The sequence below is a fragment of the Pseudophryne corroboree genome, chromosome 6 (assembly GCF_028390025.1).
Source record: "Pseudophryne corroboree isolate aPseCor3 chromosome 6, aPseCor3.hap2, whole genome shotgun sequence".
NCBI lineage: Eukaryota > Metazoa > Chordata > Amphibia > Anura > Myobatrachidae > Pseudophryne > Pseudophryne corroboree.
In genome coordinates, this window is record NC_086449.1 from 178,545,062 (window position 1) to 178,617,150 (window position 72,089).

Below are 72,089 nucleotides of genomic sequence, written 5' to 3' on the forward strand. Positions count from 1 at the left end.
TTTGTTACATATTCCGGGCTTCTTGTCAAAAGGTGTAATACTGTATAAAGTTTTATGTACACAAAGTTTATAGTGTATATATTTTATATATACAGTAGAGATGAGCAGGTTTTGATTTAACACTAGAATTAACGCCAGTTCGGTTTTATCCGGAGTTTTCCTATTGGCTATTCAAAACACGTGACATCCGTGAGCCAATAAGATGCCGTTTTGAGAACCGAGTAAAACCGAACCCGCTCATCTCTAATATACAGTATATAAAATTACAGTGAGTTCAATAGTAGAAATATGAACAAGATAAATGCTCCAAAGTTTCAAACTTTCATTCACATTTTCCTCAGGGATGCAATAAAACACAAACCAAACACTCACTTTGTAGCCCCATCACCTCATGTGTATGACTACGCTTCCGGTTACTGTCACTTGCAACACACTTTAGTGACATAACCTTGTGTAGAGTGGCGGATCCAGGTGGAGGCACTCGGGCCCATGCCCCCCCTGTCATTTGTGGCCCTCGTCCCCCGTCCCCTCCCGGCACTGCACAGGGAGATGACGGGCGCCCGCTGAGATTGTGTTACCAGCGGGCGCCCGTCTCCCTGCACAGCGGCAGCCGGAGGCAGGAGCTCAGTACAGAGCTCCGGCTTCCGGCGCTGTCACTGTGCGGCGTGCACTATGGGAGAGATGTCAGTCATGACGTCTCTCTCATAGTGCTGACTGAGGAGCGGACGCCAAGAGGAGGACTGCAGCGGTCTGGAAGCGGGAACGGGGCTCGGTAAGTATGATGTTTTTTTCTTCCTTAGTGCAGCGGGACCATCTACTGGGGGCAAACTATGGGGGGACATGACTACTGGGGGGCATCAACAAGGGGCATTACTACTGGGGGGGGCATTACTACTGGGGGCAAACTACTGGGGGAGTTATTACTGGGGGGCATCTACTGGGGGCAGTACTACTGGGGGGTCATCTATTGGGAGCATTACTACTGGGGGCAGCTACTGGGGGACATTTTTACTGGGGGCCATCTACTGGGGGCATTATTACTGGGGGGCATCTACTGGGGGCATTACTACTGGGGGGTCATCTATTGGGGGCAAATTCCTAGGGGGCATTACTACTGGGGGCAAACTACTGGAGGACATTATTACTAGGGGGCATCTACTGGGGGCAAACTACTGGGGGACATTATTACTGGGGGGCATCTACTGGGGGCAACCTACTGGGGGACATTATTACTGGGGGCCAACTACAAAGGGGCTAACTACTGGGGGCATACTACAGGAGGGCATTACTACTGGCGGTGTAACTACAGGGGCATTACTACTGGTGGCTTAACTACAGGGGCATTACTACTTGGGGGCTAAACTACAGGGGGGCCAAACTACTGGGGCCATAACTACAGGGGCCAAACTACTGGGGGATAACTACAGGGGCCAAACTACTGGGGGCATTACTACTGGGGGCTAAACTACAAGGGGGGCATAACTACAGGGGCTAAACTACAATGGGGCAAACTACAGGGGGGCACTACTACTGGTGGCTAAACTACAAGCAGGCAAACTACTGGGAGCATTACCACTGGGAGTCTAAACTAAAGGGGGCGGGGGTAAACTACTGGGGTCATAACTGCAGGGGCATTACCACTGGGGGCATAACTACTAGGGCGTTAAATGACTGGGGGCATTACTACAGGCAACATTACTACTGGGGGCAATACAGGCATTGCATAAGGGGCACCACTACTATGGGGTCCATATAAGGGGCACTACCAGTACAGTGGACATTGCATAATGAGCGCTACAACTGTGGGCATTGTATAAGAAGCGCCACCTCACATGCACCGAAGCCGCACGCAAATGTACTTGCCCCTTCCATGGTGCCACCCCTATCATTTTCTTCTGGATCCGCCCCTGCTTGTGTGCCTGCCACTAATGATAGTCACTCATAGTTACACTAGGTAAATTATCACATTCATTACCATGAGGTTTATTTTAAAGGGATGCAGTTAATATACAGCTGGCGGGATCCCGGCGTTCAGGATACAGACACCGGAATCCCGACAGCAGGTGAAATGTCGGCGGTCACAATCCCGACCGCAGCACCGTATTCACACTCAGGTGGTGGGTTCATGGCACCACTTGAGTGGAAATGTAACCTGAGGCGAGCAAAGCTCGCAACCAGGCCCAAAGCATGGCGAGTGCAAGCCCACGAGGGGACTTGCTGCCTCACAGCCGGGATTCCGGCTGACAGATGCCACGTTCAGGATACTGACAGCCGGCATCCCGTCTGCAGGGATTACATATGTATTCCATATTAGAGCACTTGAAGCATTTTTTGGTTTACCACGTTTCATTTGCTTGCTGTATGAATGACTGAGCACTATGTGTAAGCCTCTCTTTGGTAATGCAAAACCACAGACTCCCTTACAGATGTGGCAAAACATTCCCCCATTTTATGCTTGCAGAAGGGATGCAGCAGGGAAGACATAAAATAATCATCACTTTATTTGATTCTTTATACATGCTTGTCACTTTGAATTCATATCAGCATACTGTGTATCATGTAAGTCTGTAAGATCTACAACATCATCTTCTACTACTTTGTGTTTCATCTACATAGTTCTAAATTATTGAATTGTTTAGAGATACTAATCTTACCAACACCTTATTCACCATTGTTTGTCTGTTCACAGTTGCTAGCAGATGTCAGAATATGGAAAGACACCCGCTTGTTGCTGTAAAAACCCTGATAATCATGGGGTAAACCACTTAATTATTATTATTATTATTATTATTATTGTTATTATTATTATTATTATTATTATTATTATTATTATCATCTCTTATCTATAAAGTGCTGACATATTATGCAGCACTGTACAATGGACTCATCCTGAAACAAGTAAATGACATACAATGACATGACACAAAAGGTATAGATGGTTCTGCCCAAATGGAAGAAGTTTACAATCTAAGAGGTGAACAATTACTATGTAAAGTTTTGGATTACCAATTGTATTTTATGGTGGGGAAGGGGCCTAGCAGCATTCCAGATGCCCACCATCAGTAGCTAATGGGTTCCCTCAAATATTGGATGTACTGTAACACAATATATTAATTGATGGACTTTTGTTGTTCATACAAAGAGGGATATTTATTAACTCTTGGAGAGTGATAAGGTGGAGAGAGAGATAAAATACCAGCCAATCAGTTCCAAAGGGGTCTATTTACTTAGCCTTGGATGGAGATAAAGTCACTGGATATAAAGCACCAGCCAATCGGCTCCTAACTGCCATTTTTCAAACCCAGCCTGTGACATGGTAGTTAGGAGCTGATTGGCTGGTGCTTTATCTCCATCCACGTTATTTCCATCCAAGGCTTAGTAAATAGACCCCTATATCTCTAGCGACTTTATCTCCATCCAAGGCTTAGTAAATAGACCCCTAAATGCCATGTTCCATGTTACAAGCTTTGCTTGAAAAATGACAGTTAGGAGTTAATAAGTTGGTACTTTGTGGTCCATGTACTAAGGGGAGATAAGTGGGCTGAATGTGAAAGAAAGTGAAAACCCCTGTACAGATCAAGAAGTGAAGGGATTTTCTGCCCTCAGCCTCCTAGCACTAAGGGGGTAATTCAGACCTGATCGTAGAAGCAAATTTGTTAGCAGTTGGGCAAAACCATGTGCACTGCAGGTGTGTCAGATATAACATTTGCAGAGAGAGTTGGATTTGGGTGGATTATATTGTTTCTGTGCAGGGTAAATACTGTCTGCTTTATTTTTACACTGCAATTTAGAGCTCAGTTTGAACACACCCCACCAAAATCTAACTCTCTCTGCACATATTATATCTGCTTCCCTCCCCCCACCCCCCGCCCCCCGCCCCCCGCAGTGCACATGGTTTTGCCCAACTGCTAATAAATTTGCTGCTACGATCAGGTCTGAATTACCCCCTAAGAGCATGCTGGCCTATCAGCGCTGCATCTGAGTCATTAGCACTGCCATTGGCAACAATAATGATTAGAATATTGTTGGGGATTTGGAACTGGTAATGTTTGGACACTATAGAACAGCGATGGATAACATCATATGTGGTCCAAACTCTTTCTTTCTTCATTGTTATATTTGTTTATAACAGCTTTCAAAAACTTTTAAAGGCCCTTTAGAAGGTTAGATGGCTGCCTTATGCAGCTCCTGAATTGTATCAGGTTGCCAATCAAATCACCCAGTAAGTGGTGTAAGACATATATTGACACTGTCCATTGATCACATATCCGGCCATGAATCCTGAGTGACTTTGAAAGGGGCTGTTATATGTTAGTAGCATTAACAGTGGTTCAGTTGGTTTATGCAGTCATGAGAGTGTAATGCTAAAATGTAGGTGTGATCATCCATACCATATCTATGTAAACTATACTTTCAAAGATGCAGCTCATAAAACATTGCACTCTATGGGGCTCATGTAGAGTTGTATGCAAACAAATGTTGCACTTTATTTACCTTAACATTGCACCTTTTCTACTGTGCATGATCACAAAATAATTCTTATGCATCCTTAGCTACTGGGCTGGCCCTGGGCACAAGTAGATCTAGGTGCATGCCTAGGGCGCCACTAATGGAGCAGTCTCTGCCAACAATGTAGAGATGTGTCCTGCTGGGGCATCAGATCCCAGTGCCAATGGAGGACACAGACACTGCAGCTTTTCAAATTTTATGCTGCCATCATGCCAATCACAGTTCATGGACCAGCACCCAATCAGCAGCATCATTGCTATGCCCAGTCACTGCAGAATTTATTGGCCAGCTTGAGCGATAAAAAGTCAGTACGATGGCAGAGGGGGAGAATGGAAGAGGTCCAGAAGAGGGGTGGAAGACAGAATACACTGGGTCAAGCCAAAAGACTCAAGGACACCTAAGCACTAGTTGCAAGGGGGCTATTCTAAAAGAACTTATGCTGGCCCCCTTTCTGTTCAGGTGAAAACTGTTGAGAGTCAAGTAGCCATAGTAGTTGAGCCGGAGAGGATCTTGACACTTTGTAAGTTGATGAACAATGCTGGACATGCAGGGAAGAGGTGGTGAAGAGTGTATGTTCTGTGCCCACCAAGGTCAGCAGAGCAGGTAAAGTGCCAGTGGGAAACGCCTTTTTCCTATTAATTCTCTAGACCACCAGAGTGTTAGGTCTCTGAGGACCAGATAGGTGGGTGGTAAGCCTGTGCCCCCAATGATAGGATTGACACTAATTGGATTGAAGGGATCGCTAACACTATGCCTGAGGCATCCATCTGGTCATAGCCGGCCTGCTTAGCTATACTGACTGAGATTCATGTCTCACAACTTCTTAAACCAAGGAAGTTGTGACAATGTTGACAAGGGTGTGTAAGTGCAAACAAACTACATTAAGGGTATACTGACATAAAATATGTCCCATGCTGACCACATAACACATGCATACAGTATGCACCTACTTAACCACTGGTGCAAAACAGGAAATGATGATGGATATGATGATGATGATGATGATGATGATGATGCGGATGATAATGATGACAATCAGAAGCTGCTTGTAATGTTATAAAGGTGTCTAAATGCCTATAATTTATGTTAATACCATAGTAATGTTACTGTTGCAATCTATTCACCTTATCTATGATATTTGTATTTGTACACAGCAATACATCATACTTCCATATCATATTTTAAATGGAAATGATCTCTATAAATTTAATTTGTTGTAATTCAGTAGTAGATACTAAAACCTGAGGTATTTACTTGTCTTTCTCCACAGCTCCTGAAGTGACTCAGTGAAAACAGTATGATGGATGAGTCTGTCAGATGCTGTTATTCTAGGCTGAACTTTCAAGCAGAGGGGTGGAGTATAATGGTCATTGTAGCTGTGCAGATATAATACTGACAGAGCCTTATGGTCACTGTGCCTGTGCAGCACTGACAGGGACAGACCCTTCTGATCACTGTGCCTGTGCAGCAATGAGAGGGGCAGAGCCTTCTCATCACTGTGCCTGTACAGCATTGAGAAGAGTAGAGCCTTCTCATCACTGTGCCTGTACAGCACTGAGAAGAGTAGAGCCTTCTGGTCACTGTGTCTGTGCAGCAATGAGAGGGGCAGAGCCTTCTCATCACTGTGCCTGTGCAGCACTGAGAGGGGCAGAGCCTTCTCATCACTGTGCCTGTGCAGCACTGAGAGGGGCAGAGCCTTCTCATCACTGTGCCTGTGCAGCACTGAGAGGGGCAGAGCCTTCTCATCACTGTGCCTGTGCAGCACTGAGAGGGGCAGAGCCTTCTGGTCACTGTGCCTGTGCAGCACTGACAGGGACAGACCCTTCTGATCACTGTCCCTGTGCAGCAATGAGAGGGGCAGAGCCTTCTCATCACTGTGCCTGTACAGCACTGAGAAGAGTAGAGCCTTCTGATCACTGTGCCTGTGCAGCAATGAGAGGGGCAGAGCCTTCTGATCACTGTGCCTGTACAGCACTGAGAAGAGTAGAGCCTTCTGGTCACTGTGTCTGTGCAGCAATGAGAGGGGCAGAGCCTTCTCATCAGAGCCGTAACTAGGTGTGTGCCAGCGGTGCGTTGCCCACAGCGCATCTGCACTGAGGGCACATCCGCTGGCACACACACAGAGCCGCACCAGTACAATATTTACCCAAAAGTTATGTCAGCAGACGCTCAGGACCCTGTTTACTGAGCTCGCGCCGCACGCCGCTCTCTCTCTCTTCTCCTCTTTTCACAGTGTGCTGCGTGTGACGTGTCAGGGAGAGGAGCCGCTGCCCACATGAAAAGAGCCGGTTGTGCACCGAGTGGATTGTGCCCGTCCCCCTCCCCGGGTCATCGGCTACTGTAAGCACCTACTACCCTGGACCGTCAGCTTCGCCCTCAACTACCACACTCCCGCCGGAGCAACAAGCATAGTACTTTCCCTTCAGGGAGAGGCACTGACAAGAAGGTGGTGCGCCAGCCGGATTTATGAATGGAAGGTGAGATGTGCACGGGACGGAGGCGGATGACGTGCTCGCTGCATTAGACAGTCGGCGGGGATACAGGGGTGAGTTTAGGGCAGTAGCGGCTGATGGTTCCAGGAAAGTGGGGGGAATGAGGTGTGAGGGAAGGGGGGGATATTAACTAGTGGTAACCAATGATTGTGGGTGGGGATGGGTTGGGGCAGGCAGTAATGTGTGTGGTAGTTGTGGCAAATGGTCGGTCCTGGGTAGGGGGTGCTTGCGGCGGGGGGAGGAGGGGGGGTGTAGTATTTCTTTATATTATAAAATCATTCCCCATGTCTGTGTCTGCCACATCTGTAGCACTACATCTCTAGGCAAGTGTCAGTAGTTTTTTTATTTTCACTTTATATGTAAACTTAATACTAATACTCTTGTTCAGAGCCATAACTAGGTGTGGGCAGAAGGTGCTGTGCCCACAGCTCATTTGGCCTGTGGGCACACCTTCCACATGCACCCAGTTGGCTGCCCACCTTCTATTGCCGCTGTGTGCTCCGCTGACAGATGCTCTGGCCACTCCTCCTGCTCCCCTGTGTTGATCACAGACTGCTGCTGCGGCCGCTCCTCCTGCTCTCGCTTAGAGTGTTGAGGCCGCTCCTCCCACTCCCATGTGTAGATCACTGCACCCACTGCTTCCGCTCCCCTGTTAAGAGCGCTGACATATGCTACAGCCGCTCCCACACCCCTGTATAGAGCGCTGGTGGCCCCACTGTAAATAATGCAAGTATCTACACTCACACTACACTACAGTGCACTACACTACAGTGCACTACACTACAATACAGTACACTACACTACAGTACACCCTAAAGGTAAGGGGGAGGATGTAAGGCGCTTTTCCTGGCATAATGTATATATGGGACTCTTCCTGACGTAATTTGTATAATGTGCTCTTCCTGGCGTAATGTCTACTACAGGTTCTACCTGGCGTAATGTATATAGGGCTCTTCCTGGCATAATGTGTATAATGTGCTCTACCTCGCGTAATGTGTATATGGGTCTCTACCTGGCATTATGTGTATATGTGATCTACCTGGCGTAATGTGTATAATGAGCTCTACCTGCCGTTATGTGTATAATGTGCTCTACCTGGCACAATATGTACAAGTGTCACTACTGTGTGGTGTAATGTTACTTGGTACTATTATGTGGACACGCCCCTCCCTATGAAGCCACACCCCTAAACTTTTGACACCCCTCTGATGCACACGGGGGTGCCAATGCTGTGTCTTGCACACAGCGCTAAAATGTCTAGTTACGGCACTGCTTCTCATCACTGTGCTTGTGCAGCAATGAGAGGGGCAGAGCCTTCTCATCACTGTGCAGCAATGAGAGGGGCTGAGCCTTCTGATCACTGTGCCTGTGCAGCACTGAGAAGAGTAGAGCCTTCTGGTCACTGTGTCTGTGCAGCACTGAGAAGAGTAGAGCCTTCTGGTCACTGTGTCTGTGCAGCAATGAGGGGGCAGAGCCTTCTGATCACTGTGCCTGTACAGCACTGAGAAGAGTAGAGCCTTCTGGTCACTGTGTCTGTGCAGCAATGAGGGGGCAGAGCCTTCTGATCACTGTGCCTGTGCAGCAATGATAGAGGCAAAGCTTTCTGGTCACTGTGCCTGTGCAGCACTGAGAAGAGTAGAGCCTTCTGGTCACTGTGCCTGTGCAGCACTGAGAAGAGTAGAGCCTTCTGGTCACTGTGTCTGTGCAGCAATGAGGGGGCAGAGCCTTCTGATCACTGTGCCTGTACAGCACTGAGAAGAGTAGAGCCTTCTGGTCACTGTGTCTGTGCAGCAATGAGGGGGCAGAGCCTTCTGATCACTGTGTCTGTGCAGCACTGAGAAGAGTAGAGCCTTCTGGTCACTGTGTCTGTGCAGCAATGAGGGGGCAGAGCCTTCTGATCACTGTGCCTGTGCAGCACTGAGAAGAGTAGAGCCTTCTGGTCACTGTGTCTGTGCAGCAATGAGGGGGCAGAGCCTTCTGATCACTGTGCCTGTGCAGCAATGATAGAGGCAAAGCTTTCTGGTCACTGTGCCTGTGCAGCACTGAGAAGAGTAGAGCCTTCTGCAGCAATGAGGGGGGATGAACCTTTTTGGTCATTGTGCCTGTGCAGCACTGAGAGGGACAGACCCTTCTGATGGGTGGTCTTCAGTTTGCCAGCTGTTGGGATCCCGGCGCACAGTATACCGGCGCTGGAATCCCGACCGCCGGCATACCGACACTTTTTCTCCCTCTTGGGGGTCCACAACCCCCCTGGAGGGATAATAAATAGCGTGGCGCGCGTAGTGCGTCACCGTGCCCACAGCATGGCGAGCGCAGTGAACCCGCAAGGGGCTCATTTGCGCTCACCATGCTGTCAGTATGCCGGCGGTTGGGATCCCAGCGCCGGTATGCTGGTCGCCGGGAGCCCGGCCGCCGGCATACCATACTACACCCCTTCTGGTCACTGTGCCTGTGCAGCAATGAGAGGGGCAGAGCCTATGGAAAACACTGTGCCTATGCAGTAATGAGAGGGGCAGAGCCTTCTGGTCACTGTGCTTGTACAGCAATGAGAGGAGTGGAACCTTCTTGTACAGTTGCCAGTAAGTCACCCACTATTGATGCTCAATAGTTTCTAACCATTGGTATGAAACCATAGATGGTTTTACAAAAGAGGATCCTGACCATGTTAGATAGCTAGATAGCTAAGAACAAAAACCTGAATTGTGAGCCATTTGGACCCTGCCATCAATGGTAAAACCATTGACCATCAGCAGTAAACCATGAATGATTTATAACCATTGATGGTCGATGCCCAACCCTACATTTTGGTCACTCTGCCATGGAGGCATCCTTATTAATATCACCTGTAATAACGGTGGGCAGACTGGGTGCCCATTGCAGCAGTGATTCTTAACCATAGGTTGTCTTCTCTAGATTCAAGTGCACACAAAGGGATTCCTGGGCAAAGTAAGCCCCCCTAAGTACATGAATGTTGAATGAATGCTTTTTCATGAAAACACACATTATTTTTTGGCAAACCGGTCCCTTCAGCATTAGAAAAGAGAATGACATACATGGTGTGTGTTAAATATTTTGGTACAATACCTCTGTTTTATAGGTAAGAGTTAATGGAACAAAGCCCCAGGCTACTGGCACATTTCCATAAGATCCTCGTCTTATCTGTGTTTAATTAAATCATGTTGCTGTACTCATTATTTATTCAATTATAGCCCATTGTTATATTCCAGGTCTGTGTAAGACGATCAAGGAACATTTTAAAGGACAGCTCAATAATCCTTTTCATTCACTGGCTGAATCAGACAGTGTTCTTCCTTCCTACATCCTCTGATCATAAAACAACACAAATTAGAAAGACAGGCAGCTGAAGTGAGAAAGACAGACAGTGTTGGTTTGAGTAGGTGAAGTAATTTGGGATTTAAGACTGGAAAGCCTGAGATGTGTCAAGTGAGTGTCACTCTCTGGACTGACATGAGACTGATGTCTAGAGTATTACTCTTGCCATCCTGTATCTTAGATGCTCATCAGTTGGAAACTGGCATTAGCAGTAGACTGACTGGAACAACAATGAATGGACTTTAATGTCAGGGGCAGAAGATAAATCACATAAATGTAAGCTCACTGTACTCCCACTATCTCTACATTTTATATTGTTGTTAAAATCATCAACTTAGTTCCAACCCAACCATATGCGTTAGTGCCAATACTTTACTTCCAATCTGGACATAGAAACAATACAAGGATTTATGTCTAGTAATAGGTAAATATTCTAGTAATATAGGTAAATACTCTAGTAATAGCTAAATACTGATGATGGAAACCTTCCAAATGTATTGCATGCTGGGCATTCAATACATTTCTTTTGTGATATTGCATCTATGTGCATGTTTGTATGTGTGGATTAGTATATCAACATGTTGCTGACTGCAAGTTGTGCTCAGTGTGATGTTTTACATGGTCTTTGTTTATGAATGTTCTTATTTATGTTTTTGTCTTGGTGTTATAAATGAAAGAACTGAAGACCTGTAAACCCAGTTCTATCTGATATGGCTGACAACATGGATTCTTCATGAGTAAACAATGTAGGCTTGTAATGGTACTGGAGATGTGTATTTTTGTGCACACAGTTGGTTCCATAATTTGATTATAGCAATATTTGAAGCAAAACCTAAAAATGAATTTTCAGGCGCTAATAAGAATATAATAAAAAATTACTATATATCTAAATTATTTTTAAATCAGCAATTAGCCCAGTCGTGTCTGTGTAAACACTGACTATAAACATGACAGCTCAAAGTTCCAATTCAACAAACAATTGTAACTGTCCTTATGGAAGCTTACGACAAATTTAAAAGTACCATCTATCTGATGAATTGCATGTAAACAATCACTCACACCTGTCTGAATGTGATCACCTCCCATCTCTCTCTCTCCTGAGCCGGAGGTGTTAAATTAGTGGCTCCGGTCCTCTGCTTCGTGATGGGCCCGTCACGTATTTAGTTTGCGGCAGCAGGTCTATAGCTGGTGTGGTCTCACCATACACGGTGCCGCTGGAATGCAGAGGTGATGATTCCCTTTGGTTGTCCGCATCTCATGCAGGAGAGGGCCACTTGCCTCTATTAGTGTATCGGCGCGGATGCCTCCAGACGCCCTCAGACTGGGCTGGATGATAGGAATAAACCTCAACCGGTTTCTCACCTCAGAGTGCTTTTTCAAAGAGTGATTCCCAGTAGTGAAAGAAATCATTATAAACCTATCATCCTCAAAGCTGGTAAGCTTCCATTGGTTAATAAAAAATAAATTTTCAAGTGCATTTTATTTGTGGGATATATAGAAATAGTCTGGCGCTATTGTTACTGTAAAAGTGCCTGCTGCTATGTTCCAAAGGCTTGGTTCATAGCCTAAAAAATACACAAAGAAAAAACCACAAAAGAACAGCGCTGGCACTTTTACATTAGAAACTTATTGATTTAATATCACATATAAAATACATCATACACAACCCATACCATATACAACAAATAAAATATATGACAATTAGAATATATGACTTGCAGGATAAACTCTGCTTTATATGCCCAGCCAGAGACCCTCAATAATTGATTCTATATGCGCAGCTAAGTATTTGAACTGAATGGTACCATTCGATACATATGTCCCATTTGTAACTCTGTTTCTTTAACTGTTACAATAGTAGCTTGTCCAGTCACTCAGCAAGCCTAGATTAATCTCACAGGTTACAGTTCTTTAGCATGCAGCCAATTAGGTATACTTTCCAAATAAAGTTCCTCACACCATTAAGTTGTCAGCCAGTGTGTTCTCCACTTAAAATATACCATAATTATGGCTCTTAAGATTAGCAAGGATAATTATCTGTGCAAGAATGTTCAGCTTTACACGCATCACATTGATACCTCTCCTGGCTGTCGCTTCCAAATACAGCCTTATCCGGAGTCAACTGCCTGATGGATATCAGGTTTAGTGTCGGATATTATCCGCATGTGTAGCTGTCTCTGGCCGGCCAGTAATTAGGTAGGGATGTCCCGTAAATAACTCCTCAGCAGTACGTCCGACAAATGCGTTTCCCCGCTTAGATATTCCACTCAGCGGCTTCCTCAGTGTCTATACATGCACTGCAATTACACAGAGTTTAAATCTTGCGCCACTCAATTTGTGCATGCGTATACGTTGCGGTCCATGACTCAATTTGATTTTATCCCTGCACTTGCATACTAGAGCTCTATGCGTTCCATACAGAAATGATGTTTTTTATTTTTATTTTTATTATTTTCCATCTGGGTATATATTAACTTTGTAATGGGCTCACTGGACGATATAACTTCATAGACTTTATATTATGTATTCTATAGCTATTTATCACATAAAAGAAGCATATATCTATATATATGTAAAATACATATCCCAAAAAACAATCTTAAAACTAATACACATTCAGTGCTGCACACGTATCTACCCACATAATGCTTCTTCACATCTAACTTAATAGATAAGATTACAGACATATATAGATATATAAATATATAAATCTAGTGTATCAAACTTTTATTAATCGATCACCATTTATATATTTCTATAATATTCCCTCTTCTACACACAATACAATGACAATTTCCTCACTTAATTATTTATATCCATATCTCATTTCTATTTTATTTATATTTATTTTTATTATTATTATTTTGATTTATATTGTTATTTCTTATTGTCATAAGTATCATAAATATAATCTCATATCTTCCACATTATAACATTGTTCTTCAGTCTTGTGACAAAACATATTTTTTACATTCTCATACATGGTAATGACTAACCTCTAGGCATATAGATCTATTAATATTCATCAATATATACCATATACAAAAAGAAAAATGGACAGTAAGAGAAAATAGACCAAAAAACCATCAATCTCAATAACCACTGTATAATATATACCATAGCAATAATAATATGTATTTTTCTTTTTCAACAATATCCTTTTATACGTTCATTTATTTGTTTATTTCCTCATATTTCCCTCAACCATAATATCTTCATGATGAAGTCAAACAAATATTATTATTATTATTACTGCCCCTTGATCTACAATAACAATCTCCACGTGGAGAAAAAGGAGAATAAAACAAAAAGGATAAGAAAAGAAGAAAAAAGGAACAAAGGAAAGGGATCAAAATACCTTATAAGATAGGTTTTGTTCATCATTCCACCCATTATTATATATCTTATACTCCATTCAATTCCACAGTATCATTTAATCCCCCCGGCACTAAAGAATCCATCCTGAAAATCCAGTATGCCTTGCGTCTGCAAAGCATACTGTATCTATCCCCTCCTCGTTTAGTCGCCCTAATCTGTTCAACCGCTAACATTTTGATGTCGTTGAAATCTGCATCCTGGCAATTTACTATATGACTTGACAATGGATGTTTTGCTTCCTTTATAACATTTCTTCTATGCTCCATATATCTTATATGAAGAGTACGAGTAGTGCGGCCAGCATATTGTTTGCCGCATTGACAGGTGATCACATAGATCACATATGTCGACATACAGTTTAAAAAGTCCTTAATTTTAAATACCTAATTTGTTCTTGTTAATTGAAATTACGTACTTTTTCCTTGGAATAGATTTACAGGATAAACAATTCACTTTTCCACATTTGTGGAACCCTACAGGTCTTTCTGGGAGCCATGACTTCACTGATGTCACTTCAGGTCTCTTATAGAAATGGCTAGGTACAAGTTTAGATCTCAGATTCTCTGCCTTTCGAAACAACGTGGGTCCCATGGGATTAATATTATCTTGAAGTAATTCATCTAACAAAAGGAGCTAAGTATTTTTCTTTATTATATGTTTAATTTGATCAGCACAGTTATTATACTGAGTAGAAAAACACATACTTTCTCTGACGTCCTAGTGGATGCTGGGAACTCCGAAAGGACCATGGGGAACAGCGGCTCCGCAGGAGACTGGGCACAACTAAAGAAAGCTTTTAGGTCACCTGGTGTGCACTGGCTCCACCCACTATGACCCTCCTCCAAGCCACAGTTAGATTTTGTGCCCGGCCGAGGTTGGATGCACACTAGGGGCTCTCCTGAGCTCCTAGAAAGAAAGTATTAGGTTTTTTATTTTACAGTGAGACCTGCTGGCAACAGGCTCACTGCAGCGAGGGACTAAGGGGAGAAGAAGCGAACCTACCTGCTTGCAGCTAGCTTGGGCTTCTTAGGCTACTGGACACCATTAGCTCCAGAGGGATCGACCGCATGGAACTGGCCTTGGTGTTCGGTCCCGGAGCCTCTGATGAAACCGCCATCGTTGTTGGCGGAGAAACGCGTCAGGTGACCAACTTTCTGTGAACCGCAAGTGGAACGCAAAGTCCGGAAGCCGGAAGCCCGAACCCGGAAGTCGCGAGACGCGACACGTGCAAACAGTCCACCATCACACAGTCTGTGGCAGTGCAAGAAACCCGTAGATTCAGCTACGAGTCCCCCATCCCCTGCGCCCGATACCAGCATTGTGGACCAGGCAGGAGGAAACACCAGGAGGATATACGGGCTTGCACCACCCAGGAGTGCTCCTGACACAAACGGATGGGTGAAGTATCTACACACTTACACCCCCCATATGAACAGCATCCTTTATTAAGTGAAGTATCTGTTGCACGTCATTACAGACAGTTTGTTTGGAGTCAAATTCTCTCAAAGATTGGTGCATGATTTCACATCTACTCAGCCGAAGGAGGCATATTAACACTTCATTGCATGAGTGCATACAGCCCACATATTAATTTGTGAACTAACAACCATTTGCTTTGGAAATAACAGTATCTTTGCCTATTTCTGTATGAGAAGTATTTCGGCTGAATGATAATCCTTCTCCAATTGGTTTAATAATACAGGTGCTTGCAATTAAGCTTTCTAAAGGAGCTATATCAATCAAAGTGCAATCTGTGTGGAGTTTACACTTGCTTGCTCATAGAGTAATTGTTTTAATTATTGTTTTATGGTAATATGAAATTTATTGGCTAAATGAATTTGCCTTACTATCTATATAAGATTGATTTTTAATCAGTAATTTTAATAAACTAGATAAATTGTATCAAAGAAGCAGTCGGTTATTACATTGTGCGCCTTCACTCATATTTTCTTTAGGTACACATTAGATGTTAAGTGGATTTCCAGGTCCATTTTGTGAAGGCAGCCTATTTTGGGTTGTTCTCTATGTTAAGAGGCCACAGTTGGGAAAGACTTAGCGCCAGACACATATATTCTTTTCTCGTGTTGATCTAACAAAAGGAGCTAAGTATTTTTCTTTATTATATGTTTAATTTGATCAGCACAGTTATTATACTGAGTAGAAAAACACATACTTTCTCTGACGTCCTAGTGGATGCTGGGAACTCCGAAAGGACCATGGGGAACAGCGGCTCCGCAGGAGACTGGGCACAACTAAAGAAAGCTTTTAGGTCACCTGGTGTGCACTGGCTCCACCCACTATGACCCTCCTCCAAGCCACAGTTAGATTTTGTGCCCGGCCGAGGTTGGATGCACACTAGGGGCTCTCCTGAGCTCCTAGAAAGAAAGTATATAATTAGGTTTTTTATTTTACAGTGAGACCTGCTGGCAACAGGCTCACTGCAGCGAGGGACTAAGGGGAGAAGAAGCGAACCTACCTGCTTGCAGCTAGCTTGGGCTTCTTAGGCTACTGGACACCATTAGCTCCAGAGGGATCGACCGCATGGAACTGGCCTTGGTGTTCGGTCCCGGAGCCGCGCCGCCGTCCCCCTTATAGAGCCAGAAGCAAGAAGAGGTCCGGAAAATCGGCGGCAGAAGACATCAGTCTTCACCAAGGTAGCGCACAGCACTGCAGCTGTGCGCCATTGCTCCTCATGCACACTTCACACTCCGGTCACTGAGGGTGCAGGGCGCTGGGGGGGGCGCCCTGAGACGCAATAAAAATACCTTGGCTGGCATATATATCACAATATATAGCCCCAGAGGCTATATATGTGATAAATACCCCTGCCAGAATCCATAAAAAAGCGGGAGAAAAGTCTGCGAAAAAGGGGCGGAGCTATCTCTCTCAGCACACTGGCGCCATTTTCTCTTCACAGTGCAACTGGAAGACAGCTCCCCAGGCTCTCCCCTGTAGTTTTCAGGCTCAAAGGGTTAAAAAGAGAGGGGGGGCACTAAATTTAGGCGCAATATTGTATATACAAGCAGCTATTGGGAAAAATTCACTCAATATAGTGTTAATCCCTAAATTATATAGCGCTCTGGTGTGTGCTGGCATACTCTCTCTCTGTCTCCCCAAAGGGCTGTGTGGGGTCCTGTCCTCAGTCAGAGCATTCCCTGTGTGTGTGTGGTGTGTCGGTACGGCTGTGTCGACACGTTTGATGAGGAGGCTTATGTGATGGCAGAGCAGATGCCGATAAATGTGATGTCGCCCCCTGTGGGGCCGACACCAGAGTGGATGGATAGGTGGAAGGTATAAACCGACAGTGTCAACTCCTTACATAAAAGGCTGGATGACGTAACAGCTATGGGACAGCCGGCTTCTCAGCCCGCGCCTGCCCAGGCGTCTCAAAGGCCATCAGGGGCTCAAAAACGCCCGCTCCCTCAGATGGCAGACACAGATGTCGACACGGAGTCTGACTCCAGTGTCGACGAGGTTGAGACATATACACAATCCACTAGGAACATCCGTTACATGATCCCGGCAATAAAAAATGTGTTACACATTTCTGACATTAACCCAAGTACCACTAAAAAAGGGTTTTATGTTTGGGGAGAAAAAGCAGGCAGTGTTTTGTTCCCCCATCAAATGAGTGAATGAAGTGTGAAAAAGCGTGGGTTCCCCCGATAAGAAACTGGTAATTTCTAAAAAGTTACTGATGGCGTACCCTTTCCCGCCAGAGGATAAGTTACGCTGGGAGATATCCCCTAGGGTGGATAAGGCGCTCACACGTTTGTCAAAAAAGGTGGCACTGCCGTCTTAGGATACGGCCACTTTGAAGGTACCTGCTGATAAAAAGCAGGAGGCTATCCTGAAGTCTGTATTTACACACTCAGGTACTAGACTGAGACCTGCAGATAGTGCTGCTGCAGCGTGGTCTGTAACCCTGTCAAACAGGGATACTATTTTGCGAACATAAGACGTTGTCTTATATATGAGGGATGCACAGAGGAATATTTTGCCGGCTGGCATCCAGAATTAATGCAATGTCCATTCGGTCAGGAGGTTATTAGAGACCCGACACTGGACAGGTGATGCTGACTTTAAAAGGCACATAGAGCCTTATAAGGGTGACGAATTGTTTGGGGATGGTCTCTGGGACCTCGTATCCACAGCAACAGCTGGGAAGAAATTTTTTTTACCTCAGGTTTCCTCACAGCCTCAGAAAGCACTGTATTATCAGGTACAGTCCTTTCGGCTTCAGAAATGCAAGCGTGTAAAACGAGGGAAGAGGGAAAAAGCTGCACCAGTCAGCCAGTTCCCAGAATCAAAATTCTTCCCCCGCTTCCTCTGAGTCCACCGCATGACGGGGGGGCTCCACAGGCGTAGCCAGGTACGGTGGGGGGCCGCCTCAAAAATTTCAGCGATCAGTGGGCTCGCTCACAGGTGGATCCCTAGATCCTTCAAGTAGTATTTCAGGGGTACAAGCTGGAATTCGAGGCGTCTCCCCCCCGCCGTTTCCTCAAATCTGCCTTGCCGACAACTCCCTCAGGCAGGGAGACTGTGCTAGAGGCAATTCACAAGCTGTATTCCCAGCAGGTGATAGTCAAGGTGCCCCTACTTCAACAAGGACGGGGTTACTATTCCACACTGTTTGTGGTACCGAAACCGGACGGTTCGGTGAGACCCATTTTATATTTGAAATCCTTGAACACATACATAAAAAAATTCAAGTTCAAGATGGAATTGCTCAGGGCGATTATTGCAAGCCTGGAGGAGGGGGATTACATGGTATCCCTGAACATCAAGGAGGCTTACCTACATGTCCCCATTTACCATCCTCACCAGGCGTACCTCAGATTTGTGGTACAGGATTGCCATTACCAATTCCAAACACTGCCGTTTGGACTGTCCACGGCACCGAGGGTCTTTACCAAGGTAATGGCAGAAATGATTATACTCCTTCGAGAAAGGAAGTTTTAATTATCCCGTACTTGGACGATCTCCTTATAAAGGCGAGGTCCAAGGAGCAGTTGTTGGTCGGAGTAGCACTATCTCGGGAAGTGCTACAACAGCATGGATGGATTCTATACATTCCAAAGTCACAGCTGGTTCCTACCACACGCCTACTGTTCCTGGGGATGGTTCTGGACACAGAACAGAAAAAAAGTGTTTCTCCCGCAGGAGAAAGCCAAGGAGCTGTCATCTCTAGTCAGAGACCTCCTGAAACCAAAACAGGTATCGGTGCATCACTGCACATGAGTCCTGGGAAAAATGGTAGCTTCTTACGAAGCAAAATTCCATTCGGCAGGTTCCATGCAAGAACTTTTCAGTGGGACCTCTTGGACAAGTGGTCGGGATCGCATCTTCAGATGCATCGGCTGATAACCCTGTCTCCAAGGACCAGGGTATCTCTACTGTGGTGGCTGCAGAGTGCTCATCTTCAAGAGGGCCGCAGATTCGGCATACAGGACTGGGTCCTGGTAACCACGGATGCCAGCCTTCGAGGCTGGGGGGCAGTCACACAGGGAAGAAATTTCCAAGGACTTTGGTCAAGTCAGGAGTCGTCCCTACACATAAATATTCTGGAACTGAGGGCCATTTACAATGCCCTAAGTCTGGCAAGGCCTCTGCTTCAAAACCAGCCGGTACTGATCCAATCAGACAACATCACGGCAGTCGCCCATGTAAACCGACAGGGCGGCACAAGAAGCAGGATGGCGATGGCAGAAGCCACAAGGATTCTCCGATGGGCGGAAAATCACGTCTTAGCACTGTCAGCAGTGTTCATTCCGGGAGTGGACAACTGGGAAGCAGACTTCCTCAGCGGACACGACCTACGCCCGGGAGAGTGGGGACTTCATCCAGAAGTCTTCCAACTGTTAGTAAACCGTTGGGAAAGGCCACAGGTGGACATGATGGCGTCCCGCCTAAACAAAAAACTAGAGAGATATTGCGCCAGGTCAAGGGACCCTCAGGCGATAGCTGTGGACGCTCTAGTGACACCGTGGGTGTACCAGTCAGTTTATGTGTTCCCTCCTCTGCCTCTCATACCAAGGGTACAGAGAATAATAAGAAAACGAGGAGTAAGAACAATACTCGTAGTTCCGGATTGGCCAAGACGAGCGTGGTACCCGGAACTTCAAGAGACATTCCGGAGGAAGTCATTCCTACGCTGATTAAAGCCAGGAAAGATGTAACTGCAAAGCATTATCACCGCATATGGCGGATGTATGTTGCTTGGTGTGAGGCCAAAAAGGCCCCAGCAGAGGAATTTCAACTGGGTCGATTTCTGCATTTCCTACAAGCAGGAGTGACTATGGGCCTGAAATTAGGCTCCATTAAGGTACAGATCTCGGCTCTGTCGATTTTCTTCCAGAAAGAACTAGCTTCACTACCTGAAGTTCAGACGTTTGTTAAGGGAGTGCTGCATATTCAGCCCCCTTTTGTGCCTCCAGTGGCACCTTGGGATCTCAACGTGGTGTTGAGTTTCTTAAAATCACATTGGTTTGAGCCACTTAAAACCGTGGATCTAAAATATCTCACTTGGAAAGTGGTCATGTTATTGGCCTTGGCTTCGGCCAGGCGTGTGTCAGAATTGGCGGCTTTGTCATGTAAAAGCCCTTATCTGATTTTCCATATGGATAGGGCAGAATTGAGGACTCGTCCCCAGTTTCTCCCTAAGGTGGTATCAGCTTTTCACTTGAACCAACCTATTGTGGTGCCTGCGGCTACTAGGGACTTGGAGGATTCCAAGTTGCTGGACGTAGTCAGGGCCTTGAAAATTTATGTTTCCAGGACGGCTAGAGTCAGAAAAACTGACTCGCTATTTATCCTGTATGCACCCAACAAGCTGGGTGCTCCTGCTTCTAAGCAGACTGTTGCTCGCTGGATTTGTAGCACAATTCAGCTGGCGCATTCTGCGGCTGGACTGCCGCATCCTAAATCAGTAAAGGCCCATTCCACAAGGAAGGTGGGCTCATCTTGGGCGGCTGCCCGAGGGGTCCCGGCTTTACAACTTTGCAGAGCTGCTACTTGGTCAGGGGCAAACACGTTTGCAAAATTCTACAAGTTTGATACCCTGGCTGAGGAGGACCTTGAGTTCTCTCATTCGGTGCTGCAGAGTCATCCGCACTCTCCCGCCCGTTTGGGAGCTTTGGTATAATCCCCATGGTCCTTTCGGAGTTCCCAGCATCCACTAGGACGTCAGAGAAAATAAGATTTTACTCACCGGTAAATCTATTTCTCGTAGTCCGTAGTGGATGCTGGGCGCCCGTCCCAAGTGCGGATTGTCTGCAATACTTACATAGTTATTGTTAACTAAAGGGTTATTGTTGAGCCATCTGTTGAGAGGCTCAGTTGTTTTCATACTGTTAAACTGGGTATGGTATCACGAGTTATACATGTGATTGGTGTGGCTGGTAAGAGTCTTACCCGGGATTCAAAATCCTTCCTTATTATGTCAGCTCGTCCGGGCACAGTGTCCTAACTGAGGCTTGGAGGAGGGTCATAGTGGGAGGAGCCAGTGCACACTAGAGATGAGCGCCGGAAATTTTTCGGGTTTTGTGTTTTGGTTTTGGGTTCGGTTCCGCGGCCGTGTTTTGGGTTCGACCGCGTTTTGGCAAAACCTCACCGAATTTTTTTTGTCGGATTCGGGTGTGTTTTGGATTCGGGTGTTTTTTTCAAAAAACCCTAAAAAACAGCTTAAATCATAGAATTTGGGGGTAATTTTGATCCCAAAGTATTATTAACCTCAAAAAACATAATTTACACTCATTTTCAGCCTATTCTGAACACATCACACCTCACAATATTATTTTTAGTCCTAAAATTTGCACCGAGGTCGCTGTGTGAGTAAGATAAGCGACCCTAGTGGCCGACACAAACACCGGGCCCATCTAGGAGTGGCACTGCAGTGTCACGCAGGATGGCCCTTCCAAAAAACCCTCCCCAAACAGCACATGACGCAAAGAAAAAAAGAGGCGCAATGAGGTAGCTGACTGTGTGAGTAAGATTAGCGACCCTAGTGGCCGACACAAACACCGGGCACATCTAGGAGTGGCACTGCAGTGTCACGCAGGATGTCCCTTCCAAAAAACCCTCCCCAAACAGCACATGACGCAAAGAAAAAAAGAGGCGCAATGAGGTAGCTGACTGTGTGAGTAAGATTAGCGACCCTAGTGGCCGACACAAACACCGGGCCCATCTAGGAGTGGCACTGCAGTGTCACGCAGGATGTCCCTTCCAAAAAACCCTCCCCAAACAGCACATGACGCAAAGAAAAAAAGAGGCGCAATGAGGTAGCTGACTGTGTGAGTAAGATTAGCGACCCTAGTGGCCGACACAAACACCGGGCCCATCTAGGAGTGGCACTGCAGTGTCACGCAGGATGTCCCTTCCAAAAAACCCTCCCCAATCAGCACATGATGCAAAGAAAAAGAAAAGAAAAAAGAGGTGCAAGATGGAATTATCCTTGGGCCCTCCCACCCACCCTTATGTTGTATAAACAAAACAGGACATGCACACTTTAACCAACCCATCATTTCAGTGACAGGGTCTGCCACACGACTGTGACTGATATGACGGGTTGGTTTGGACCCCCCCCAAAAAAGAAGCAATTAATCTCTCCTTGCACAAACTGGCTCTACAGAGGCAAGATGTCCACCTCATCTTCACCCTCCGATATATCACCGTGTACATCCCCCTCCTCACAGATTATCAATTCGTCCCCACTGGAATCCACCATCTCAGCTCCCTGTGTACTTTGTGGAGGCAATTGCTGCTGGTCAATGTCTCCGCGGAGGAATTGATTATAATTCATTTTAATGAACATCATCTTCTCCACATTTTCTGGATGTAACCTCGTACGCCGATTGCTGACAAGGTGAGCGGCGGCACTAAACACTCTTTCGGAGTACACACTTGTGGGAGGGCAACTTAGGTAGAATAAAGCCAGTTTGTGCAAGGGCCTCCAAATTGCCTCTTTTTCCTGCCAGTATAAGTACGGACTGTGTGACGTGCCTACTTGGATGCGGTCACTCATATAATCCTCCACCATTCTATCAATGTTGAGAGAATCATATGCAGTGACAGTAGACGACATGTCCGTAATCGTTGTCAGGTCCTTCAGTCCGGACCAGATGTCAGCATCAGCAGTCGCTCCAGACTGCCCTGCATCACCGCCAGCGGGTGGGCTCGGAATTCTGAGCCTTTTCCTCGCACCCCCAGTTGCGGGAGAATGTGAAGGAGGAGATGTTGACAGGTCGCGTTCCGCTTGACTTGACAATTTTGTCACCAGCAGGTCTTTCAACCCCAGCAGACCTGTGTCTGCCGGAAAGAGAGATCTAAGGTAGGCTTTAAATCTAGGATCGAGCACGGTGGCCAAAATGTAGTGCTCTGATTTCAACAGATTGACCACCCGTGAATCCTTGTTAAGCGAATTAAGGGCTGCATCCACAAGTCCCACATGCCTAGCGGAATCGCTCCGTGTTAGCTCCTTCTTCAATGCCTCCAGCTTCTTCTGCAAAAGCCTGATGAGGGGAATGACCTGACTCAGGCTGGCAGTGTCTGAACTGACTTCACGTGTGGCAAGTTCAAAGGGCATCAGAACCTTGCACAACGTTGAAATCATTCTCCACTGCACTTGAGACAGGTGCATTCCATCTCCTATATCGTGCTCAATTGTATAGGCTTGAATGGCCTTTTGCTGCTCCTCCAACCTCTGAAGCATATAGAGGGTTGAATTCCACCTCGTTACCACTTCTTGCTTCAGATGATGGCAGGGCAGGTTCAGTAGTTTTTGGTGGTGCTCCAGTCTTCTGTACGTGGTGCCTGTACGCCGAAAGTGTCCCGCAATTTTTCTGGCCACCGACAGCATCTCTTGCACGCCCCTGTCGTTTTTTAAAAAATTCTGCACCACCAAATTCAAGGTATGTGCAAAACATGGGACGTGCTGGAATTTGCCCATATTTAATGCACACACAATATTGCTGGCGTTGTCCGATGCCACAAATCCACAGGAGAGTCCAATTGGGGTAAGCCATTCCGCGATGATCTTCCTCAGTTGCCGTAAGAGGTTTTCAGCTGTGTGCGTATTCTGGAAAGCGGTGATACAAAGCGTAGCCTGCCTAGGAAAGAGTTGGCGTTTGCGAGATGCTGCTACTGGTGCCGCCGCTGCTGTTCTTGCGGCGGGAGTCCATACATCTACCCAGTGGGCTGTCACAGTCATATAGTCCTGACCCTGCCCTGCTCCACTTGTCCACATGTCCGTGGTTAAGTGGACATTGGGTACAACTGCATTTTTTAGGAGACTGGTGAGTCTTTTTCTGACGTCCGTGTACATTCTCGGTATCGCCTGCCTAGAGAAGTGGAACCTAGATGGTATTTGGTAACGGGGGCACACTGCCTCAATAAATTGTCTAGTTCCCTGTGAACTAACGGCGGATACCGGACGCACGTCTAACACCAACATAGTTGTCAAGGACTCAGTTATCCGCTTTGCAGTAGGATGACTGCTGTGATATTTCATCTTCCTCGCAAAGGACTGTTGAACAGTCAATTGCTTACTGGAAGTAGTACAAGTGGGCTTACGACTTCCCCTCTGGGATGACCATCGACTCCCAGCGGCAACAACAGCAGCGCCAGCAGCAGTAGGCGTTACACGCAAGGATGCATCGGAGGAATCCCAGGCAGGAAAGGACTCGTCAGACTTGCCAGTGACATGGCCTGCAGGACTATTGGCATTCCTGGGGAAGGAGGAAATTGACACTGAGGGAGTTGGTGGGGTGGTTTGCGTGAGCTTGGTTACAAGAGGAAGGGATTTACTGGTCAGTGGACTGCTTCCGCTGTCACCCAAAGTTTTTGAACTTGTCACTGACTTATTATGAATGCGCTGCAGGTGACGTATAAGGGAGGATGTTCCGAGGTGGTTAACGTCCTTACCCCTACTTATTACAGCTTGACAAAGGGAACACACGGCTTGACACCTGTTGTCCGCATTTCTGGTGAAATACCTCCACACCGAAGAGCTGATTTTTTTGGTATTTTCACCTGGCATGTCAACGGCCATATTCCTCCCACGGACAACAGGTGTCTCCCCGGGTGCCTGACTTAAACAAACCACCTCACCATCAGAATCCTCCTGGTCAATTTCCTCCCCAGCGCCAGCAACACCCATATCCTCCTCATCCTGGTGTACTTCAACACTGACATCTTCAATCTGACTATCAGGAACTGGACTGCGGGTGCTCCTTCCAGCACTTGCAGGGGGCATGCAAATAGTGGAAGGCGCATGCTCTTCACGTCCAGTGTTGGGAAGGTCAGGCATCGCAAACGACACAATTGGACTCTCCTTGTGGATTTGGGATTTCAAAGAACGCACAGTTCTTTGCGGTGCTTTTGCCAGCTTGAGTCTTTTCAGTTTTCTAGCGAGAGGCTGAGTGCTTCCATCCTCATGTGAAGCTGAACCACTAGCCATGAACATAGGCCAGGGCCTCAGCCGTTCCTTGCCACTCCGTGTGGTAAATGGCATATTGGCAAGTTTACGCTTCTCCTCCGACAATTTTATTTTAGGTTTTGGAGTCCTTTTTTTTCTGATATTTGGTGTTTTGGATTTGACATGCTCTGTACTATGACATTGGGCATCGGCCTTGGCAGACGACGTTGCTGGCATTTCATCGTCTCGGCCATGACTAGTGGCAGCAGCTTCAGCACGAGGTGGAAGTGGATCTTGATCTTTCCCTAATTTTGGAACCTCAACTTTTTTGTTCTCCATATTTTATAGGCAGAACTAAAAGGCACCTCAGGTAAACAATGGAGATGGATGGATTGGATACTAGTATACAATTATGGACGGACTGCCACGGTTAGGTGGTATAAAAAAACCACGGTTAGGTGGTATATATTATAATAATAATACAATTATGGATGGACGGACTGCCTGCCGACTGCCGACACAGAGGTAGCCACAGCCGTGAACTACCGCACTGTACACTGGTTGATAAAGAGATAGTAGTATACTCGTAACAACTAGTATGACACTATGACGACGGTATAAAGAAAGAAAAAAAAATACCACAGTTAGGTGGTATATATTATAATAATAATACAATTATGGATGGACGGACTGCCTGCCGACTGCCGACACAGAGGTAGCCACAGCCGTGAACTACCGCACTGTACACTGGTTGATAAAGAGATAGTAGTATACTCGTAACAACTAGTATGACACTATGACGACGGTATAAAGAATGAAAAAAAAACCACGGTTAGGTGGTATATATTATAATAATAATACAATTATGGATGGACGGACTGCCTGCCGACTGCCGACACAGAGGTAGCCACAGCCGTGAACTACCGCACTGTACACTGGTTGATAAAGAGATAGTAGTATACTCGTAACAACTAGTATGACACTATGACGACGGTATAAAGAATGAAAAAAAAACCACGGTTAGGTGGTATATATTATAATAATAATACAATTATGGATGGACGGACTGCCTGCCGACTGCCGACACAGAGGTAGCCACAGCCGTGAACTACCGCACTGTACACTGGTTGATAAAGAGATAGTAGTATACTCGTAACAATTAGGATGACACTATGACGGTATAAAGAATGAAAAAAAAAACCACGGTTAGGTGGTAGGTATATAATAATAAATAATACAATTCTGGTCGGACGGACTGCCTGCCGTGTGCCGACACAGAGGTAGCCACAGCCGTGAACTACCGCACTGTACACTGGTTGATAAAGAGATAGTAGTATACTCGTAACAATTAGGATGACACTATGACGGTATAAAGAATGAAAAAAAAAACCACGGTTAGGTGGTAGGTATATAATAATAAATAATACAATTCTGGTCGGACGGACTGCCTGCCGTGTGCCGACACAGAGGTAGCCACAGCCGTGAACTACCGCACTGTACACTGGTTGATAAAGAGATAGTAGTATACTCGTAACAATTAGGATGACACTATGACGGTATAAAGAATGAAAAAAAAAACCACGGTTAGGTGGTAGGTATATAATAATAAATAATACAATTCTGGTCGGACGGACTGCCTGCCGTGTGCCGACACAGAGGTAGCCACAGCCGTGAACTACCGCACTGTACACTGGTTGATAAAGAGATAGTAGTATACTCGTAACAATTAGGATGACACTATGACGGTATAAAGAATGAAAAAAAAACCACGGTTAGGTGGTAGGTATATAATAATAAATAATACAATTCTGGTCGGACGGACTGCCTGCCGTGTGCCGACACAGAGGTAGCCACAGCCGTGAACTACCGCACTGTACACTGGTTGATAAAGAGATAGTAGTATACTCGTAACAATTAGGATGACACTATGACGGTATAAAGAATGAAAAAAAAACCACGGTTAGGTGGTAGGTATATAATAATAAATAATACAATTCTGGTCGGACGGACTGCCTGCCGTGTGCCGACACAGAGGTAGCCACAGCCGTGAACTACCGCACTGTACACTGGTTGATAAAGAGATAGTAGTATACTCGTAACAATTAGGATGACACTATGACGGTATAAAGAATGAAAAAAAAACCACGGTTAGGTGGTAGGTATATAATAATAAATAATACAATTCTGGTCGGACGGACTGCCTGCCGTGTGCCGACACAGAGGTAGCCACAGCCGTGAACTACCGCACTGTACACTGGTTGATAAAGAGATAGTAGTATACTCGTAACAATTAGGATGACACTATGACGGTATAAAGAATGAAAAAAAAAACCACGGTTAGGTGGTAGGTATATAATAATAAATAATACAATTCTGGTCGGACGGACTGCCTGCCGTGTGCCGACACAGAGGTAGCCACAGCCGTGAACTACCGCACTGTACACTGGTTGATAAAGAGATAGTAGTATACTCGTAACAATTAGGATGACACTATGACGGTATAAAGAATGAAAAAAAAAACCACGGTTAGGTGGTAGGTATATAATAATAAATAATACAATTCTGGTCGGACGGACTGCCTGCCGTGTGCCGACACAGAGGTAGCCACAGCCGTGAACTACCGCACTGTACACTGGTTGATAAAGAGATAGTAGTATACTCGTAACAATTAGGATGACACTATGACGGTATAAAGAATGAAAAAAAAACCACGGTTAGGTGGTAGGTATATAATAATAAATAATACAATTCTGGTCGGACGGACTGCCTGCCGTGTGCCGACACAGAGGTAGCCACAGCCGTGAACTACCGCACTGTACTGTGTCTGCTGCTAATATAGACTGGTTGATATTTAAAGAGATATTAGTAGTATACAACAATACTATACTGGTGGTCAGGCACTGGTCACCACTCCTGCAGCAAAAGTGTGCACTGTTAATTAATATAATTGTACTCCTGGCTCCTGCTAACAACCTGCAGTGCTCCCCAGTCTCCCCCACAATTAATTATAAGCTTTTAATTTATACATTGATGACTGTGCAGCACACTGGGCTGAGCTGAGTGCACACAGACTGAGTCACACTGTGTGACTGACTGTGCTGTGTATCGTTTTTTTTTTCAGGCAGAGAACGGATATAGCAGAGAGAAGTGAACGGATATATTATATTAAATAAAAGTTAACTAGCAACTGCACTGGTCACTGACTGTGGTAAACTAACTCTGTCTGCGACTCTGCACAATCTCTCTCTCTCTATCTAATCTATCTCTATTCTAATGGAGAGGACGCCAGACACGTCCTCTCCCTATCAATCTCAATGCACGAGTGAAAATGGCGGCGACGCGCGGCTCCTTATATAGAATCCGAGTCTCGCGATAGAATCCGAGCCTCGCGAGAATCCGACAGCGTCATGATGACGTTCGGGCGCGCTCGGGTTAACCGAGCAAGGCGGGAAGATCCGAGTCGCTCGGACCCGTGAAAAAAAACATGAAGTTCGGGCGGGTTCGGATTCCGAGGAACCGAACCCGCTCATCTCTAGTGCACACCAGGTGACCTAAAAGCTTTCTTTAGTTGTGCCCAGTCTCCTGCGGAGCCGCTGTTCCCCATGGTCCTTTCGGAGTTCCCAGCATCCACTACGGACTACGAGAAATAGATTTACCGGTGAGTAAAATCTTATTTTTTTCATATTTATTTTCTTTCTTTTTTTGTGATACTACTCTAGGTTTTAATAATACGCTTCTATCCATCTGCTCCACTTCCTTATATGCTTTTACCAATAAGTCCGGTGGATATCCCTGTTCATGAAATGATTCCAATAGAGTATTGGCTTGTATTTAAAGCAGATAAAGGGCATTTAAAGCAGAGTTTATCCTGCAAGTCATATATTCTAATTGGCATATATTTTAATTGTTTTATATGGTATGGGTTGTGTATGATATATTTTATATGTGATATTAAATCAATAAGTTTCTAATGTAAAAGTGCCAGCATTTTATTTGTATATTGAATGCTTAATTAGATAACAATGGGTGCATATATCCATTTACATTTCAGCTGAATGCTAATTCCACAGTTCACTTACAAACATACATTTAAACATCTTTTCGTTTGTCGAGGAGAGAAAGGAATACAACTATATATGAACATTGCAATTGGAATAAAATACAGAAAAATATAAAAATATATATAAAAGATGTGAGAACATCTATTTATCTTCAGTTGTAATAAACAATTGATTACACAGAGGTAAACAAAAAGTTGTTTCTTTTAAAGAAATAAAAACAAATATAGTCCACCCCTGATTCGAACCCTAGGTCTCAAGCTTGCTAGACAGGAGCCTAAACCACTGTCCTACAGAGCCGATTCATTAGTTCTGAATGCACAAGTAGTATCTGAATTGAACATGTTATTCAAATGTTGTTGCTAACTTTTTACACTACAGATGAAAAGTTCTAATAGATGTGTGTTAAGGGTTTTGCTTCTAGCAACACATTTTCTCAGTAGATGAATGCAGAATATCTCTTAAACGTGTGTAATCTAACATAGAAAGAGAGGAAGAAAAAAAGAACATATATAAAATAGAGCCCAAAACTATATAGTGTTTTTTTATATCCTTACTCTTCCATCTTTCTCTGAAGTATACCAATTATTTCAAGCATGTTCTCAAAAACATTATCAAACATATTCTACCTCCATAAATATTATACTTCTGTATTAATTTGTTTTATTTTATATTGTAAAAACAGAATATCCTTGATTTGAACCCTACACCTCAAACTTGTTAAACGGGAACCTAATCCACTGTCCTAATAAAACCTGTCCAGTGGTCCCAGTTACACAAATTACATCCAAACAGACCATATCATTCTGTATTACTATTTTATTTTCATTCTACAAAATAGAAAGTTCCTCAGGTGAATCTTCTCTTGATGGCTTATTCTCAATATATAGATATCTAATAACTCTTGTATTTCCAAATCTTCATATGAACAAATTAAACAAATCTACTGTATACAATTAACCAATTGTGCATTTTCAACTATGTCCTGCTTAGAGTAATGCCCCTTTCGATAGCCAGAATTCATGAATGAATAATTCCCAAGTATGTCTCAACAGAAGAAAATAATTTTATAGTTAAGTTGGAAACTCTTGTTCCAGGATTCATTTTGGTAAATAATGGGGGCTCTATACTTCATCGCTGGATAATTTCTTCTATGTGCCCTAACCAGCTTGATCTTTCTATACAACAACATGTGTGAGAGATACCTGGGATAGTGAACTCATCGTACTATCTCCGCATAAGTTGTATGGTGACTCTGTACAAAAAATACCTTGAGACAACTCCCAAGCGAACCTGTGTGTGATTGGCCAAACAGGGACCTTTTCTTGCCAATGACACCCATGGTCACTCAGGCGAAAAACTCGAAGTCACTGTTGTCACTGAGTCCACAAGGGTGTAACATTCTAAGTTTAAAAATCTACAGTGCTTATTTTGAGCTTAATTCTCTAAATCTATCCCCTCTTCTAGTGGTGGGACATGTTGTACCCCTGTAAAAATGAAACCTTCAGGATTACCATTGTGTGCTTCAGAAAAATGTCTGGGGACACTATGTAACAGGAATCGTTTTAGGATGTTTAATCTGTGTTCCCAAAAATCTGTTTTTTAGGGGATGAGTTGTCCTGCCTACGTACTGGAGTCCACATGGTTATTGTAAAACATAAATGCAGTACGAAGTATAACAATTTATGAACTCTCCTATTTGAAAAACCTCATGAGTACTGTGTGACATGACTTCTGTGGTTTTACGATTCATAAAGCCACAGGTGATACACCTTGATTTACCACATTTATGGCATCCTTGGATCCTAGTGGTGGTGAGCAAGGTTCTTTTCTTCGTTTTTAACTTTCTGTAATGTGCTAGGTGCTAAATGTGATTTTAGGTTCCTATTTTTCTTGAAAATGACTCTGGATTGTGCATCCAATGTTTTCTGAAGAATGTGATCTTGCTGTAAGATCTTAAAATTGTTCATGCGTACTTTCCTTATTTCACCTGACTTGTTGTTAAACTTGGAAATATAATACATTTGTGATGATGTATAATTTTGAATTATGGCCTTCCTCTCTTTTTGAACTTGGTTGTAATAATTTGGTTCTATTAAAATTAAGGCTCTTTTCATAAGCTGAATTCAACAGGGACAGAGGAAATCCTCTGTTCTCAAAGTCCTTGTACATATCTTTCACTTGTGCCTGTAAGTTATCTCTACTTGAACAGTTCCTAAGAAGGTGGTTAAACTGACTTTGTAGAATATTTTCTAACCAGGGTTTGTAATGCCCACTGGAGAAATGGAGAAAGTTATTGGTGTCTACCAGTTTTTTATAATTCACTGTAGTAATGGATAAGCCCTCCGAGGACACTGACAAATCAAGAAAATTAGCTGAATGGTGATCAACACAATGTGTGAATGCAAGATTATAACTATTATTTTTCAAATATGAAACTAAATCTGGTGCACACTGTGAATCCCCATTCTAAATAATAGATAAATCATCAAAATAACAGCCATAGTACACCAGGTTCACCCCGAACAGTCCATTCCAGATGTATTCTTCCTCAAATTGTCCCATGTACATATTGGCAAACTCGGTGCGAACCTGGTACCCATGGCTGTACCCACTACCTGTAAAAAAAAAATGTATCCTCAAAAAGAAAATAATTATGTGTAAAAATAAACAGAATGGAGTCCAATATACATTTTCTCAAAACTCCTGATATTTCTGTGTCTACAGCTAGGGAGTTTGCTATAACTTCAACTCCCTGTCTGTGTGGTATATGAGTGTATTATGCCTGTACATCTAAAGACAAAAAGGCATAATTTGGTTTCCATTCGATATTCTTTAATATATTTAGGAGGTGAGTCGTATTACGTATATAGAACTTCAATCTTATTACATGTGTCTGTAAAAAAATAATCTATAAATTGTGAAAGGTTGGACGTGAGGGCCCTATTCCTGAAATAATAGGTCTCCCAGGAGGTGCAGTAAGTGACTTGTGATTTTTTGAAAGGTGATAAAAATGGGAGTGACAGGAAATGTAATAAACAAAAAAGAAAATTCATCATTAGAAATTATTTCTCCCTGGATGGCTTCCTCCAACAAAGTTTTATATTCAAGTGAGAATATCCCAATAGGATCCTTTTCTAGCTTACAGTAAAAAGTAGTGTCTCCCAGTTGTTTGTATGCTTCTTTCAAATAGTAAGACCTTTCCATCACCACTACACCTCCTCCCTTGTCTGCACTCTTAATTACAAGTGATCTATCTTTTTCTAATTGTTTGAGGCCTGACAATTCATACCTAGTTAGATTAGACCATTTTGATTTCCTGTTACATATTACTTGAAACTCATTAAGAGTTTTTTTTAATATAAATACAGAATGGTATTTGATCTGTGTTTATCAGGATAGAAACTTCACTTGTTCCTAAAGGATTTCCTTATTTAATCTGGTGTTTCTCCTCCATTCATATCAAATTCTTTTTTATATTTTGTTGTGCATGTGGTGTTATTTTCTGACCATAATTCCTGTAAATATATTAATGTTTCTTTATCTGTAGAGTCCAGGCAAATTGGGGTATCCTCCTCATCTAATATTCTTTTGGATGCAAAATATCTCTTTATACAAAGGTTCCTCAATCTGTGTAACTGGGATCACTGGGCAGATTTTATAGGATACTGGTTTAGGGTCCTGTTTAACAAGTTTGAGGTGTGGGGTTCAAATCAAGGATATTCTGTTTTTACAATATAAAATAAAAAAGTAATACAGAAGTATAATATTTATGGAGATAGAATATGTTTGATAATGTTTTTGGGAACATGCATTAAATAATTGGTATACTTCAGAAAAGGATGGAGGAGTAAGGATATACAAAACACTATATAGTTTTGGGCTCTATTTTATATATGTTCTTTTTTTTCTTCCTCTCTTTCTATGTTGGATTACACACGTTTAAGAGATATTCTGCATTCATCTACTGAGAAAATGTGTTACTAGAAGCAAAACCCTTAATATACATCTATTAGAACTTTTCATCTGTAATGTAAAAAGTTAGCAACAACATTTGAATAACATGTTCAATTCAGATACAACGGAACTAATGAACGGGCTCTGTAGGACAGTGGTTTAGACTCCCATCTAGCAAACTTGAGACCTAGGGATTGAATCAGGGGCGGACTATGTTCGTTTTTTTTTTCTTTAACAGAAACAACTTATTGTTTACCTCTGTGTAATCAATTGTTTATTACAACTGAAGATAAACAGATGTTTTCACATATTTTGTATATGTTTTTATATTTTTCTGTATTTTATTCCAATTGCAATGTTCATATATAGTTGTATTCCTTTCTCTCCTCGACAAACGAATAGATGTTTAAATGTATGTTTGTAAGTGAACTGTGGAATTAGCCTTCAGCTGAAATGTAATTGGATCTATGCACCCATTGTTATCTAATTAAGCACTCAATATACAAATAAAATGCACCTGAAAATGTTTTTTTATCAACCAATGGAAGCTTAACAGCTTTGGGGATGATAGGTTTATAAGGATTTCTTTCACTACTGGGAATCACTCTATGAAAAAGCACCCTGAGGTGAGAAACTGGTTGAGGTTTATTCCTATCATCCAGCCCAGTCTGAGGATGTCCGGAAGTCTCCGCACCTATACACTAATAGAGGCAAGCGGCCCCCTCCTGCATGAGATGTGGACCACCAAAGGGAATCATCACCTCTGCATTCCAGCGGCAGCATGTATGGTGAGACCACACCGGCTAAAGACCTGCTGCCGCAAACTAAATACGTGACGGGCCCATCACGAAGCAGAGGAACGGAGCCAGTAATTTAACACCTCCGGCTCAGGAGAGAGAGAGCTGGGATGTGATCACTTTCAGACAGGAGTGAGTGATTGTTTACACGCAATTTATCAGATAGACGGTACTTTTCAATTTCTGGTAAGCTTCCATAAGGACAGTTACTCTTGCTTTTTGATGTATGGACATTGGACTTTTATTCATTTTTAATACAAAAAAAAAATTGTGGTTGCATTCTACATACACGTTTTTCCCCTTTTTAAAGGAATGTAACATTTGGTGCTTCTAAATGTGATTATATTTACTTGTTTTTATACTTATGTATGACCATTGTGTTTAGAATTACTTTTTATGTGGAAAACAAAAAAAATCTAAAATCGAGATACTGATTTTTCATCTTAAAGAATATTTGAAACAAGATATGTGAACATCAAAATGTACATGGCTGCATAATTACTAAGGTTGTTAGCAAATTATAAATATCTATCTAGGTAAATCTACTATATGTTCGTTCATCCAGAGATATGCTAAATAATCCCCCAGCAAGGAAGTTGCCAGTGTATCAATTGCTTTTAGCTAAGCCCTAAACTGCTGTATACAGCTCTTATCCTTCTGTTCTCTTAGACATGTCTCTACCCAGCTGCCCATCCCTGTTCAGCGTCAGTCTGAATGGCAGTTATCAAATGTCTCTTCCAGGGGCAATATTTACTCAAGTGTGTTTTTGGAGTTTCAAAGGATTTGGCATTTGATATTCCATTCAGTTTCCATTCGATTTGGATTGAAGAAATTTACTAAAGACCAAATCGAATGTCAAATCAATTCTAAACCCAAATTCAACTCACATCCCAATAGAAATCGAATTTCTATAAAACATTGAAGTTTCTTCATAGCCCAACATAAAATCCCCTCATTTACTAAAATTCGATTTGCAAATCGATTTGAAATCAAACTCAAAATTGAACCTCAAATCCTCAAATGTTTAGAATGATGTTAGACATTCGATTTTGGCTTCTAAACACCACTAAAGGTAGGATATTGATAGTGAGGACTTTTTAAGTACCCAAAAGCATGTAGGGCAGTGTGGAAGTAGTAATAGTGGATTTCAATGGTTATGGGATGATGTGCACCTACAGTACCTGCTCAATGCAAATCACCACCTGACTGAGATAACCCTGGAGGACCAATCAGAGCACCATCATCAGCTTCATGAGTTGAATAGTGCACATATTTATACTTAGAGGCATCATACTTATTCCATAAATGTGCAATAGATAGCACCAGAGCACAATGGTCCTGATTCAGACCTGATCGCTGTGCTGCAAATTTGCAGAGGTCTGTGATCAGATAGTCACCGCCCAGGGAGAGTGAAAACCCGCCCCGTGCAAGTGTGTGAATGCATGTGTGCGCCGTGCGATAACTTCGCCAGACAGCGGACAGCTGCAAATCCATTCACAACTCACTCACCATCAAATGATTTTTCAAGTTTTGCAGTCTGTGTGTAGCCCAAGACTTACTCCTTCAGTGTGATAGATACAGGCTGTTCGGGGCTGGACCTGATGTCACACACCCTCCCTGAGAATGCTTGGTAATACCTGCATTTTTCCTGACACTCCCAGAAAACAGCCAGTTACTACCCACAAATGTTCTCTTCCTGTCAATCACCTTGCGCCTTGTGATCAATATTTTCACACCATCCTGCTGCTGTTTGGCGATGCACCTGCGCATTGAGGTGCATACACACGCGCATTCATTTGATAATCGGACGCTGTGCGAATATTGCACAATTTGGCTGGATGATATAATGAATTTTAAAATAATGAGTGACTGGATATCTTGGTTCATCCCATGATGCGTACATCCACAGCAATTCATCCCTGTCTGCAAAAATTTTTATGGGACAAATGCCAGAGGGATGGTTGTTGTGTAAGATACCAGTAAGTGCTAATAAAACAGCTAATAGTAATAGCTACTACAGTTTATTGTTCTAATTTGTTCCCCTTCCACCAAAAAAGGTTATTTAGGCTATGGCTGTTGCTCCTAGCTTCTGACTTTATTATTAAATCCACAAGCTCCTGCTGATCATATGTATAAAGAGGCACATATAACTACCCAATCCAAGACAGAATGCATCTTTGGTGTATTTAAAAAATATATATTTGGAACGCATATTAGTATATCATTTGGCAAAAGTGTTTGATTTTGAGCTTTCTATTGCATAATCGCACATTAAATATACCACACCCCTTAGATTATGCTATAAACAGGGAGCAGACAGAAGTTTTTGTTTTAACAACAACTGACTGTGGTCTATTTACTAAGCCGTGGATGGAGATAAAGTGAATGGAGATAAAGTACCAGCCAATCAGTGCCTAACAGCCACGTCAGAGGCTGGTTTTGAAAAATGACAGGAGCCGATTGGCTGGCACTTTATATTGGTCTACTTTATCTCCATCCAGGGTTTAGTAAATAGACCCCTATGTGAGCAAAGGAAGTGGAAGGCAGGCTGGAAGGCAGATTAGGACTAAACGTTTTTCCAAATATGTCAGCTGTAATTTAGAGATGAACGGGTTCGGTTCTCAGAGAACCGGACCCCTCCCCCCTTCCCCCAAACTTAAGGGATTCAGGGTGATCTGAGCCCCAATCGGGGCAAAACCTCAGTATCCCGCTGTTGGATCCTGAGGTTTTGGCTCGGAAAGAAAGGTCCCCATTATATTAATAGGAGACGGTTGATTGGCGGACGGAGATGCTCTCCATTCAAGCTCTCTGGGCGGATGGGGATGCTCTAGGCAATAGGCGCACCCAGGCAGGTGTGCCTAGCGTGGCTCCATCTGTACTTTCAATAACTACAAATGTACTGGTTTCTGTTACCTTAGATTTGCTGTAAGTTTCAGTGGTTCTGCTAAATAAAAAACCTTATGATATCCCCCCAACATCAACAGCACATATAAGTCTTTGGCCCACTTGTAATAGCCTTCAATTTCTGGGATAAGGCGTGATTCCGGCGAGACAGTCATTAGAGGCAAAGTGGCAATTAGTCTAGATGCAAATCCAACCTGGTTTTGTTTTTAAATTCGTTGCTGCTTTAGTCTCATGACTATCTTCCTGGAATCTGAAAACCCCAAAGAAACGCGTTGACCTTTTGTGTGTCGACTGTGCGCATGCCAACCTTCCATACCTTTTGACCTAGTCATGTGTCGACATTTAGTTAGTGTCGACCTACTTACTGTTGACCATCAGTGATTGACCTAGTAACTGTCAACCTAGACAGTCGACCCAATGATCAACACCCTAAGGAACCAACCTTAAACATTCACATGTGCCCATTATCACTTGGCAAATTTTTCTTGTCATTTATGGATGCCATGTTTGTTGTGCAAACCCATGAAAAGATATCTAGGGGCTAATTTAAAGGTGGATGTACATGTGCTGTGAACATAGGCATAAAAATGTCAGAGTGTATTTTGACTCGAACGGATGTAAAATGAAAAACATTACTGGTGCCAGCCAGCTGTTCATACAAGTGTGTACTAACCCCTAACCATAACATAGAGGTGTGACTTTACATTGCAAAATATGCATTACCAAAATTGTACAAAGTATAACAATATAATGAAGTGCCAGATACACAGGACACAATAATTACCAGATGCAATAAAATATTTTGAAATACAGACACCTTTGCATCCATTGTTTTCTCTTTTAAAAATGAAATAGGTTATAAATGGAAATGACAAATAAGCAATGCAAATAGGTAGGCCTAACATAGCCATGATGCTCATGAACTAAGCACTATCATCTGAAGGGATCAACACGCAGGCAGGCAATTATAAGGATCTAGATAGTACTGGTGATGTCATTATTATTATTATCATCATCATCATCATCAATTTCCACCATGTACTGTATATTTGCACAAGTTCTCCAGCACCTGCATGCAAGAGGTATATCTGAGGACAGGTCCACATCCAATTATGGCAAACTTGACCACCCTTCTGGAATGCCCAGGATTTTCAGGATTACAGAGGCTTGTGCGAGACAATTACTGAGAATAGAGTGTTGCACAGCTTCCAGCCAGATGCTATTACACCACCATTTCAGTGACAAATCTGGTGTAAACAGACAGATAAAGCAATCTTGCACCACACAAAGGGAATTCAAGACTCATTGTAGAAATGAGTGGCGGGAGAGCTGCAGGAAAGCCCATTGAAGAATCCTGCAAATTCTGAGTTAAAGTGCAGCTGTGTATTATCCCAAGATTTGATCCATGGAGAAGCAGCACCAAGGAAGATTTCTGAGCTCAGGTCAGGTGGTTAGCCAATAATGACATTTGAATTTATTTTATGCAAGTTTTTGTTTCTCTGCACAGAACATATCTATTCTGGAACCAACAAAAAATCCATGTGGAAAACAGGACAAACTAAACGACAAAAATAATTTGACCTTGATTTTAGCCAAACTGCGTTTTTTTAAATTGTGACATTTTCACCATTTACAGACTATGGGGTTTATCTAGAGTTTGACAAAGCCTTTATAGTCTTAGCAAAATCTGCGACCACTAAAATCACATGCTGGGGGCCACCCAGCACAGAACAAGGCCGCCCAACATGCGTGGTGCCGACCCATGATGCGATCGCAATTCAAAACCTCAAATAGAGGTTAACCCTGCCTACACAGGAGCACCACTGCCATATTTCCACTCTCAGGAAATACAGATGAAATCATCAGCCAGCCCCGAAAATGGCCATGACATGCTTGTGTTCCCTGCCCCCCCCCCCCCCCCCAACGCCATGTCGCCGCCCCAGGACACCCATCGCCTGTCAATCACTATGCCCATTTGTAATTTTGGGTTAACTGTGATCTGAATAGACCCCTATATGCTTTTGCGGATCCTATTTTACAACAGTCTGATTGCTTCCCTGTGGAGGGAAAAGCATCTTTGAAATAAGAGATGTGCGGCGGGCACTTTTCGTGTTTTGTGTTTTGGTTTTGGATCTGGATCTTTGCTCGTGTTTTGGATCTGGATTGGTTTTGCCAAAACCACCTTTTCAGGTTTTGGTTTTGGTTTTGGATATGGATGATTTTTGAAACCCCACCCCCCACAAAAACAGCTAAAATCACAGAATGTGTGTGTAATTTTGAACTTACGATATTAACCTTAATACCATTCATTTCCACTATTTTCCAGTCTATTCTGAACACCGAACACCCAACAATATTGTTTTTAGGCCAAAAGGTTGCACAGAAGTAGCTGGATGACTTTGCTAAGTGACACAAGTGTGCGGCACAAACACTTGGCCCATCTAAGAGAGGCACTGCAGTGTCAGACAGGACTGCACTTTTAAAAACTAGGCCCCAAAGAGCACATAATGCAAAGAAGAAAAAGAGGTGCAACGAGGTCGCTGGGTGTCAAAGCTAAGCGACACAAGTGTGCGGCACTAACACCTGGCCCATCTAGGAGTGGCACTGCAGTGTCAGACAGGATGGCAGTTTTAAAAACTGGGCCCCAAACAGCACATAATGCAAAGAACACAAAGAGGTGCAAGATGGAATTGTCCTTGGGCCCTCCCACCCACCCTTATGTTGTATAAACAGGACATGCGCACTTTAACAAACCAATAATTTCAGCGACAGGGTCTGCCACACGACTGTTGCTGAAATGATTAGTATGTTTGGGCCCCCACCAAAAAAGAAGCAATTATTCCTCCCCACCAAAAAAGAAGCAATTCATCTCTCCTTGCACAAACTGGCTTTAAAGAGGCAAGATGTCTTCCTCATCCTCTGATTCCTCACCCCTTTCAGTGTGTATATCCTCCTCCTCACAGAGTATTAATTCATCCCCACTGGAATCCACCATCACAGGTCCCTGTGTACTTTCTGGAGGCAATTGCTGGTAACGGTCTTCCTGGAGGAATTTATCATTCATTTTGATGAACATCATCTTCTCAACTTTTTGTGGAAGTAACCTCGTACGCCGATTGCTGACAAGGTTACCGGCTGCACTAAACACTCTTTCGGAGTACACACTGGAGGGGGGGGGGGGGCAACTTAGGTAAAATAAAGCCAGTTTGTGCAAGGGCATCCAAATTGACTATTTTTCCTGCCAGTATACATACGGACTGTCTGACATGCCTACTTGGATGCTGTCACCCATATAATCCTCTACCATTCTTTCAATGGTGACAGGATCATATGCAGTGACAGTAGACATGTCAGTAATCATTGGCAGGTCCTTCTGTCCAGACCAGATGTCAGCACTTGCTCCTGACTGCCCTGCATCACTGCCAGCGTGTGGGCTCAGAAATTGTATCCTTTTCCTCCAGCCCCAGTTGCGGGAGAAAATGAAAGAGGAGATGTTGATGGGTCACGTTCCGCTTGAGTTGACAATTGTCTCACCAGCAGGTCTTTGAACCTCTGCAGACTTCTGTCTGCTGGAAAGAGAGATACAACGTAGGCTTTAAACCTAGGATCGAGCACGGTGGCCAAAATGTAGTGCTCTGATTTCAACAGATTGACCACCCTTGAATCCTGGCAAACGAATGAAGGGCTCCATCCACAAGTCCCACATACTTAGCGGAATCGCTCCGTCTTAGCTCCTCCTTCAATTTCTCCAGCTGCTTCTGCAAATGCCTGATGAGGGGAATGACCTGACTCAAGCTGGCAGTGTCTGAACTGACTTCATATGTGGTAAGTTCAAAGGGTTGGAGAACCTTGCACAACAAGGAAATCATTCTCCACTGCCCTTGAGTCTGAAGCATTCCCATTCCTTTTCCTATATCGTAGGTGGATGTATAGGCTTGAATGGCCTTTTGCTGCTACTCTATCCCCTGAAGAATATAAAGTGTTGAATTCCACCTTGGACCACCAAAAGCATCTCCTGCACGCCCCTGTAATTTTAAAAAAAATTCTGCACCATAAAATTAATTGTGTGTACAAAACATGGGATGTGCTGGAATTTGCCCAGCTGTAATTCGCTAAATATTGGAGGCGTTGTCCAATATCACAAATCACCAGGACAGTCTAAGTGGGGTAAGTCATTGTGCGGTGATGTCCCTCAGTTTCCTTAAGAGGTTGTCAGTGGTGTGCCTCTTACGGAAACCAGTGATACACGAGTAGCCTGCCTAGGAACGAGCTGGCGTTTGTGAGATTCTGCTACTGGTGACGCTGCTGTTGTTGCTGCGGGAGGCAATACATCTACCCAGTGGGTTGTCACAGTCATGTAGTCCTTAGTTTGCCCTGCTCCACTTGTCCACATGTCCGTGGTTAAGTGGACACTGAGTACAACCGCATTTTTCAGGACACTAAGGACACTTTGCTTAATGTCCCTGTACAGTCCAGGAATCGCTTTCCTAGTGAAGTGGAATCTAGATGGGATTTGGTACCGGGGACACACTACCTCCATCAATTGTCTTAATCCCACTGCACCAATGGTGGATACCGGATGCACGTCTTACACCAACACAGCTGTCAAGGCCTCAGTTATCCACTTTGCAAAAAGATAACTGCTGTCATATTTCATCTTCCTTGCAAAGGACTGTTGGACAGGCAATTGCTTAGTTGAAGTAGTACAAGTGGTCTTCCGACTTCCCCTCTAGGATGATGATCGACTCCCAGCAGCAACAAAAGCAGCGGCAGCAGCAGCAGTAGTAGGCATACCACTCAAGGATCCTCCGGAGGAATCCTGGTTAGGAGAGGACTAGTCAGTCATGCTGGTAACATGGCTTGCAGGACTACTGATGTTTCTGACTGTGGAAGAAATTGACATTGAAGGAGTTGGTGGTGTGGTTTGCCGGAGCTTGGGTACAAGAGGAAGAAGGGATTTAGGTGTCAGTGGACAGCTTACGCTCTTACCCAAAGTTTCTGAACTTGACAATGACTTCTGATGAATGCGCTGCAGGTGACGTATAATGGAGGATGTTCCTAGGTGGATAACGTCCTTACCCCTGCTTATTACAGATTGACAATGGCAACACATGGCTTGACACCTGTTGTCTGGATTGGTGGAGAAATAAATCCACACCAAAGAGGTGTCTTTTTTGGTATTTTGCCCAGGCATGACAATGGGCTTATTCATCCCACATACAACTGTCTCCCCCGGTGCCTGATTTAAACAAACCACATCACCATCAAAATCCTCCTCATAAACTTCCTCCTCAGCGCCAGCAACACCCATATCCTCATCCTGGTGTACTTCAACGGTGACATCTTCAATTTGAATATTAGAAACTGGACTGTGGGTGCTTCTTCCAGCACTTGCAGAGGACGTGCAAATGGTGGAAGGAGCCACCTCTTCCAGTCCAGTGATGGGAAGGTCAGGCATCGCAACCGTCGACACACTTGGACTCTCCTTGGGGATTTGTGATACCATCTTAGAACGCACAGTTATTTGCTGTGCTTTTGCCAGCTTAACTCTTATCATTTTCCTAGCGGCAGGAAATCGTCATCATCATGTGAAGCTGAACCACTAGTCATGAACATAGGCCAGGGCCTTAGCCTTTCCTTGCCACTCTGTGTTGTAAATGGCATATTGGCAAGTTTATGTTTCTCCTCAGATCATTTACATTAATTTTTTGGGGTTATTTTACTAAACTTTGGCTTTTTGGATTTTACTTGACCTCTAATATGACATTGGGCATCGGCCTTGGCAGACGACGTTGATGGCATTTCATCGTCTATGTCATGACTAGTGGCAGCAGCTTCAGCAGTAGAAGGAAGTGGTTCTTGATCTTTCCCTATTTTATCCTCCAAATTTTTGTTCTCCATTATTTTTCGTGAGTTATATAACACAATGTGCGGCACAGGAGAGCGTACCCCTACACCACTCAGGGCAAACCCTGTAAAAATTATTTGGATTAAATATTAATAACCTCTTTATTTGGAGTAAAGAATATACAGCACAGGACAGCACCACTGGACATATACGGCATTATCACTGGACTGGACTTATACGGCAGTACTACTGGACTTATACGGAAGTACCACTGGACTTATACGGCAGTATCACTGGACTTATACGGTACTACCACTGGACGTATATGGTAGTATCACTGGACTTATACGGCAGTACAACTGGGATTATACGGCAGTACCACTGGACTTATACTGCAGTACCACTGGACTGGGCTTATGCGGCAGTACCATTGGACTTATACAGCAGTACCACTGGACTGGACTTATACGGCAGTACCACTGGACTTATATGGCAGTACCACTGGTCTTATATGGCAGTGTACCTCTGGACTTATATGGCAGTACCACTGGACTTATACGGCAGTACCACTGGACTGGACTTATGCAGCAGTACAACTGGACTGGACTTCTACGGCAGTACCACTGGACTTATACAGCAACAGCACTGGACTTATGGCAGCACAGGACACCACCACTGGACTTATGGCAGCGAAACACAGTACCACTGCACTGGACTTATATAGCAGCAGTACTGGACTTGTGGCAGCACAGGACACCACCACTGGACTGATGCAGCACAACACAGCGCCACAGCACTGGACTTATACAGCAGCACTGGACTTATGGCAGCACAGGACACACCACAGTGACTGAATTGATGCAGCACAAGACACCACCACTGGACTGATGCAGCACAATACAGCACTGGAATGACACATACGAGCAGTACCACTGGACTTATACAGCAACAGCACTGGACTTATGGCAGCACAGGACACCACCACTGGACTTATGGCAGCGAAACACAGTACCACTGCACTGGACTTATATAGCAGCAGTACTGGACTTGTGGCAGCACAGGACACCACCACTGGACTGATGCAGCACAACACAGCGCCACAGCACTGGACTTATACAGCAGCACTGGACTTATGGCAGCACAGGACACACCACAGTGACTGAATTGATGCAGCACAAGACACCACCACTGGACTGATGCAGCACAATACAGCACTGGAATGACACATACGAGCACATCGCCAGGGCCGAAACTAAGATTTCTGTCACCCGGGGCAAGGCAGTAATTTGCGCCCCCCCCAAAAAAAAAAAAAAACAACAAACAAACAAACAACAAATATATATATAGAGATTAAAAAAAATAATAATAATAATTAATAAATAAACAAATACAAATGAATCAATAATGATAAAAATAAAATAATTTTATATATATATATATATATATATATATACACACACACACATAAAATTAATTCCCTTGATGAAGTCCTGTTGCTGACGGACGAAACGCGTTGGGAGTACCTGCAGACATCTCCTTTTATGGACAGATAAGCTTCAAACAATTTTAAATTCTGTACGCATGCATTCCAGCCATTGTTATGGACAGATAAGCTTGATATAATTTTTTATTCTGTACGCATGTTATCCAGCCATTTTATGTGTATTTTTATGTGATTATGTTATTAAATTCTTTGTATTTTTAATATATACACTGCCCAGGCTATATATTTATCTCCTTTGGGAATAAGCTAGTTCCCTAATTAGGCCTGTGAAATTAAGCAGTAACACAATACGAAATATAAACGGTATACACTATGTTAGTTTTCTTCTGTTTTATCCGCATGTTTTTAAGCCAAAAAAAGAGTGCTGCTTGAGCCGAGCTTCTCTCTACCAGATAAGTGTTTTAAGCTGATCCTTATCATCCCTTCCTCTACATCTTCATTCCCCCTGAATTTAATCACTACACTCTTGGGCGCTTGTTTTCACCAATTCTTGCAACAGATTTTATATGCATGCCAAGCATATGTTTATGTATTACAAGCTGCCACTCAAATAATTTATTGAGAAGTGTTTATATATAAAACAGGGGTGTTTACTATATTTATTATATCTTTCACTATATTTTTAGAATTTTAATTTCATACTTATGGTATAATTATCACAAAACTGCACCCGAGCGCCGTAGTCTTCAATTCTATATATATATATATATATATATACACACACACATAAAATTAATTTAAATAAAAAAGAATTACAAAAATATAAAAACGCCACAACTGTAGGCTCTGCCCTTTCAGATATCTTTTAACCAGTAGTAGTAACGGCCCCGGTGCCCTCTGTACTGAATGGATGCCAGATGAAAAAAGAAGGCAGCGGAACTCACTATGTGATCCAAAGGATCCAGCACTCACTCTCCAAATAAACATTAACCGCGGTGCCCTCCAACAGGGATAATGTAAAGTTTGAGCAATATAGGCTGCATTCAGCAGATTTTGAATAACAGACTACTGCAGAGTAGATTCTAACGTTTCGGATCTTTTAATCCATGATCAGAGAACAATAAATACAAAAAAAGTGATGTTTCATCTCAGGCATGTGGGCATTTCATGCAAATTCATTATACATTAAAGATCAATGCAGACAATATATACTCAAAAGGCAGACCATAAAGGTCATTGCCCATACTAATATAAGACACAGAGAGTTACCTCACCAACGTATTACAGCCTCAGACAATACGCAACATGAATATTAAAGGCTTGTGTAGCTGTGAACTCATTCAAATCCGGGGAGTACAGCTTGTTACTATAGGGGGGGAATACTGCTATACTGGGGATACTGGTTTCCAGGAGTGCACCTCCTCCTCAGTGCAGCGTGCAGGCTTAAACTAGTGATGCCCCAGTGCCCCAGCACGCACCTTCCTTTATTGTTGGGTGCGCTGGGGTTCGCTCCCGGCCGCCGGACTCCCGCCTCCATCCTCTCTACAAGCGTCTCAATGCGTGCGTGTGACGTCACATGCACAAAGCTTCAGCCGCAACCCGGAAGCGCCAGAAGCCTCTGCTGCCGGCACCTGACAGGAGACAGCGGAAGCCAGCAGGTGTATCGCCAGCAAAGTGCAGCACCACAACTGGCCTCCTTAGCGCCACCTACATCCCAGCACCCGGGGCATGTGCCCCCCTAGTTGCGGCCCTGACATCACCACTTCATGTGCCACACCACTTTCCCGCACAGACACTGAGGAGACACGTCCTTTCGCTACACTCTCCAGGACTGGAGTGAAAATGGAGGCGACGCGCGGCTCCTCATATGAAATCCAAAGCCCGCGAGAATCTGACAGCAGGATGATGACGATTTGCCTCGTTCTGGTTTCCGAGTCTGGCGGGAAGTCCCGAGCCGGGCTCAGATCCGGGCTCGAGACATGATGTTTGGTAGGGTTCGGTTCTCAGAGAACCGAACCCGCTCATCTCTACTTTTGAAATCACCAGAAAATAAACATAATTGATATATTTGAACTTGTTTTATTCTTTTTCTTTTACACTCTTATTTGCATCTGCATCTCCCACTTACTATCTAGGTTTTTTTCAGTGCTGGGAAATATATATCAATTTTGAACTCTAAACGTGACCCCCAGTCTGCAAATACAGCTTTGTGATGTCACAACTCCAATTGCAGGCCTCTTGCATTGTGTCACAGAGAAATTACCAGAATTTTGTTTCAAATTTGTGGGCTTTTCCATAAAATGATATTACTGTAGCTTCAGGCAATAAAATAAATAAAAAAAGTACAAGAGGAGCACAATATTAAAGCATGCCAATATTTTTTTAACAGCTGGTAAAGGCTGGGCAGTCATAACAGTAACACAATAAGCAGAATTATAGCATATCCTATCTTGAAAAAAAATCACAAAGTTCTGTAATGTAGAGTAATAGCACAGCCTCAAACTAGAGTATTGTAAAAAAATATCTAGTAAAATGATATGGTTCTTCTATGACAAGTCTCCTGGGAGTGATAGACTAACCATATGGAGCCTCATCAGGAGTTTAACACACAACAGAATTGTGTTAGTAACAGACACAGAGTATATAGTGGTTTCTACAGTAATACAAGAGAACTGTAGATCTTTAATAATAAAAATATACTTTTTAATATCATCCATCACACCAACATCAAAAAGGGAGTATAACAAACATACAGTATGGACTACAGCATAAAGAAATTCTGGGCAGACCTGAAACATGATCTTACTTTAGATATGGCTATATTTTATGACTCTATTGTTTATGTTAAATTGTATAAATTTAGTTTGCTCCTTATTATAGTTTCACTAATGTTTCATTATTGTTTTCCTTTCATGATATAAATTTGGTGAGTGAAGGATCTCTGCCCTTCTCTCATGGGGAAGAAGTAGTAAGCCTTGGAGACTAATAGAGAGGAGAGAGCTAAACTACCAGGCAATCAGTTCCTAACTTACATGTTTAGAAAAATGGCAGCTAGGAGCTGATTGGCTGGTACTTTATTTCTCTCCAAGTCTTAGTATACAGTACATGGCCCTTCATCTTAAAAATAATTTTATTTGTATGTCCGTGAAAAGACTTTCAGCAGGACATGCACCCTTTGCTATGTGGGCATGGTGAAGTCATCACAATGTCCTGTCTCATTTCATGGTCCCCACTGTCACCACAGGACACTGTAGAGATGCAATTTACAGTACAAGCAGGTAAGGCAATGGTATGCTTTTAGTGGTGGAACTAGATGTCTCAGTATACACTGGCACATATACTGTATTTCCAGAATAGATGGCAGGACATAGGTTGCCCAAGCCTGGCCTGATACTTGAAGCACACTACATATGCTAAAAATGTCTTTCCAATCTTCCTTTAGATTATGGAAAATATTGTTTATCAGTCAGCATTCCATATAACATATCCGTGATTGCAAGACTACCACATTTATTTTCCATTACATGGGAATGTTTTTGGTTTAAGTGTCAATTTAATACAGTAAATTGTTCTTATTAGGTATTGTTGGGAGGAGTGGGGGTGATTGTTTATAAATTCTGTTTTATTTTACGTCCACGCTTCAAAGAGAGAATGATGCTGAACCTGACCCAGAGAAAGACAAGACCCAACCAACACAAGTCCATGGCTTATTGCTCCCAACACTGACCTGGCCTGTCTTCCTTCTATCTTCTTTTATCCCTACATAGAGTACTGTACATTGTTATGACACTAGGTTTGACTTGTATATAAACTTGCCTACTACTAATTTTATCTATCTTGGACTCGTGCAGTAACAATATAACGTTTAATCTAGAAAATAAAAGCCAAGTACAATGCCATCTCCTTCAACTATAACTATTACCGTATATACTCGAGTATAAGCCGACTTTTTCAGCACTTTTTTTTGTGCTGTAAAAGCCACCTCGGTTTATACTCGAGTCAGTCAGTATGACAGGCAGAGCAGTGTGAAGGAGGGACACGGAGCGCACAGCGCGCGCCTCTCCTGCGTCCCTCCTGCATCTCCGGCGGCAGTGGCGGGTCTATTAAAGGAAGTACCCGTTTGTGACCTCTGATCACGAACCGGCACTTCCTTTAATAGACCCACCGCGGCCGCCGGAGATGCAGGAGGGACACAGGAGAGGCGCGCGCTGTGCGCTCCGTGTCCCTCCTTCAGAAGACAGTGCGGGATCGACGGAGGGGTAAGTACCAGGCACTGGGGAAGCATATTTGGCACTTGGGGAGGGGGCATGTCTGGCATCATGAGGGGGCATATCTGGCAGCATGAGGGGGCATATGTGGCAGCATGAGGGGCATATGTGGCAGCATGAGGGGCATATGTGGCAGCATGAGGGCATATCTGGCACTGTGGGGCATATTTGGCAGCATGAGGGCATATCTGGCACATCTGGCACTGTGGGGCATATTTGGCAGCATGAGGGCATATCTGGCACATCTGGCACTGTGGGGCATATTTGGCAGCATGAGGGCATATCTGGCACTGTGGGAGCATATCTGGCATTATGAGGGCATATCTTGCAGTATGAGGGCATATCTGGCACTGTGGGGGCATATCTGGCACTGAGGGCTGTGTACAGCTAGAGCTGCATTTCCCACTCTAGGCTTATACTCGAGTCAATAAGTTTTCTCAGGTTTTTGTGGTAGAATTAGGTGCCTCGGCTTATATTCGGGTCGACTTATACTCCAGTATATACGGTACTTTTCCCCACATGTATGTTATATTAAACTGCCATCCTACTATCTGGTTGGGGCTTCTCTTTCCAACTTTTGATTTTAAGTATTGTACTTGTAACAAATGCTGGGCTTTGCTCACCCGCATCTTTTATTACATGGCCATCCTACCTGAAACTGCTCTGCCACTCTGTTTCATTAAGTTGGCATCAATGCCGTCCCATTTTACTGATTTAAAATGTATCTTTTATTAAACTGACAGTCTATATAAAGCTGATCTATCACCTTGTTTCATTTGCATCCAATGTCATCTCCTTGTACAGATAGGAATTTTATTATTTACTAAACTGCCATTTGATTCCTACAGTATCAGGGTTTTGGAATTTTTTAATTTACATCCAATCTCATCTTGAGGCAAGAAAAAAGTGTAAATGTGACCAGCCACTGCCTGGAATGTCATGAAAATTCTAACTTCTACTGTAAATGTGTTCAAATAGATGAGTATCGAAAGTGCTGTGAAGGTGTAGTGTGTATTAGGATCCAAACTATGGGCTGACATGCATTAGGTCGACAGTCATTAGGTTGACCTCATATGGTCGACAGACACTGACAAAAGGTTTGAATGGACAAAAGTTCAATATATGAAAGGTCGACACTAGAAAAGGTTGACAAGTTCAAAAGGTCGACAGGTACACATGAGCCACATGACAATGGCGGACACACATATGGTCAACACACATTTTTGGGGCATTTTTAATATTTAGGGACTTTTTCCAATCTTCACTATCCATGTCACAAATCGTAACCTTGTGGCAACCAAAGCGGAGCGAGATACCGTGCCTGAAGTGTGGTGCCCGAGCGTGGTGAGTGAATCGAGCTCGTGAGGGACACGTTTCAACAAATGGTGGTCCTAGATAAAAAAACTATCCACACTACCCCCAAAAATCCCAAAAAGTGTTGACCATTTTGTGTTGACCATTGTCACGTTGAACTTTAGACCCTGTCAATGTTTTGTCCATGTCGACATTTTCCAATGTTGACCTGTCATATGTTGACCTTCTGTTTGTCTACCATATGGTATTGACCTAATGACTATAGACCTAATGTATGCAGATCTTGTATACCACACCCACATGTATTGAAGTTCAAATATTATTAATGTTTTTTGTAGATAATCTTTCATTTTTATATAGAACTAGCTGATAACCCGTGCTTTGCTACGGAATTTCAAGTATTTCCATGCGCATTACTTTAATTTTGAAGGGCTTCCTGGTAAACTAATTAGACTTACAGCAAGACATGCTCCGCCCCCACCGCTGCCAATCTTTGTCAGGCCGCACCTCCGGGCGGGCCTTCCTCGGATTGATGCTGTCAAACTGAGGAGAATAATCTGCCTCCTTCTCTGCCCTGTCCCACCTCTGATGCTGCCCTGATAGCTTTTTGCCCGCAGCTTCGCCCGCGTGGACATCTTAATGCAAGAAGACTATTTTCATTGCACCCATCACTATTCATCTCAGCGACCCCGAAAACTATGGATTTTTACATGTCACCCCCTTTCCACCCCCACCTCTAGGCATACTAGGGGTGTCTTACCCCGACAGTATTTTTGTCCAGATTGTAAGTCATATGTGTACCAAGTTTGGTGTAAATTGCTCCAGGCATTCCAGAGTTATGCTGGAACATACACGCATACACCCAGTTTTATATATATAGATAATAAAAGAAAAACAAATTGCTGCCAAATTATGAATAAAGATGCTGATACAATAAATTAGTGATGAGCGGATTCGGTTTTACTCGGTTTTACTCGGTTCTGAAAACGGCATCTTATTGGCTATCCAAAACATGTGACATCCGTGAGCCAATAAGATGCCATTTTGAGAACCGAGTAAAACCGAGTAAAACCGAATCCGCTCTGATATGTCATATATTGCAGATTAACCACGCAAACCCAACCCATTGGTAGAACACGTACAGTATTGTAGATTACTTACTGGGCTGTGGTGAGGTCTCCTCCTCCGCCTACTCTGCCTCCATGACGATTTCTGTGTGGAATATTAAAAAAAACATAAACAAAGAAAGACAAGGCAAATTTGACATCGTTATTTACAGTACTACAGTATCGTATAGTACTTTACAGTAGTACAGTGCTACAGGAAGAAGAGTACAGGAGGCAGAGAGACATTCTTAATAGGAGTACTGTAGAATGACCATCCATTGGTAGGGGCTGTACTGTACCTGCATTTAAAATACCAGCTGTCAGGACCCCGGCATTCAGAATGCAGAGGCCGGAATCAGAGTATGAATGGAGGGTTAGGGGGTAGTGGAGGAGGGTTTGGATAATGTACCTCGCCCTGTTGGGATTTCTGCAATCAGGATGCTGCTGTCAGTCACTTGACTGCTGGAATCCTGACCACTGGTCACGCGAACCCAAGCCATTGGTACACAATTGGAAAACTCACCTCTTCAGACAAGACTATCAAATTCCAGACCCACCCACATAACCTTCAATGCTTCCCTATCTAATTACATCCTCTCTGTACAGTACACATAACCTCACATATATTGTCTTTCTTTACCCTCACACCCTCCTGACCCTTTGCCAACATTGCTGGGTGATCATATCATACAACCGATTAAGAAGAACCTAGCAATCTGGTGGACCATTATGGAATAGGTAGCATCTACTGTATCCTTGTGAAGCAATGCCTATTTCCCTATAGATTGTAAGCTTGTGAGCAGGGTCTTCCTACCTCTACTGTATGTCTGTCTGTTTTTACTCAGTTTTGTTCTATTACTGTTGTTCTGATTGTAAAGTGCAACGGAATATGCTGCGCTATATAAGAAACTGTTAATAAATAAATAATAAATGTACAATACTGTAGATTTATGCAATACTTATCAGGCTAGCCTGAAGGCTCCCCCATCTCCTCCTCCTACTACTACTCCTCTGCCTCCGTATCAATAACGAGGCAGTCTGTGTGTAACAAGTATTGTAAAATTAAAAAATTACACTAATACTGTAGGAAACTAGTGTGTCTGTAACAATAATAATGATTACCACTTCCAGAGCTTGCCAGTTTCGGCTCCTGGGTGGGTGGGGCACGTGGTACTGTTGAAAAATAACACTGTAACATAAGCTACTGTACAGTACAATAAAATACAGCATGTAAATAATGGATAAAAATTAATTATAAAATATCATAAAATATGCCAGGATTCGAGATGCCGGCGATCAATATCCCGACGATGGCATCCCGAATGAAAAAATACCAAACGTGAAAATCCCCACATGTGTTTGTTAAGTATAGTACCCCCTCCCCTCTAACCAAAAACCTACCTTCCGGCAGCCTAAACCTCCCCCTTGGTGCTTAACCCTAAGTCACCCCTGGTGGTGCCTAAACCTAACCACCCATGCCTGCAGCCTAACCCTAACCTTACTCGCTCCCTATCATAACCCCCACATTCGGGATGCTGGTGCTCAGTATCCTGAAGATGGCATCCCGAATGCAAAACTCTCAAATGCGAAAATCCCAACAATGGTTCGTTAAGTGCTGAAAGTAGAGTGGTACAGAGTACCATTAAGACATTTGGTGATGGTACGCAGTACCATCAGCCCTCCACTGGTGCATAATTTATAAGGGGCATTTTTGAGTGTGGTACATAAAATGGTGTCAGTGGCATAACGGTGTGTGGCATAATATGTACTGTAATAGGCATTATGGTGTGTGGTATAATATGTACGGCATTACGGTGTTTGGCATATAGAAATATGTAAGGGGCATTACGGTGTCTTGCATAATGTGGCCATGCCCCTATTGTCATGTAGCAACTCCCCTAGTTTTGTGTTACCACATCCCCTCATGACACATGACCACACCCATTTTAACTATCAGTACCACTAAGAAAAAATGTCTACTGTACTTGCACCACTGATACTGTAGTAACTTCCTCCCCTCTAACCCTGAAAGCTTCCCTCCTGCAGCGTAAACCTAAACCTACCTCTTGGTGCTTAACCCTAAGTCTCCCCTGGTGGTGCCTAAACCTAACTCTACCTTCCCTGGCTGTATACTCACTTCATCCGGCGTCCTTACGATCGGGATCCTGTCTGTCGGGATCACAGAGCCGGTCTCCCACCCAATTCAAGCCATCGTCGCCGCCATTTTCAGGGATGTGTGGATTCCGGCACCGGGATCTCAACCGCCGGGATCCCAAGTCATGAAAGTTGCACCAGAATTCTCATTACACAATACCACTGGGAAGTGAGGCAGAAATCGGAGAGTAGTTTGCTTACCGGAGGAGCTGGGGCCTGGCGGTGCCTCCTCCTCCTCCTGGGCCTGTGGTGGGAGCGGGCGGGCAGGTGGTGATGGTACTGTGGGAAAAAGAATAACAGTACCGCAAGTGAAGCTGTCAATTTGTAACATATACTGTACAGTATCCAGGACATATGCACAGTAGTGTAACGATGACAGGCACACCAGAATTCTCGTTACACAATACCACTGCAAAAGCGAGGCAGAAATTGGAGAGAAGTGTGCTTACTGGCTGCGCTGGGGCCTGGCTCCTCCTCATCAGCCTGGGGGGGTATGTGGGCGGGCAGATGGTGTCGGTACTCTGAATAAAAAATATAACAGTACCGTAGGGGACGCTGTAGTGTATAAATTATACAGTATAAAATATACAGTATGTAAGTACAGTATGCAGTACAGTCTCTCTCCTTCCTACCCCCACACAGCCCACAGACTGTTTCATGCATTGCCAGCCCTCCCACACCATCCCAAAGCCCTGTATCCCCCTCACAAATCCACTTTTACCCCATGGAGAAACTCACCTCCCCTTGCACTCAGTGTCGGACTGGGACATGAAGGGCCTACTGGGGGAATGCAGTGGTAGGGGCCCGTGCATAGGGATGTGGTCAGCCACCACGTTGGTTTACCTAACAATTAGAGACTGCATGGGCTGGGCTCTTGATATATATACAGTCAATATTGCCAGTGCATGCATGATAATATGGCAGATTAATAACAGCAATGCATGAATGAAAAGCCAGCCAGCCGCCCACCCGTCGGACCTCACTATTGCCCTGCACTTCCCGGACGCTGGATCTCACAGGAAGTGTCTCACCCTTCCTTCCATCCGGATGGTGGTGAGCTAACTGGGCTGGTCAGGACAGGGGGGTGGCACACATTGAAAATACTGTATAAATCACTATGTACACTACTGTACTTGACAATACTTACAAGTTCGACGGCGCCTTTCCAGCCTTCTCTACCATCGTGCTTCCAGCCCTGTAAAATATATACCGTATATACTCGAGTATAAGTCGACCCGTATATAAGCCGAGGCACCTAATTTTACCCCAAAAACCTGGGAAAACTTATTCACTCGAGTATAAGCCTAGGGTGGGAAATGCAGCTCTAGACGTAAACAGCCCTCAGTGCCAGATATGCCCTCATACTGCCAGATATGCCCTCATGCTGCCAGACATGCCTGATATGCCCTCATGCTGCCAGATATGCCCCCACAGTGCCAGATATGCCTGATATGCCCCACAGTGCCAGATGTGACAGATATGCCCCACAGTGCCAGATGTGCCTGATATGCCCCACAGTGCCTGATATGCCCCACAGTGCCAGATGTGCCAGATATGCCCCACAGTGCCAGATGTGCCTGATATGCCCCACAGTGCCTGATATGCCCCACAGTGCCAGATGTGCCCCACAGTGCCTGATATGCCCCACAGTGCCAGATGTGCCTGATATGCCCCACAGTGCCTGATATGCCCCACAGTGCCAGATGTGCCTGATATGCCCCACAGTGCCAGATGTGCCTGATATGCCCCACAGTGCCAGATGTGCCTGATAAGCCCCACAGTGCCTGATATGCCCCACAGTGCCTGATATGCCCCACAGTGCCAGATGTGCCTGATAAGCCCCACAGTGCCTGATATGCCCCACAGTGCCTGATATGCCCCACAGTGCCAGATACTTACCCTCCGTCGCTCCCGCGCTGTCTTCTGAATGAGGGACACGGAGAGCGCAGCGAGCGGCTCTCCTGTGTCCCTCCTGCATCTCGGGCGGCAGCGGCGTGTGTTAAAGGAAGTGCCGGTTCATGCACTTCCTTTAACACTCAGACGCCGCTGCTGCTGGAGATGCAGGAGGGACACAGGAGAGCCGCGCGCTGCGCTCTCTGTGTCCCTCAACGCTGACTCGATTATAAGCCGAGGTGGCTTTTTCAGCACAAAAAAACGTGCTGAAAAAGTCGGCTTATAATCGAGTATATACGGTATATATATATACAGTATACAGTATAATGGCAGCATACTGTACAGCCAATGAAATTAAACATTGACAATATCTTTATGACATCACAATCAATGGAACTGTTCATTCTAGTACCCTGCACCTAATCACTCAGGAGGGCATAGTGTACTGTACTGTCTTAAAAACTTAAGGGGCAAATTTATAAATGTGACATACAGTACACTTACAGTATCGCTACAGTACAGTACAGTAGGTCCAGGGTATTAGACAGAACACTACCTTTATAGACATTGTGACTAGTAATGAGCGGGTTCGGTTTCTCCGAAACCGAACCCCCCCGAACTTCACCTTTTCCACACGGGTGCGAGGCAGGTTAGAACCTTCCCGCCTTGCTCGGCTAACCCGAGCGCGCCCGAACGTCATCATCCCGCTGTCGGATTCTCGCGAGATTCGGATTCTATATAGCAGCCGCGCGTCGCCGCCATTTTCACTCGTGCATTGGAGATGATAGGGAGAGGACGTGGCTGGCGTCCTCTCCGTTTATTGTAGAAGTTGATTGGTTAACTTTATTTCTTATTTGTGGGGAGGATTGGGGAGCAGCTGTTAGGAGTACAGTGCAGAGTTTTGCTGATAAGTGACCACCAGTTTTTTTATCCGTTCTCTGCCTGAAAAAAACGCTCCATACCATATCTGTGCTCAGTGTGCTGCATGATATATCTATGCTGAGTGCTCACACTGCTTAATTGTGGGGACTGGGGAGCAGCTATAGCAGGAGTACAGTGCAGAGTTTTGCTGACAGTGACCACCAGTATACGTTGTCTGCCTGAAAAACACTCCATATCTGTGCTCACAGTGTGCTGCTTTATTGTGGGGACTGGGGACCACCAGTATAATTAATATTATATAGGAGTAGTACAGTGCAGAGTGCACTGCTGTACCTACCTCTGTGTCGTCACTTGTCATCCATTAAGTATACTATCCATCTACATTCTATACCTGTGGTGCATTTTAGACAGTTTTGCAGTTTGCTGACAGTGTCCACCAGTATACTATATATAGCAGTACAGTAGGCCACTGCTGTGTACCTACCTCTGTGTCGTCACTCGTCATGCATTAAGTATACTATCCATCTGCATTGTATACCTGTGGTGCATTTTAGACAGTTTTGCAGTTTGCTGACAGTGTCCACCAGTATACTATATATAGCAGTACGGTAGGCCACTGCTGTGTACCTACCTCTGTGTCGTCACTCGTCATCCATTAAGTATACTATCCATCTACATTCTATACCTGTGGTGCATTTTAGACAGTTTTGCAGTTTGCTGACAGTGTCCACCAGTATACTATATATAGCAGTACGGTAGGCCACTGCTGTGTACCTACCTCTGTGTCGTCACTCGTCATCCATTAAGTATACTATCCATCTACATTCTAGACCTGTGGTGCATTTTAGACAGTTTTGCAGTTTGCTGACAGTGTCCACCAGTATACTATATATAGCAGTACGGTAGGCCACTGCTGTGTACCTACCTCTGTGTCGTCACTCGTCATCCATTAAGTATACTATCCATCTACATTCTATACCTGTGGTGCATTTTAGACAGTTTTGCAGTTTGCTGACAGTGTCCACCAGTATACTATACTATACATAGCAGTACGGTAGGCCACTGCTGTGTACCTACCTCTGTGTCGTCACTCGTCATCCATTAAGTATACTATCCATCTACATTCTAGACCTGTGGTGCATTTTAGACAGTTTTGCAGTTTGCTGACAGTGTCCACCAGTATACTATATATAGCAGTACGGTAGGCCACTGCTGTGTACCTACCTCTGTGTCGTCACTCGTCATCCATTAAGTATACTATCCATCTACATTCTATACCTGTGGTGCATTTTAGACAGTTTTGCAGTTTGCTGACAGTGTCCACCAGTATACTATACTATACATAGCAGTACGGTAGGCCACTGCTGTGTACCTACCTCTGTGTCGTCACTCGTCATCCATTAAGTATACTATCCATCTGCATTCTATACCTGTGGTGCATTTTAGACAGTTTTGCAGTTTTCTGACAGTGTCCACCAGTATACTATATATAGCAGTACGGTAGGCCACTGCTGTTTACCTTCCTCTGTGTCATCACTCATCATCCATTAAGTATACTATCCATCTGCATTGTATACCTGTGGTGCATTTTAGACAGTTTTGCAGTTTGCTGACAGTGTCCACCAGTATACTATATATAGCAGTACGGTAGGCCACTGCTGTGTACCTACCTCTGTGTTGTCACTCGTCATCCATTAAGTACACTATCCATCTGCATTGTATACCTGTGGTGCATTTTAGACAGTTTTGCAGTTTGCTGACAGTGTCCACCAGTATACTATATATAGCAGTACGGTAGGCCACTGCTGTGTACCTACCTCTGTGTCGTCACTCGTCATCCATTAAGTATACTATCCATCTACATTCTATACCTGTGGTGCATTTTAGACAGTTTTGCAGTTTGCTGACAGTGTCCACCAGTATACTATATATAGCAGTACGGTAGGCCACTGCTGTGTACCTACCTCTGTGTTGTCACTCGTCATCCATTAAGTACACTATCCATCTGCATTGTATACCTGTGGTGCATTTTAGACAGTTTTGCAGTTTGCTGACAGTGTCCACCAGTTTACTATATATAGCAGTACGGTAGGCCACTGCTGTGTACCTACCTCTGTGTCGTCACTCGTCATCCATTAAGTATACTATCCATCTACATTGTATACCTGTGGTGCATTTTAGACAGTTTTGCAGTTTGCTGACAGTGTCCACCAGTATACTATATATAGCAGTACGGTAGGCCACTGCTGTGTACCTACCTCTGTGTTGTCACTCGTCATCCATTAAGTACACTATCCATCTGCATTGTATACCTGTGGTGCATTTTAGACAGTTTTGCAGTTTGCTGACAGTGTCCACCAGTTTACTATATATAGCAGTACGGTAGGCCACTGCTGTGTACCTACCTCTGTGTCGTCACTCGTCATCCATTAAGTATACTATCCATCTACATTCTATACCTGTGGTGCATTTTAGACAGTTTTGCAGTTTGCTGACAGTGTCCACCAGTATACTATATATAGCAGTACGGTAGGCCACTGCTGTGTACCTACCTCTGTGTCGTCACTCGTCATCCATTAAGTATACTATCCATCTGCATTGTATACCTGTGGTGCATTTTAGACAGTTTTGCAGTTTGCTGACAGTGTCCACCAGTATACTATATATAGCAGTACGGTAGGCCACTGCTGTGTACCTACCTCTGTGTCGTCACTCATCATCCATTAAGTATACTATCCATCTGCATTCTATACCTGTGGTGCATTTTAGACAGTTTTGCAGTTCGCTGACAGTGTCCACCAGTATACTATATATAGCAGTACGGTAGGCCACTGCTGTGTACCTACCTCTGTGTCGTCACTCGTCATCCATTAAGTATACTATCCATCTACATTCTATACCTGTGGTGCATTTTAGACAGTTTTGCAGTTTGCTGACAGTGTCCACCAGTATACTATATATAGCAGTGCGGTAGGCCACTGCTGTGTACCTACCTCTGTGTCGTCACTCGTAGATGGGCCAGGTGTTTGTGTCGGCCACTTGTGTCGCTTAGCTTAGTCACACAGCCACCTTGGTGAGCCTCTTTTTTTCTTTGCATCATGTGCTGTTTGGGGACAATTTTTTTGAAGGGCCATCCTGCCTGACACTGCAGTGCCACTCCTAGATGGGCCAGGTGTTTGTGTAGGCCACTTGTGTCACTTAGCTTAGTCACACAGCCACCTTGGTGCGCCTCTTTTTTTCTTTGCATCATGTGCTGTTTGGGGAGTATTTTTTTGAAGGGCCATCCTGCCTGACACTGCAGTGCCACTCCTAGATGGGCCAGGTGTTTGTGTCGGCCACTTGTGTCGCTTAGCTTAGTCACACAGCCACCTTGGTGCGCCTCTTTTTTTCTTTGCATCATGTGCTGTTTGGGGACAATTTTTTTGAAGGGCCATCCTGCCTGACACTGCAGTGCCACTCCTAGATGGGCCAGGTGTTTGTGTCGGCCTCTTGTGTCGCTTAGCTTAGCCATCCAGCGACCTCGGTGCAAATTTTAGGACTAAAAATAATATTGTGAGGTGTGAGGTGTTCAGAATAGACTGGAAATGAGTGGAAATTATGGTTATTGAGGTTAATAATACTATGGGATCAAAATGACCCCCAAATTCTATGATTTAAGCTGTTTTTTAGGGTTTTTTGAAAAAAACACCCGAATCCAAAACACACCCGAATCCGACAAAAAAATTTCGGTGAGGTTTTGCCAAAACGCGTCCGAATCCAAAACACGGCCGCGGAACCGAACCCAAAACCAAAACACAAAACACGAAAAATTTCCGGTGCACATCACTAATTGTGACACACATTAGCATTGCCCTTATAAACATTAGGACACACATCAGCATGCAGCCCTCACACCCTTAACCATCTCAGTACTGTTCATTACAGTATAAATTGATTTCATGACAGATGATGCAGCACTCACCTGAATTCATCTTATTCACGTCATGTCACAGTAGTGCAGTTTATTCATGTCACAGTACTGCCCTTGATTCACGCTGTGTCACACAGTAGAGCACCTTATTCATGTTACTGTACATCACAGTAGTGCAGTAGTATATTCACATTGCATCACAAAGTAGAGATCTGCCACAGTCATGGACCTTATAACACATTATGCAAGAGTAATGCACCTCATAACACATTAGGCCACAGTAATGTCCCTTAGAATAATTTCTGCCACAGTAACGTCCCTTAGAATAAATTCTGCCACAGTAATGCCATTAGAATACTATCTGAAACACAAATCTCCCTTACAATACAATCTGCCACAGTAATACCCTTAGAATACTACAGTATATACCACACTAATGCCCTTAGAATACAATCTACTGTACCACAGTAATGCCCTTAGAATACAATCTACTGTACCACAGTAATGCCCTTAGAACACAATCAACTGTACCACAGTAATGCCCTTAGAATGCAATCTACTGTACTGTTCCACAGTAATGCCCTTAGAATACTACAGCATCTGAAACACAAATGTCCCTTAGAACAAAATCTGCAACATGAATGCCCCATAGAACCTCACCATACAGCGCCTGACTGTCATTTACAGTACATTAAGGCAACCAGTAATGCAACTATGGTTGTAATACAGACGATACTGTAGACATTAAAAAGATAGACAGTCATTTGGTAGACAGTAAAATGTCAACAGTCAAAAGGGCGACAATCAATGTCTGAAAACATTTTTTAACCCCAATTTGTGGAAAGGCATCAAGGTCGAAATGGAAAAAGGTCGACATGAGTTTTTTATGTTTTTTGGGTGTCATTTTCTTCGTAAAGTGAACAGGAACCCCAATTAGTGCCCCGTGTCCCCTCGCCATGCTTCGGGCAAGGTGCATCGCTGTGGTCAGCACAGGTTACTATTCACAATCATAGTCCACGTGGATCGTAAAGAACTGTATAAAAAGTTTTTAAAAAAGATTTTTTTTTTTAAAAACTCATGTCGATCTTTTGCCATGTCGACCTAATGGTCATGTCAACCTATATCTGGTGTCGGCCTACTGTAGAAACAGTCAACCAATTGGTGTCGACCTAAGGCGTGTCGACCTAGGTAGTGTCGTTTTTGACATGGATAGTAAATGCAAAAGTTGGAAAAATTTATAAAAAAAAACCTGACCTTTAGACTTTTGCACCTTGTTTAACCATTTGTTTACCACAGGTTCTGTACAGACCCAATACCTGCTGCTACAGCAGACCCAGTTTTATACAGTACCTGTAATTACAGTAACTTAAAGTACAGCAATCTACTGTACTTACAGTCACGAATGGCCTGCAGGCGTCTTGGGGTCCTCCAGACAAGGGCATTCCATCGCATTTGGAGTGACCGGACCGTCTGACTCCGGTTATATTTCCGGAGGATCTTCCTGCATCCCCTCCAGTATGCTCTAACCTTCTTCTTGTTGCTGGCGAGAGCTTGGTCCCGCCAGCAAGCGAGGAGTCAGAGCTCCCCCATGGAATAGGGATGGTCCCTGGCAGCCATGACACCATCAAAATGAGGGCGTGCATCCCAGACAGCGTGCATCCCAGGCAACCTAGGTTGTTCATCTTGAGCCTAGGTTGTCAGTTCTCCTTGGTTTTTATTATGCTTTGTCTTTGAACACGGTATTTAGCCACCACCTCCCCCTACCCCCATCACATGTCCCTCTTCCCCCTTGGGAGCCTGCACAGTTCATAAAGTAGATAGGAAGGGAGGTCAGGTTACAGTAAATGTACAACGCAATACTGTACTGCATATGAAAATCCCATAGAGAACTGCAGTCGCTTTGATAGATGTGTAAATGGCACAGTAGCAGTGTTCCTTTCTCATAAAGTACAACACAGAGTCTCTAATGCCGACGATCAACAGTATTGTGTTGCTCGAACAGTTAGTTGCATCAGAATACACTAATTTCTATTAATTGGTATGTCTACAGGTCCTCATTGCTGATGTGTATTTAAGATAGCGGAATCAGACGCTCCTGCAGATTTACCCTGATTTATGTAAAACCTGTGTGCACACTTCTATTGAATGTGTGGGTATATTACAATAGATTTAAAAAAAAATTAATAAAGTGAGAGTGTCAGAAAAAAAATACACTTGCACTTTGGGAATCGAACCCGGGACCCTCAGCATGGGAGGCGGAAGACTGCACTGCTTGCCCACGCCACTTCATGGAGGATACACAAGCTCATGTGTAAAAGTACTGTAAGCAGCCATTCCTTCCCATTGGTGTTTGTTTATGCCGTTAAGGGACTTGGATGCTGATATAGCACAAAACATACAGTATACTGCACATACTGCACTTTAACGTCAATGAACTACATTATTGTTTTCACATATCAGTTGCGTCTGTATACACTATATTAAATTTTACTCTATTGTTTGTCAATGGGACTTGGACACTCACATGCAGTAACACGGCAACTGACAAGTGTTTTAATACGTTCATTTGTGTCTGTATAAACTATTTTTTTTTTATTGACTCTCTCCGTCTGACCATTGGCCTGTGTGTACATTAACATTACAGTCATCACTGACCATTTGCCAGAGCTTGTACTGTAGATCATTCTGACGCTATTCGCTCTAAAGTGCTGGATTAGTGGAGCATTAACCACCCAGTGGTGGAGATGTGTATTGCATGCTGAGTATGTAGTCCTGCCTCAACGCGCCTATACATGATTAAACTCAGCAACCTAAGCTATTACCTAGGTGCGACTAAACCTCCATTTAGGTGGAGAAACAGCCAAGATAAAGGAAGCTCCACCTATAAACCCCCCTGCCTCTGCAGCCAGGCTGCAAATGACAGTCGGGCCACCTCCATATTCCGCATTGCAATGGATTCCCTGAACCCACTCCCTTTTTTCCATCACACCCCCACAATGCCATATCTCTGCCCTAGCAATGCCATGTTGCCACCCCCGACCGCCCTGTGCACACCTCTGCCTGTCAATCAGGCAGAGGCTTTCGCATCAATGCAATGCGATCGCATTGTTCGGGCCATGCACATGCAAAATGGGACTTGCGTATGTACACTGGCCTTTGGGACAGGAGAATGCGGTTGCATTGCATTATCAATGCAAATTGAATAAGTCTTTTCATCAATAAAAACATATTGCCTTTAACACAACTGTCTCTGCTGTATCTTGAAACCACCTTAATAGCACAAAATGCTATTACATTCTCCGGCTATTCTGAATTGAGCCCTGTGTTTCTGAGCTCAAACTTTCTTCCAGCTCCCCTACAGACTGGTCCAGAGTAAGAGACCAGTGGGAATTAGCAGACACCAACCAGAAGTATGTCCACAAATAACCAGAAGTAAGCGGTTCCAGGTGTTGGTGGTAAGAGCCTGGCAGAATAGATTCCAGGTGCCAGAGAGTTACCTGCCTACTGCGTATGGGTAGAGTCAGTAACAGGGGCTAACTGTTGGCGAGAGGGAATCCCTAGGAGTGGCGGAGTAAGTGCACCTAAATTACTCAGAGATAAGTAATAACTGTGTATTCTTAATCAGTGGACAAAAATCTGTCATTGGATTGAAGAGCGAAGTCATCTGATAACAATATGTTTTTTTTAAAAGAAATGTTAAAAAATTAGAGAAATAAAAAATACTATTTTTTTATGTAATTGAAAAACATATTATTTTAAATATATTCTCTTCCAAACATTTTAAATACAGATTTTGTGAAGGATTTTGCATTCAGCTAGCATAGTATTGTTGCATATAACAATGCTCTGTAAGTCAATTGATTTGTTTTTCTTATACGACTAATTTAATTTGTCACAAAGAACATCTGAATACTCAATTGATTGTTCAGAATAAGGTTTCTGGATTGTGAGCACAAATGCTTTTTGATGAATTTTAGAACAATACACTTGCTTGTGTGAAATAAGAATAGTTTAGAAGTAAGGCTTAATCTTTTATGATTAACCTGTTGTGACTTTGAACCTGTTGAATCAATTTAATTTGCCACATCACAATGCTGTTTTATAGTGCATACTTTATTTGTAGCGTTGGCCACTCTGCACTCACTATCTGCATGTGGAGAAAGAATAAATTACAAGTGTCGTCTATCAGCTTGGCCTTTTGGCTGCATCTCCCTTGCTGCAACTGTCACTCCAACTATTTTTTCCTATGCTGAAATTTGATCTGTAGAAAGCAGGTATGGGACTTGCACATAGGCCTACTGGCTTCTTAACGGGTTCACTACGGGTGGCCGGCGGTCGGGCTCCCGGCGACCAGCATCCCGGCGCCGGGAGCCCGACCGCCGGCTTACCGACAGCTTGGCGAGCGCAAATGAGCCCCTTGCGGGCTCGCTGCGCTCGCCACGCTACGGGCACGGTGGCGCGCTACGCGCGCCACACTATTTTATTCTCCCTCTATGGGGGTCGTGGACCCCCACGAGGGAAAATAATTGTCGGTATGCCGGCTGTCGGGCTCCCGGCGCCGGTATACTGAGCGCCGGGAGCCCGACCGCCGGCAAACAGAAGACCACCCTTCTTGGGTTCACTACGGGTGGCCGGCGGTCGGGCTCCCGGCGACCAGCATCCCGGCGCCGGGAGCCCGACCGCCGGCTTACCGACAGCTTGGCGAGCGCAAATGAGCCCCTTGCGGGCTCGCTGCGCTCGCCACGCTACGGGCACGGTGGCGCGCTACGTGCGCCACACTATTTTATTCTCCCTCTATGGGGGTCGTGGACCCCCACGAGGGAAAATAATTGTCGGTATGCCGGCTGTCGGGCTCCCGGCGCCGGTATACTGAGCGCCGGGAGCCCGACCGCCGGCAAACAGAAGACCACCCTTCTTAACACACCCCTGTATTACTAAGTATAATGCACATTTCTGGGCATTATCATGTCGTCTAATGTGTACGTCTAATGTGTACGGACCTACCAAGCAAGGTGAGAATAGCATTGAATGTATTTATGTGAGTGCTGGCCAGTCGGCTCCTGGGTAGACTAGAAATCATGCGAATAACACATAACTGCAAATTCTGTTGATCAGTTGTGATTGAAGAATAATTAAGGTGGGTACACACTGATAGATATATCTGCAGATCAATTGATCTGCAGATATATCTATGGACGGATCGGGCAGTGTGCTGTGCAAACACACTTCCTGATCCGTCGGGGACTGACTTTGTGAACTGGGCGGGCGTGTACACACACCCACCCAGTTCAGCTGTCAATCACCGCCGGCCGCCGCAGCATGTGTACGGGCAGCCAGCTGGTCGCCCGTACACACACAGCGATGCGCCAATATATCAGTAGATATATTGGCCGTCGGCTGTGCTGCGGGGCCGACGATATATGTCTGTGAACGACGGAGTTCACAGACATATCGGCCCTCTTTCCGAGTTGTTCACTCGCTAGCTGCTTTTCGCAGCAGTGCACACGCTAAGCCGCCGCCCTCTGGGAGTGAATCTTAGCTTAGCAGAATTGCGAACGAAAGATTCTCAAAATTGCGAATAGAAATTTCTTAGCAGTTTCTGAGTAGCTCGAGACTTACTCTGCCACTGCGATCAGTTCAGTCAGTTTTGTTTCTGGTTTGATGTCACAAACACACCCAGCGTTCCCCAGGCACTACCCCATTTCTCCAGACACTCCCGCGTTTTTCCCAGAAACGGCAGCGTTTTTTCACACACACCCATAAAACGTCCAGTTTCCGCCCAGAAACACCCACTTCCTGTCAATCACACTCCGATCACCAGAACGAAGAAAAAACCTTGTAATGCCGTGAGTAAAATACCAAACTTCTTAGCAAATTTACTTGACGCAGCCGCAGTGCGAACATTGCACATGCGCAGTTAGCGGAAAATCGCACTGATGCGAAGGAAAATAACGAGCGAACAACTCGGAATGAGGGCAATCACCCATACACACTGGCAGATGGACACGCGATATATCGGCCGTTCAATAGAACGGCCGATATAGCGGTCAGTGTGTACCCACCTTTAGAAACCTAGTAAGGCTCATGAATCAGCTGCAGACGTAGTCGTATCAACTCAGGAAGGCAAGGTGAAATATGGTTGCTAGCAACCTCAGTACACAAAAGACAAAACTACTGACATATAGCTACTGTACATGCTGCTGATAACCAAGACAGAACATAATGACTAGACATATCTTTCTGAGGTCACAGATCCCAATACTAGGAGAGCTGCTGTGTATATGAGAGGTACTGTATATAATAAATAGGCAAAGAATAAAGAAAAATAAACAGCAAAATTAAATTAAACTTGATTTTATTGGTCATTAGAATGGTCCATGGTGATAGTTTTCCAGTATGTGATATTTTTTTTTAAAATAAAATTTTGTTGTTTGGACCTCAGGAGTGAGTATTCCCAGGTTCATGGAAGTTATACAACTTCATTATAATCTCTCTTACATACACCCCCTGAATCCAAAGGGGTAGTAAACTTTAGCATTATGTATTCACGCAGTCTTATAATCCCTCTGCTCTTTCACATTCATTGGCTGCTGCAGTTGTGTAGCTGCAAGGACCTTATATCCTTCCCAGCATGTGCTGTAAGCCACCAGCCTCACTTGTCTGCAAATGAATACTACTATCAATATGCATTCTGAGGTGCGTTATTGATTGGTGCCTCAGGTAACTATGTTAATGAGATGTGGGGGGAACGAGGGACTTTAGTTTCATGTTTATAGCCGAGAACCTTGCAAGGTTGGTATAAATCTTAGAAAGAAAAACCTGAATCTTCCGCACAGCTGCAAAATATTAACTTGCTGTATAAAAAACATTGTACACATTCCAAATAATTTACCCGCAGCCCATAACCATTACTCATTAATGTTCTCATAACACTGATAAAAACAATTTTAGTTTATTTTGTGGCCATACACGGTATATGGGTATGTTTGTCCAGCATTAGTAATTACTGTACTTCCATGAAGCGAAATGACAAACTCCAGACCAGGGGGCATATGTTACAGTGACGTCCGGTCAGGTGAGGCGGTGAGGCACAGCCTTTCCTGTCATACTCCAGTATACGCCTAAGTTTTGACTATATAAAGTATATGAAAAATATATATACAGGTATTATAAATATAGATAAATATATAATAAATAGGGATAAGCTGGTTCGGTTCCCTGAGAACCGAACACTCCCGAACATTACGTCCCGAGCCTGGATGCAAGTCAGGCTCGGGTTTTCCTGCCAGACTCGGAAACCAGAACAAGGCAAAACGTCATCATTCAGCTGTTGGATTCTCGTGGGTTTTGGATTCCATATAAGGAGCCACGCGTTGCCGCCATTTTCACTCCAGTCCTGGAGAGTGTAGCAAGAGGACGTGTCTTCTCAGTGTCTGTGCAGGAAAGTGGTGTGGCATGAGGGGTGGTGACCTGCTCTTTTGTGTCATTCCAGTGCTGTCTTGTGCTGCATCAGTCCAGTGGTGGTGTCTTGTGCTGCATCAGTCCAGTCACAGTGGTGTGTCCTGTGCTGCCATAATTCCATTGCTGCTGTATAAGTCCTGTCCAGTGCAGTGGTGCTGTCTTGTGCTGCATCAGTCCATTGGTGGTGTCCTGTGCTGCCATAAGTCCAGTGGTGGTGTCCAGTGCTGCATCAGTCCATTGGTGGTGTCCTGTGCTGCCATAAGTCCAGTGGTGGTGTCCTGTGCTGCCATAAGTCCAGTGGTGGTGTCCTGTGCTTCCATAAGTCCAGTGGTGGTGCTGTATAAGTCCTGTCCAATGGTGCTGTGTTGTGCTAAATCAGTCCAGTGGTGGTGTCCTGTGCTGCCATAAGTCCAGTGGTGCTGCCGTATAAGTCCAGGGGTACTGCCGTATATGTCCTGGGGTACTGCCTTATAAGTCCAGTCCTGTGGTGCAGCCGTATAAGTCCAGGGGTACTGCCGTATAAGTCCAGTCCAGTGGTGCAGCCATATAAGTTCAGGGGTACTGCCGTATAAGTCCAGGGTTACTGCGGTATAATTCTAGTTCAGTGGTACTACCGTATAAGTCCAGTAGTGCTGCCGTATAAGTCCAGTCCAGTGGTACTGCCATTTGAGTCCATGGGTACTGCCGTATAAGTCCAAGGGTACTGCCATATGAGTCCAGGGGTACTGCCGTATAAGCCCAGTCCAGTGGTACTGCCGTATAAGTCCAGTGGTGCTGCGGTATAAGTCCAGTCCAGTGGTACTGCCATATAAGTTCAGTCCATTGGTACTGCCGTAAAAGTCCAGTGGTGTTGCCGAATAAGTCTAGTCCAGTGGTACTGCCATATAAGTCCAGGGGTACTGCCATATGAGTCCAGGGGTACTGCCATATAAGTCCAGTTCAGTGGTATTGTCGTATAAGTCCAGTGGTGCTACTGTATAAGTCCAGTCCAGTGGTGCAACCATATAAGTCCAGGAGTACTGCCGTATAAGTCCAGGGGTACTGCCATATAAGTCCAGGGGTACTGGCATATAAGTCCAGTCCAGTGGTACTGCCGTATAAGTCCAGTAGTGCTGATATATAAGTCCAGTTCAGTGGTGCAGCCGTTTAAGTCTAGTGGTGCTGCCGTATAAGTCCAGGGGTACTGCCGTAAAAATCATGGGATACTGCCATGTAAGTCCAGTCCAGTAGTACTGCTGTATAAGTCCAGTCCAGTGGTGCTGCCATATAAGTCCTGTCCAGTGTTGCTGCCGTATAAGTCCAGGGTTACTTCCATATAAGTCCAGGGGTACTGCCGTATCAGTCCACCAATATTGTGCGTGCATTTCATCTGTGCAAATTCCAGCATGTCTCATGTTTTGCACATACAATTCATTTGGTGGTGCAGAATTATAAAAAAATGACAGGCGTGCAGGAGATGCTGTCGGTGGCCCGAAAAATTGTGGGCCACTTTTGACATTCAGCCTCTGTATGCCACTCCTAGATGGGCCAGGTGTTTGTGCCGCACACTTGTGTCGCTTAGCTTAGTCATCCAACTACCTCATTGCACTTCTTTTTCTTCTTTGCATGAGGAGCTGTTTGGGGCCTGGTTTTTAAAAGTGCCATCCTGTCTGCCACTGCAATGCAACTCATAGATGGGCCAGGTGTTTGTGCCGCCCACTTGTGTCGCCTAGCAAAGTCATCCAGCTACCTCAGTGCAACCTTTTGGCCTAAAAACAATATTGTGTGGTGTGAGGTGTTCAGAATAGATTGGAAATGAGTAGAAATGAATGTTATTGAGGTAATAATACCGTAGGATCAAAATTACCCCCAAATTCTGTGATTCTAGCTGTTTTTGTGCTTTTTTCAAAAATCATCCAGATCCAAAACCAAAACCCGAAAGGGTGGTTATGGCAAAACCAATCGAGATCCAAAACACGAGCAAGGATCCAGATCCAAAACCAAAACACAAAACACGAAAAGTGCCCGCCGCACATCTCTAAAAAAATAACTTCTTTGTATTATTCTAAAAAAATTTATAGTCAAAACTCTGGAGTAAAACGTTTATTGCAGGTGAGACATTGCCTCCCCTGCCTACCTTTTCCATACATCTCTGATCAAAACTCAAGTTCCTCTCACCATCTTCTAAAGTTTTACCGGATTTTGACTGCAGAAGGATTGCAGAGTAACCTATATCTGTTTCTTGTACCCACTGCAGTGTGGTTACTGATGGCATGATAGAAGTCAGAACAGAAAAGGGAGAGAAATAGTTTACGATGCTAGTGACTGAGCATATTATGTAAGATGTGTCTTTATGATTTTGAGTATGTTACACAATTTTCACTAAATACACTTACAGTGTAAGGTACACTATAAAGTATTGTGCACTATTGATGTACTGTATTACAGTAGAAAAACAACATGGTCTAACTCAAAACGTGGCAAAATCCCAATATATGCACTGAATTGCTTTGGCCCTTCTAACTCCTTTGTGTAGGGGTTCTATAAGAAGTAACTTAGTTTTGTTAACAGGTTTTTATTTTGCCACACTGTGGATGCCAACCATGGATGCCAAGACAGACAAACAACCAGACCAACCAGTCTAGTTCTTAAAGGGTACAGTATTTCCACTGTAGATATGAAAGAATGGGCTAGCCCTGGCTAACATGGAGTCTCATTTCCCTGACATAATAGTCACCTGGGCTGTGTTAGGTACCCAATTCTAAAGCATTCCTGCTGTCAGGCTTTCAGCACCTGGATAGTTCCATAATAAAGCTATCTCTGGCTGGAACACTGGCGCCCCCTTGATTCGCTAAATTACAGCAGCTATCAATGCTTTTGAAGTGAGGAGGGCTCCACTTGCAGTGTCCTCCCCTCAGGTTGCTGAAACAGAGCCCCGAAGTGACACAGTCCAGAATTGCACTGCTGCATGCACAGTTTCCAGCTTCCTCACACATACTGTACCTCACGTCTCCCTAACAGTCACCTAAAAAGTGTTGGGTGGAGAAATTAAGCAAAGTCCTGATGGGATCAGTACTAAATACCGACGCCGGAATCCCGACCACCACGACAGGGGTGGTGAGCAGAACGCAGCCCCTTGCGGGCTCGCCACGCTGCGGGCACAGTGCCTTGCTACGCTCGGCACACTATTATATTCTCCCTCTATGGGTGTCGTGGACACCCACGGAGAGAGAATATGTTGGGATTGTGCCGGTCGGGATTCCGGCGTCGGTATTTCGACCGCCGGGATTCCATCCGGTGGGATCTTGACCGCCTCCTGTCCTGATACCTGGCTGTCTATTGAGTTCAAGAGTTACCAATACTACTGTCGGACCTGATACCTAAATATTTCTTTAAGCATAAAAATAGAACACATTTCACATTAAGGAAACAAGGCGAAAAGAGCATATCCAATTTTAGAATCAAATGCTGTAATATACAGTAGTCTACTCTCTATCTTTCAAGAGAGAGAGAAAAAGAGAGCAATAGAGAGAGAGAGTCCCTACTGTGTAGCATATGTATATTCTCTCCGTGTTTAGGGATGCGGTCTCTTGGTCGACAAGACTTAGGTCGACAGTGTCTAGGTTGACCACTATATGTCGACAGTAAGTAGGAAAACACAGTTTATAGGTCGACGGGGACTCTAGATCGACATGTGTTAGGTCGACATAAAAAAGGTCGACATGAGTTTTTCACGTTTTTTTTCCTTTTTTTGAACTTTTTCATACTTTACGATCCATGTGGACTACAATTGGGAACAGTAACCCGTGCCAAGTGCAGCGGTAGCAGAGCGAGGAATCGTACCTAAAGCATGGCGAGTGAAGCGAGCCATGCGAGGGGACACGGTGCACTAACTGAGGTTCCCCGTCACTCTACGAAGAAAACAACAACAAAAAAATGTAAAGAACTCATGTCGACCTTTTTCCATGTCGACCTAGTTCATGTCGAACTAGAGTCCCTGTTGACCTAGAAACCATGTTGACCTACTTTCTGTCGACCAATAGTGGTAGACCTAGACACTGTCGACCTAAGTCAATTCTATCTAACATACCACACCCCCATGCTTACATAGTCTTCCTACAAGTACTCCAGTTTCCTCTCACACTCTATAACTATACTGGTACCTTAATTTGCTCCCAACAAAAATTAACCCTACTGTATATGTGTGTAATGTAGTAGGGAATAAAATTGTAAGGTCCTCTAGGGCATAGACTGATGTGAATGGAAAAACATTATCTGTAAAGCGCTACAGAATATGTGCACACTATATAAATTACTGTTAATAAAAAGTACTAAATGTACAGAAAGATACTCGTGTGTATATATATATATATATATATATATATATATATACTGTATACGAAAAGTTTTCCAACTTCAAATACAGTTTATATGTTTACTGTAATTCTTCTGCAGAAGAAAATGTTCCTTCAGAGAGATAATTATTTCACAACATGTTCTTAACTGTAAGTAACAGAGACTGGTACTTTCTTTTCAATCTCATGTAACTATATGAGAAGACCCTAGTGTTCCTTTGTTGTTGTTTGTAAATCATATGCATATTCTATGATTAGCAATGTTTGAAAAATCCAGATTTTTGTTGTTTTTTCCCCTTGTGTGTCTTTATCATGCTTAAGGTCTGATAAAAATGACAGCTATCTATAAATTCTATATACAGTCTCAGCAGTCAGGATTCTAGTTAACTAATTATTCATATGCAGCCTGAGAGAAAGCAAAATATTTTGGAACGTATTTATGAAAGATTGAAAAATCCTATACAGTAGGCACAACAATGTAAGTCCTTCTGCAGGCAATAACAGACCAAAACTGCTTAGAAAAATAGACAGGACATAGAAAAACCTCATTATTATTTGAGTAAAGCATTTTTTTAATGTATAAATATTTTAAAATGCTTTTTTTAAATGTTTGAAAACCATGGAATTTTGAAAA